Source organism: Coregonus lavaretus, assembly GCF_964263955.1.
Source record: "Coregonus lavaretus genome assembly, chromosome: 6".
Lineage (NCBI taxonomy): Eukaryota > Metazoa > Chordata > Actinopteri > Salmoniformes > Salmonidae > Coregonus > Coregonus lavaretus.
In genome coordinates, this window is record NC_139993.1 from 52,502,973 (window position 1) to 52,575,061 (window position 72,089).

General features: G+C 43.6%; 3 protein-coding genes across 3 annotated transcripts; 2 read left to right on the plus strand and 1 right to left on the minus strand.

The window, feature by feature from the left end:
• Positions 1–17,771: 17,771 nt before the first annotated feature.
• LOC311131068 (desmoglein-2.1) lies at positions 17,772–40,735 on the plus strand (the record flags this gene model as incomplete). The annotated part of the gene is made up of 16 exons (XM_084163885.1): positions 17,772–17,777; positions 18,405–18,533; positions 19,328–19,483; positions 19,619–19,757; positions 20,207–20,376; positions 20,745–20,879; positions 25,503–25,688; positions 25,859–26,442; positions 29,712–29,854; positions 31,495–31,716; positions 34,148–34,393; positions 34,677–34,804; positions 36,028–36,402; positions 36,590–37,627; positions 37,739–37,889; positions 40,284–40,735. 16 exons carry the CDS (start codon positions 17,772–17,774, stop codon positions 40,733–40,735), a joined length of 4,260 nt encoding a protein of 1,419 aa, XP_084020011.1.
• A 6,384-nt stretch (positions 40,736–47,119) lies between these two features.
• Positions 47,120–53,686, plus strand: ttr (transthyretin (prealbumin, amyloidosis type I)). The gene is made up of 4 exons (XM_084164488.1): positions 47,120–47,268; positions 49,601–49,740; positions 52,283–52,418; positions 53,521–53,686. Exons 1-4 carry the CDS (start codon positions 47,137–47,139, stop codon positions 53,626–53,628), a joined length of 516 nt encoding a protein of 171 aa, XP_084020614.1. The 5' UTR covers positions 47,120–47,136; the 3' UTR covers positions 53,629–53,686.
• A 4,333-nt stretch (positions 53,687–58,019) lies between these two features.
• b4galt6 (UDP-Gal:betaGlcNAc beta 1,4- galactosyltransferase, polypeptide 6) lies at positions 58,020–72,031 on the minus strand. Its single transcript, XM_084163796.1, has 9 exons — positions 71,448–72,031; positions 68,581–68,697; positions 68,133–68,246; positions 67,183–67,307; positions 66,071–66,187; positions 65,627–65,814; positions 64,675–64,797; positions 64,471–64,572; positions 58,020–59,373 (listed from the first exon to the last, which is right to left on the minus strand). The coding sequence occupies exons 1-9, from the start codon at positions 71,560–71,562 to the stop codon at positions 59,226–59,228; spliced, it is 1,149 nt and encodes a 382-aa protein (XP_084019922.1). The 5' UTR covers positions 71,563–72,031; the 3' UTR covers positions 58,020–59,225.
• Positions 72,032–72,089: the final 58 nt, after the last annotated feature.

The following is a 72,089-nucleotide window of genomic DNA, read 5'->3' on the forward strand; positions in this document are numbered from 1 at the left end:
CATGTTCCAGTCTGTGCTAGCAAAACAGTCCTGTGGCTTAGCATCTGCGTCATCTGACCACTTTTTTATTAACCGAGTCACTGGTGCTTCCTGCTTTAGTTTTTGCTAATAAGCAGAAATCAGGAGGATAGAGTTATGGTCAGATTTGCCAAATGGAGGGTGAGGGAGAGCTTTGTATGCGTCTCTGTGTGTGGAGTAAAGGTGGTCTAGAGTTTTATTTCATCTGTTTGCACATTTAACATGCTGGTAGAAATTAGGTAGAACGGATTTAAGTTTCCCTGCATTAAAGTCCCCGGCCACTTGGAGCGCTGCCTCTGGATGAGCATTTTCCTGTTGACTTATGGCCTTATACAGCTCATTCAGTGCAATCTTAATGCCAGGTGGATGTGAGGTGATAGAGGTTAACTCCTGTGTTTTTGGGTTGTGTTTCCAGTTGTGGCTCTCTTGCTAATTTCGTGTACCTGTGGTGGTGTAGGAGGGACCTTCACTGACCTGCCCTTCAATACAAAAGGACACCTGACCTCCTACCACACAGAGGGACGGGGGGAGGACAGGGTAAATAAAACACACACCAGAAACACAGATAGGACTGGATATGTGAAACCAATATGTTGGAAGCTAGGTGGAGCTATTGCCTACCCAATTGTCTCAGATCCATGAAGGGGAGTGAAAGATGACATAAAGGAGGGAACATCTTCCTGCAATGAAATGTAGTAAGAGCCAAACAGAGGAAGTTTCAGCCAGGAATCTGGAAATTAAACTGTAGAAAGAACAGTGTCTAATGGATCAATGGTATTACCATTGCCCTCTTCCATAACTCCAGCTGTTATGTCACTCTCTCCCCTACAGGAGGTGCCACTGCTGAGAGCTCCTGTTCGGGTATCCAAAGGAGCCATCGCTGCTGGGACAATGGCCACCAATGTAGACTACAGTATGGCTGCCGGGGCAGGGACTAGGGAGTTCCAGGAGAGTGCATTTGGTAGCATGTACTACGACTGTAATGACATGGTGGAGGCGGACCAGAGGGAACACATGGACATGCATTCAGAGTCTATGGATGGGTTCAGGGTTGACTATGAAGGCATTGCCCTGCCTGATCACTACCTGGATGGCTACTACTCACAGGTGAGACCCCAAGGACCTGGACACCGTTTCACTGTGAATTGATGGAGATTTGGGGCTAGGCTAAAGGTTCATTGGTTGGTATTGTGCTGGGCAAAGAAAGGGAGTCTGATTCAATTCAATGCTGAATCAGTATTTACTTTAATGATTTACAGATTCTAATGCCAAGCCTGAGTGAGCGCTAATGGAATGGTGTCTTCACTCTTCCCTATTGGTCGCAGTACAAGACGAGGGTGCCCCCTGTCTCCCCTGTTGTTTAACATGGTCTCATTTGAATATGTCGAACCCATTGTAGTTATACAGTATGTCACCTATGCTATTATACAGTGCATTCGGAAAGTATTCAGACCCCTTGACTTTTTCCACATTTTGTTACGTTACAACCTTATTCTACAATGGATTAAATAATTTTTTCCCCTCATCAATCTACACACAATATCCCATAATGACAGTTCAAAAACTTAAATATCACATTTATATAAGTATTCAGGCCCTTTACTCAGTACTTTGTTGAAGCACCTTTGGCAGTGATTACAGCTTGGCATACCTGTATTTGGACGGGGAGCGTCGCTACACAGCTATTTTCAGGTCTCTCCAGAGATGTTTGATCGGGTTCAAGTCCGGGCTCTGGCTGGGCCACTCAAGGACATTCAGAGACTTGTCCCGAAGCCACTCCTGCGTTGTCTTGGCTGTGTGCTTAGGGTTGTTGTCCTGTTGGAAGGTGAACCTTCGCCCCAGTCTGAGGACCTGAGCGCTCTGAAGCAGGTTTTCATCAAGGATCTATCTGTACTTTGCTCCGTTCATCTTTCCCTCAATCCTGACAAGTATCCCAGTCCCTGCCGCTGAAAAACATCCCCACAGCATGATGCTGCCACCACCATGCTTCACCGTAGGGATGGTGCCAGGTTTCCTCCAGATGTGACGCTTGACATTCAGCCCAAAGAGTTCAATCTTGGTTTCATCAGACCAGAGAATCTTGTTTCTCATGGTCTGAGAGTCATTAGGTGCCTTTTTCGCAAACTCCAAGCGGGCTGTTGTGTGCCTTTTACTAAGGAGGGGCTTCTGTCTGGCCACTCTACCATAAAAGCCTGATCAGTGGAATGCTGCAGAGATGGTTGTCCTTCTGGAAGTTTCTCCCATCTCCACAGAGGAACTCTGGAGCGCTGTCAGAGTGACCATCAGGTTCTTGGTCACCTCCCTGACCAAGGCCCTTTTCCCCCGATTGCTCAGTTTGTCCAGGCGGCCAGCTCTAGGAAGAGTCATGGTGGTTCCAAACTTCTTCCATTTAAGAATGATGGAGGCCACTGTGTTCTTGGGGACCTTCAATGCTGCATACATTTTTTGGTACCCCTCCCCAGATCTGTGCCTCGACACAATCATGTCTCGGAGCTCTACGGACAATTGGCTTGGTTTTTGCTCTGACATGCATCGTCAAGTGTGGGACCTTATATAGACAGGTGTGTGCCTTTCCAAATCATGTCCAATCTATTGAATTTACCACAGGTGGACTCCAATGAAGTTGTAGAAACAAAATGTGGAGAAAGTCAAGGGCTCTGAAAACTGCTGGCCCAGAAGATTACAGACAAGTCAAGAGATCTTTGGTTGTGAATCATCACATTTTTCAGTATTGTATTTGCCTTTCATTTCTTCCAGAAAGCTCACTATGCAGCTGAGAACTACGTCCAGAAGGACAGTATATTGGTGTGTGACTACGAGGGCCAGGGCTCTCCTGTGGGCTCGGTGGGCTGCTGCAGCCTCCTGGAATCTGACAACGACCTCCAGTTCCTCAATGACCTGGGGCCAAAGTTCAAGACCCTGGCAGAGATCTGCTCTCCTCCCAAACCGATCTCTTCTCCTCCCAAGCCCAAAGTGGATCCCATCGTCGATTCACCAGCATCACCACCACGTCCTAACATCAACATCAAAAGAGAGATCCCTGTCGCCACTAGCAATGTCAACCTCACACAATCATCTCTCAGTAATGTCAACATCAACCAATCATCCACCAGTAACGTCAACATCAACCAATCATCTTCCAGCTCTGTCAACATCACCCAATCCGCACTAACCAGACCTGTCTCTAATGTCACTCATGTCAATCATTCTCCCCCTAGCCAGACCTTCCTACTGCAGCAGCAGCCTGTGTACTACACCACCATGCAGCCTATGATGCAGCCCATGATGCAGCAGATGCACTATGTAGTGGAGCAACAGGTTCCCAACATGCAGGGCATGATAATGGTCAACGGGACCCCTAGTGGTGGCATGCTCACAGGACACTCAGAGCACAACACACATGGGGTAGGACTACATAATGGCACGTTCACCTTACCCCAGACAACCTTGGGAAGAGGGGAAAGGATGGTCCATGTAGATGAGAACCAGGGTGGGGGGCAGAGACTGGTGACCAGCGGCCCAGGACAGGCCACCCTGGGCAGAGGAGAGAACATGGTCCTCGTGGGGGGTGGAGGTGGGGGACTAAGCCAGGGGGTGCTGTTAGGGGGTGGAGCTGGGCTGAACCATTTCCATGGTTCCATTGGGGGGACACTCTCAGGGCATCAGAAAATCATGCTGTCAAGTGAACAGGTGACACTTGGACATGTGGGGTGTGAACAGGTGATGTCACAGCAGGTGAGGTCAGGGTTGATGATGTCAGAGCAGGTGAGGTCTGGAGGACACAGGGGTCTCGTGGAGGGAGAGGTTTGCGGCGGCCTTTTTATGGTGGGAAGTCCAACAACTCTAAGTCCCATCTCTCTAAGTAGTCCAGTTTCTTTGGGTGCAGTAAGTCTTGGTCCAACTCCTGCACAGAGGGGTAACAGTACATGTGCGTCGAGGGTCAAGCAAGAGAAGCAGGCTAGGGAGTGTGACACTGATGGAGAGACAGCTGATCGGTGAATAGGTTGTTACCCAGGTACACAACAGGGCTAAATCCTTTCACACTGTTCTGTCGCAGCAATTTAGGAGACATTTAGGTCTGCATCCCAAAAGGAATATATTACCTATATATTGCACTACGTTTGACCAGGACCCATAGGGCACAGACAATAATACAACCAAAAAACAAAAACATAGAGGGAGTTTCAGCATATGTTGCAGAAATGTGATTACAATATATTTTCTGAATATTGACAAAAAAATAGATCTTAAGGGGCTTAGCTATCAGTAACGGAGTTAACAACAGATACTCAAAACAGACATATTTTTGCCTCTAAAAATAAAAGTTCAATACAAACATTTGTAAAATATGGAAAATGATTCATTTGAAAATCCCCAATAAAAACATAACCGTTCTATCAGATCTTTTAACACTGACGGAGTTGACATTAGACAAAAATATGTCGGTATTAATATTTTACGGACTTGACAAAAATAGCATTTTTCTTCTTCATTCAAGTGGTATACACAGTAGCAATTTAGTTTTTCCTCAGTTGCTTTATTACTCTAAAACTTAATTAAATGTAACATATTTGAACTAAAATTCTAATTCCATTTTAATCTATCAGGCAGATGGAGTTGACAGTTTATGGTTGTGACCATGGTGATTCCAAAATTGTTTGTTTAAATCTATCAAAAGTAGAGAACTTTACAGACCATGAGTGGTCTTGTTGCACTACATGTAATGAGGAAATTAATAAGGGGTCCTTATGGTATAGCTGACCATGCTTATTCCTGATTAATTTAGAATTTTAGACAAATCTGAAGGAGTTTGTTTAAGCTGTTTTTCTCACCCATGTACACACAATACCCCATAATCGCAAAGTGAAAACTTATTGAAAATGAAATACAGAAATATCACATTTACATAAGTATTCACACCCCTGAGTCAATACATGCTGTAATTACCTTTGGCAGCGATTACAGTTGTGAATCGTTCTGGGTAAGTCTCTAAGAGCTTTGCACACCTGGATTGTACAATATTTACACATCATTCTTTAAGAAATTCTCCAAGCTATGTCACGTTGGTTGTTGATCATTGCTAGACAGCCATTTTCAAGTCTTACCATAGATTTTCAAGCCAATATAAGTTAAAACTGTAACTATGCTGCTCAGGGACATTCAATATCATCTTGGTAAGCAACTCCAGTGTATATTTGGCCTTGTATTTTAGGTTATTGTCCTGCTGAAAGGTGAATTTGTCTCCCAGTGTCTGTTGGAAAGCAAACTGAACTCTAGGAATTTACTTGTGCTTAGCTCTATTCCGTTTATTTTTATGCCCCTAAAAAAACTCCACAGTCCTTGCCGATGACAAGCATACCCATAACATGATGCAGCCACCACCATGCTTGAAAATATGAAGAGTGGTACTCAGTGATGTGTTGTGTTGGATTTTCTCCCAAACATAACGTTTTGTATTCAGGACATAAAGTTAATTTCTTTGCAACATTTTCTGCAGTTTTACTTTAGTGCCTTATTGCAAACGGGATGCATGTTTTGGAATATTGTAATTCTGTACAGGCTTCCATCTTTTCACTATGTCATTTAGGTTAGTATTGTGGAGTAATTACAATGTTGTTGCTCCATCCTCAGTTTTCTCCTATCACAGCCATTAAACTCTGTAACTGTTTTAAAGTCACCATTGGCCTCATGGTGAAATCCCTGAGCGGTTTCCTTCCTTTCCGACAACTGAGTTATGAAGGACACCTGTATCTTTGTAGTGACTGGGTGTATTGATACACCATCCAAAGTGTAATTAATAACTTCACCATGCTCAAAGGGATATTCAGTGTCTGCTTTTTTATATTTACCCATCTACCAATAAGTGCCCTTCTTTGCGAGGCATTGGGAAACCTCCCTGGTCTTTCTGGTTGAATCTGTGTTTGAAATTCACTGTTCAACTGAGGGACCTTACAGATAATTGTAAGTGTGGGGTACATAGATGAGGTAGTCATGCACACAGAGTGAGTCCATGCAACTTATTATGTGACTTGTTAAACAAAATATAAACTATTCACAGGTATGGTCATTGTATTTCTACACCTACTTCAAAATGCCTCTAACCCTAGGAAGCTCTTTGCCACATTCTCCTCACTGCTGAATCCTCCCCCCCCCCCCCCCCCCCCCTCCTCCCTCTCTGTGGATGACTTCGTCAACCACTTTGAAAAGAAGGTTGACGACATCCGATCCTCGTTTGTTAAGTCTAATGACACTGCTGGTCCTGCTCACACTGCCCTACCCTATGCTTTGACTTCTTTCTCCCCTCTCTCTCCAGATAAAATCTTGCGACTAGTGACTGCAGGCCGCCCAACAACCTGCCCGCTTGACCCCATCCCCTCCTCTCTTCTCCAGACCATCTCCGGTGACCGTCTCCCCTACCTCACCTCGCTGATCAACTCATCCTTGACCGCTGGCCATGTCCCTTCCGTCTTCAAGAGAGCGAGAGTTGCACCCCTTCTCAAAAAACCAACACTCGATCCCACTGATGTCAACAACTACAGACCAGTATCCCTTCTTTCTTTTCTTTCCAAAACTATTGAGCTGCCGTCTTTAGCCAACTCTCTTGCTATCTCTCTCAGAATGACCTTCTTGATCCAAACCAGTCAGGTTTCAGGACTGGTCATTCAACTGAGACTGCTCTTCTCTGTGTCACGGAGGCTCTCCGCACTGCTAAAGCTAACTCTCTCTCCTCTGCTCTTGTCCTTCTAGACCTGTCTGCTGCCTTTGATACTGTGAACCATCAGATCCTCCTCTCCACCCTCTCCGAGCTGGGCATCTCCGGCGCGGCTCACTCCTGGATTGCGTCCTACCTGACCGGTCGCTCCTACCAAGTGGCGTGGCGAGAAGCTGTCTCCGCACCACGTGCTCTCACCACTGGTGTCCCCCAGGGCTCAGTTCTAGGCCCTCTCCTTTTCTCCCTATACACCAAGTCACTTGGCTCTGTCATATCCTCACATGGCCTCTCCTATCATTGCTATGCTGACGATACACAACTAATCTTCTCCTTTCCCCCTTCTGATAACCAGGTGGCGAATCGCATCTCTGCATGTCTGGCCGACATATCAGTATGGATGACGGATCACCACCTCAAGCTGAACCCTGGCAAGACGGAGCTGCTCTTCCTCCTGGGGAAGGACTGCCCGTTCCATGATCTCGCCATCACGGTTGACAACTCCGTTGTGTCCTCCTCCCAGAGTGTGAAGAGCCTTGGCGTGACCCTGGACAACACCCTGTCGTTCTCCGCTAACATCAAGGCGGTGACCCGATCCTGCAGGTTCATGCTCTACAACATTCGGAGAGTACGACCCTGCCTTACACAGGAAGCGGCACAGGTCCTAATCCAGGCACTTGTCATCTCCCGTCTGGATTACTGCAACTCGCTGTTGGCTGGGCTCCCTGCCTGTGCCATTAAACCCCTACAACTCATCCAGAATGCCGCAGCCCGTCTGGTGTTCAACCTTCCCAAGTTCTCTCATGTCACCCCCCTCCTCCGCACACTCCACTGGCTTCCAGTTGAAGCTCGCATCCGTTACAAGACCATGGTGCTTGCCTATGGAGCAGTGAGGGGAACGGCACCTCCGTACCTTCAGGCTCTGATCAGTCCCTACACCCAAACGAGGGCATTGCGTTCATCCACCTCTGGCCTGCTGGCTCCCCTTCCTCTGCGGAAGCATAGTACCCGCTCAGCCCAGTCAAAACTGTTCGCTGCTCTGGCACCCCAATGGTGGAACAAGCTCACTCACGACGCCAGGACAGCGGAGTTACTCACCACCTTCCGGAGACATTTGAAACCCCACCTCTTTAAGGAACACCTGGGATAGGATAAAGTAATCCTTCTACCCCCCCTCCCCCCCCCCCCCCCAAAAAAAAAAAAAAAAATTAATTGTAAAGTGGTTATCCCACTGGCTATAGGGTGAATGCACCAATTTGTAAGTCGCTCTGGATAAGAGCGTCTGCTAAATGACGTAAATGTGCCCTTGAGCAAGGCACTTAACCCTAATTGCTCCTGTAAGTCGCTCTGGATAAGAGCGTCTGCTAAATGACTAAAATGTAAATGTAAATGTAAAATATTTACCCCAAAAATAACTTTCCCTCCTAATGTTATAAGCAGTCATACGTGCTTAGCGACCATACTTCCCCTAGTAATCAACTTCCCTCATAACAGGTATTTTCATATGGTACTAGGGTTTGAATCATTCCACACAGGCTGCAAAAATGCTCTACTAATTCTCACTGGCTTTTACACAACAATCCCATCAGACCCAAGAAAGGTATTTGTGCGAAATGGCACACTATTCCCTATATAGCGTACTACTTTTGACCAGGGCCCATCAAAAGTAGAGCACTATATAGGAAATAGGGTGCAATTTGGGACTGAGCCAAGCTGAAATTCACAGCTGGCTTATCAGACAAGCTGACATTGACGACTCTGTTTTCCTTTGTTGATGTTTTATTAACTGAGAGTGAGTCTGTGTCCCAAATGGCAACTTATTTCCTATGTAGTGCACTACTTATGACCAGGGCCCATATGGTTCTGATCAAAAGTAGTGCACTATATAGGGAATAAGGTGCCATTTGCGTCACAACCTAAGACAGGCAGAGCCAGTTTAACAGTGTTACTGCGACCGCCCTGGCTGGAAGGCACTATAAAGTATACCAGCCTGCCAGCTTTCTGTGTCAGCAAATCAAATCAAATCAAATCAAATGCGCCGAATACAACAGGTGTAGACCTTACAGTAAAATGCTTACTTACAAGCCCTTAACCAACAATGCAGTTTAAAAAAAAAAAGTGTTAAGTAAAAAATAATAGATAAGTAAAAAATAAGTAATAATAATTAAAGAGCAGCAGTAAAATAAAATAACAGTAGGGAGGCTATATACAGGGGGTACCGGTGCAGAGTCAATGTGCGGGGGCACCGGTTAGTCGAGGTAATTGAGGTAATATGTACATGTGGGTAGAGTTAGTGACTATGCATAGATAATAAACAGAGAGCAGCAGCAGCGCAAAAGAGGGTGTGGGGTGGGATGGGGGGACAATGCAAATAGTCTGGGTAGCCATGATTAGCTGTTCAGGAGTCTTATGGCTTTGGGGTAGAAGCTGCCAAGAAGCCCTTTGGACCTAGACCTGGCGCTCCGGCAACGCTTGCTGTGCGGTAGCAGAGAGAACAGTCTATGACTAGGGTGGCCGGAGTCCACAACAACAATTATTGGACCATGATAGTTTGTTGGTGATGTGGACACCAAGGAACTTGAAGCTCTCAACCTGTTCCATTACAGCCCCGTCGATGAGAATGGGGGCGTGCTCAGTCCTCTTTTTTTCCCCTGTAGTCCACAATCATCTCCATTGTCTTGATCACGTTGAGGGAGAGGTTGTTATCCTGGCACCACACAGCCAGATCTCTGACCTCCACCCCATAGGCTGTCTCATCGCTATCGGCGATCAGGCCCACCACTGCTGTGTCATCGGCAAACTTAATGATGGTGTTGGAGTTGTGCCTGGCCATGCAGTCATGGGTGAACAGGGAGTACAGGAGGGGACTGAGCACGCACCCCTGAGGGCCCCCGTGTTGAGGATCTGCGTGGCAGATGTGTTATTACCTACCCTTACCACCTGGGGGCGACCCGTCAGGAAGTCAAGGATCCAGTTGCAGAGGGAGGTGTTTAGTCCCAGGGACCTCAGCTTAGTGATGAGCTTTGAGGGCACTATGGTGTTGAACGCTGAGCTGTAGTCAATGAATAGCATTCTTACGTAGGTGTTCCTCTTGTCCAGGTGGGAAAGGGCAGTGTGGAGTGCAATATAGATTGCATCATCTGTGGATCTGTTGGGGCGGTATGGAAGTTGGAGTGGGTCTAGGGTTTCTGGGATAATGGTGTTGATGTGAGCCATGACCAGCCTTTCAAAGCACTTCATGGCTACAGACGTGAGTGCTACGGGTTGGTAGTCATTTAGGCAGGTTATCTTAATACCACACAGAAACACACCTTTCAAAAATATTCACCCAGAGGGAGGCAGAGGAAGAGAGGGGAAGAGGGGGTAAGAGGAGTCAGCTTATAGAAAGAGAGGGAGGGGGAGTGGAAGGAGAGAGAAAAAAAAAGAGAGAGTGAGGGTGGATGGATATGGGAGGGTTCGGCATAGAGGGGTGTGGTCGGGATGGGGGTGGGGTAGGTGTGGTGAGGGGGGGGGGGGGGGGGGGGGGATAATGGTTGTTGACATAGGACATACTGTAGGTGTTCCAGTGTCCCTGAGGAGAAAGTACATAAGACACCTCCCTCCCCTCATATTTAACACCCACCTCATGAATTCTCAAGCCTAAATTCTACATTCTGAGGGAGAGAGTGAGACTAAAGTGAGAGGGGGACTGTACTGTACATTAACTGTCTGTATGGTGCAGACTCTATAACACTGTCATGGCTAGGGCTAGGGTCAGGCATACAGGAGTCTGCCTGCTGCTTCTGCTGATTGTGGCACTGGTGAGTACCTCTGGAGCTTTATTGAAATAGTATAATTTATATTGAGATGTCAATATAAAATGTTGAAGGCGAGCCTGTTGTTGCAGGTAGATACTTCATGCTTCAGGTTAGGCCATTTGATTGAAATCTGTTATCTTGTATTAGTCCTAATTAGGCATGTGCCTTATTAAATGTGCCTTATAAAAATACCTAATTGCTCTTGTTCCGCAAAGCTGGAAGCACAACTACAAACACTATCGAAGCGCCCATAGTTATAAACTGTAAGCACAACTTCAAACACTATCGAAGCGCCCAAGCAATTATTTTCCGAGAACATTCTCTTTTTCTAATTCCAAAGATGCTTGTTTTTTCGTGCAATTTTGTTGACAAACAACTTCTTGCAGAAGCCATTTCATTCCATGCAGACATGCACAATGACCATCATTATGAGTGATTTATGCAGTGAAACCCTAAACTATGCATGATTCTTCAGTGTGGTTTCATTCTTCTAGTCAGTGCTGTGTGTTGTGAGTCATAAAGAGGCTAAGTGGTATTTTACTTTGGTCTTTGTTGCAGCTTGGTCTTTATTGTTGGCTTAACCCATTAGCCATTGTAATCTTATAAGTGCTGTATACACTGAGTGTACAAAACATTAGGAACACCTTCTTACTATTGAGTTGCCTTCAGAACAGCCTGAATTCGTCAGGCATGGACTCTACAAGGTTTCTAATGTGTTCCACAGGGATGCCAGCCCATATTGACTCCAATGCTTCCCACAGTTGTGTGAAGTTGACTGGATGTCGTTTGGGTGGTGGATTATTCTTGATACACACGGGAAACTGTTGAGGGAGAAAAACCCAGAAGCCTTGCAGTTCTTAACACATTCAAACCGGCGCGCCCTTCCATGTCTCAATTGTGTCTAGGCTTAAACATCCTTCTTTAATCTGTCTCCTCCCCTTCATCTACACTGATTGAAGTGGATTTAACAGGTGACCTTGTCAGATAACCTGTTGTATAACAACATGGCCTGAGGGGTTCAGTGTATAGTCTGAGTACATCATGTACAAGTAAGTGGATGGTGGTTGCCAAAGAAACAGCAGCTCACTCTGTTGAAACATCAGCCTTTGCAATAGGTACACAGTGTCTGTCTCCATAACTCCCTGGGAAGGCATGGAACAGTGGTGACACCATAGAGATCCCATAATTCAGGACTCTCTGCAGGTGTTCTATATGAAATATAGCGCATTACATATGGGTGACATAGCCAGTAAGACATCAATAGGGGATCATAGCTTTCACCTGGATTCACCTGGTCAGTCTATGTCATGGAAAGAGCATGTTTTGTACACTCAGTGTTTACAGGTATAGGTTCAAAAAGAAGAAGTGAGAAAAAGCCCCTTTGGCACAATTCAAATCATATCTTGTTCCAGGTGCCTCTCAACCAACCTCGACCCATTCCAGCTACAGCACAATCCGAAACAGAGAGAGAGGGAGAAGCTGAAAAATGCAGCCACTCATTCACATACCTGTACAGTACTTCCAACAGAGAGACTTTTGTTTGCCATGCAGTGCAAATAATAAAGGCCATTAAATCAACAGAACACACACACTTGTTGGGAAAGGGGATACCTAGTCAGTTTCACAACTGAATGCATTCAAACAAAATGCGTCTTCCACATTTAACCCAACCCCTCTGAATAAGAGAGGTGAGGGGGGCTGCCTTAATCAATGTCATCGGCTCCTGGGGAGCAGTCGTTGGGAGTTAATTGCTTTGCTCAAGGGCAGAACTGCAGATTTTTCCACTTTACCGGCTCAGGGATTTAAACTAGCGACCTTTCAGTTACTGGCACAATGCTCTTAACCACTAGGCTACCTGCCACCTCGTTGCAACACCATGTACTGTTCATGTAGCCTCATGTGCCTCAGGTTGAAAACATACAGTATGATTGTCATTTGCTTTGTACAAAATAAAAATGTAAAGGCAGGAAAAGACAGATCTATTTCCCTCAAGCAATAAACCCCTGTGATCGACGCTCTAACTTTCTCCCTAGCTAACAGAGAGGTGCGGATGCTATAAGGGAGAAAATGTCCAGGACATACATCAATGTACATGTTCAAACACAGACAGCCTATAGGGTATAGACTACATACCATACACCAGGGATCATCAACTAGATTCAACCACTGGCTGATTTTGTCTTGAGCGGATGGTGTGCAAATTGACTACAAGAAGCCCAAACATATATAATATTTCACTAAAACATAATAATTTCAAACCTTGCTTACATTTGTATACAAATCAGCTCCTGATCAGCTCCTTAACAGCTTCTACCCCCAAGCCATAAGACTGCTGAACAATTAATGAAATGGCCACCCGGACTATTTACATTGACCCCCCCCCCCCCCCCCCCCCCCATGTGCATGTGACAAATAACATTTGATTTGATTTGATTTGATAACAGACACAACCCGTCTGTAGCCATAGTCCGCCATATTCATGTGCCAACAGTATCTCTCTCTCTCTCTCGCTCTCCCTCTCTCTCTATTTCCCTCTCTCTCTCGTTCTCTCTCTCCCTCCTCTCTATTTCTCTCTCTCTCTCTCTCTCTCTCTCTCTCTCTCTCTCTCTCTCTCTCTCTCTCTCTCTCTCTCTGTCTCTGTCTCTGTCTCTCTCTCATGTTCTTTCTCTCTTTCTCTCTCTCTTTCTCGCTCCTCTCTCCCCCTCCCTTTCTATTTCCCTCTCTCTCGTTCTCTCTCTCTCGCGCTCTCTCTCTGTCTCTCTCTCTCTCTCATGTTCTCTTTCTCTCTTTCTCTCCGTCTCTTTCTCTCTCTCCTCTCTCATTCTCTCTCTCTCTCTCTCTCTCTAAATGTTTCTTGTCTGGTCAGGCATTTCAATGATGATTGTCATTGTTAGAGGATGACAAAGTTGCACTTTCATTTACAGAACAAAACATTCCAGATGTTTACGTGGACATCACATCAGAACTAATCATACAACAATAACATATGGCTCACTTGTTAGATTCTTTGTGATTCATAAAAAAACACCACTATGCAGTGTTTCGTATTGCAGTGTAGGTCATAACCAATTGAGTTGAATGATTGTGCGTTAAGGAAGTACTTATTATTGACACCACACACTTTCCTACTACTTAAATATCAGTGGAAGCAGTACCGTAAAATAAAGTGTTATCACAGGCTTAGTAAAACTGCCTGAGGAAGCCCTATAATCAATTGAAATTGACAAAGACAACAATGGAAGAACTACTTCCTTGAAGAATGTTGTCAAGATCATTCGTATGTTGCAGAGACGTAAAGGTCAGGGTGCTCTATTTTCTACTCCTTGTGGGAACCTTGTCAGATAACCTGTTGTATAACAACATGGCCTGAGGGGTTCAGTGTATAGTCTGAGTACATCATGTACAAGTAAGTGGATGGTGGTTGCCAAAGAAACAGCAGCTCACTGTTGAAACATCAGCCTTTTCAGTAGGTACACAGTGTCTGTCTCCATAACTCCCTGGGAAGGCATGGAACAGTGGTGACACCATAGAGATCCCATAATTCAGGACTCTCTGCAGGTGTTCTATATGAAATATAGCACATTACATATGGGTGACATAGCCAGTAGGACATCAATAAGGGAACCTAGCTTTCACCTGGATTCACCTGGTCAGTCTATGTCATGGAAAGAGCAGGTGTTTCTAATGTTTTGTACACTCAGTGTGACACGATAGCATGCACTATTCAGGGCAGGATCCCCCCATTATAGTTATTCTGCACTAGATTCTGCACTAAATTGTATAGAGTTGTGACGAGGTGTGAATGAAGGAGTCAGGCGCAGGAGGCAAAATACCAAAGTCCAGTGGAGATGGATCTGTGCGTAATGCCTGCGCTATATCTGCGTCCATCGCCCATACTACCGGCGCCACAATGCATGAGGCCGGGAGTATGGGGGTGTTGTCTCTGGGCCTCTCCTCTGTGTCATACAGCTGAGACAGTGCGTCTGCCTTCACGTTCTTCGTACCCGGAATGTATGAGAGTGTGAAATCAAACCGGGTGAAGAAGAGGGCCCACCTGGCCTGGCAAGGATTCAGCCTCCTCGCTGCCCGAATGTACTCCAGGTTACGGTGGTCTGTCCAGACGAGGAAAGGGTGTTTCGCCCTTCGAGCCAATGTCTCCACACCGTCAAAGCTCGGACAACAGCCAGCAGCTCCCGATCAACAACGGCGTAGTTCTACTCCGCCGAGCTGAGCTTCTTAGAAAAGAAGGCACAGGGGCGGAGCTTGGGTGGCGTGCCCAAGCGTTGGGATAAGACAGCTCCTATCCCTACCTCGGACACATCCACCTCCACTACGAATGGTAGTGATGGATCGGGGTGAGCCAGTACCGGGGCTGAGGTGAACAGACCCCGCAATCTACTGAAGGCCAAATCAGCCTCATCAGACCAGCGGAGCCGGGACGGCCCACCCTTCAACAAGGAGGTAATGGGAGCTGCGACCTTGCCAAAGCCCAGAATAAACCTTCGATAGAAGTTGGCAAAGCCAAGGAAGCGCTGCACCTCCTTTACCGTGGTTGGAGTCGGCCAATTACGCACGGCTGCAATGCGGTCTCCCTCCATCTCCACACCTGTGGTGGTAATGCGATATCCGAGGAAGGAGATTGACTGCTGGAAAAACTCACACTTCTCTGCCTTGGCATAGAGATCATTTTCCAGCAGTCGGACCAGTACCTTGCGAACCAGGGACACATGCTCGGCGCACGTAGCGGAATACACCAGGACGCAAGCGACTAAATTACCACCTCATCGGGAGGGGGATTGCGCGATAAACCTTCAGGTAGACGCTGTACCTCCCAGGAGTCATGTGTATACCCTGTCGCAGGCTGAAACGGAGTCCCTGCGCCAGGGGTATATACGTCCCTCCATTTCACCTGCCTCCTCGAGTTTCTTCTTTGTGAAGAAGAAAGATGGCGGTTTACGCCCGTGCATTGATTTTCAACCACTGAATAATGTGACGGTACGATTTAGTTATCCTCTTCCCCTCATTCCTTCAATGATTGAGTCAATGCATTGGGCCCGCTTTTTCACCAAATTAGACCTCAGGAGTGCCTACAACCTGGTGCGTATTCGGGAAGGGGATGAGTGGCCAAACAAAGCTCACTGTTCACTTTTCAAGAGATCGGTTATAGAAGAGGATGTTGGAGCATTGGTCAAGTTATTTGATATCAGTGATTTTGCCATGAAGGGCCTTTAGCCCCCCTTTATATCAATCACTAATTGAGGGCCTTAAAGATAATGATCAGCACTACAACACCGTTTTTATTCAACACTTTTAGAAATCATGAAACACGCTTCTCCACTTCTAGTCGCACGAGCTCCCTCCCTCCGCTGAGACATGACCATCAGTCCAGTGAAATATAAAAACTAGTTATATTATTATAATTTATGCTCCAATGTGCCTCGCAATTAATAAGCTACAACAACTGACCTATTACCAGTGTTATCATATACCCTAGCTTGAGACTTTTTGAAATATAAGGGACTCTATGTTATTTATAATAAGGGGTAGGCCTATATGGAGAAAATCACAACTCTCTTATTATATATGTGTCACGTTCGTTGAAGGACGGGTCAGACCAAGGCGCAGCGTGATATGCGTACATGTTTATTGAACTGATAAACACATGACGAAAACAACAAAGGAAACGAAACGTGAAGTCCAAGGTAGCACACACACCATACCTTACACGGAACAAGATCCCACAACTAGACAGTGCCAATAGGCTGCTTAAATATGGTCCCCAATCAGAGACAACGAGCGACAGCTGCCTCTGATTGGGAACCACACCGGCCAACATAGAAATACACATACTAGAACACAAACATAGAAAACGCACAACAAGGAATATACACACCCTGACTCAACATATAAGCGTCCCCTGAGTCAGGGCGTGACAATATGAAAATAGACAAATGCATGAAACAATATTTATTTCCAGTCAATGTAAATAGCCTATAATTTTTTGGAATTTAATTACATTGGAAATAGAACTTTGCCCTGTGCTTCTCCGCCCATTCACTATTGTTAATTATTTGAACAACAGTTCAGAAAGTGTGGTTTGACATAAAATAATTTTCAAAATATTGTACCTTTAACAGGATTCTACCTCATACCCTGAATGTTCCATAGTTCCCTACTTTACCTGCTAAGCTACCAGTCAGGTGAAACTACATGTACAACATCCTAACTACACGACCAGAAAGATGTGGACACCTGCTCGTCGAACATCTCATTCCAAAATCATGGGCATTAATATGGAGTTGGTCCCCCCTTTGCTGCTATAACAGCCTCCACTCTTCTGGGAAGGCTTTCCATTAGATGTTGGAACATTGCTGCGGGGACTTGCTTCCATTCAGCCACAAGAGCATTAGTGAGGTCGTGCACTGATGTTGGACTATTAGGCCTGGCTAGCAGTCAGCGTTCAATTCATCCTAAAGGTGTTCGAAGGGGTTGATGTCAGGGCCCTGTGCAGGCCAGTCAAGTTCTTCCATACCGATCTCAACAAACCATTTCTGTATGGACCTCGCTTTGGGGGCATTGTCATGCTGAAACAGGAAAGGGCCTTCCCCAAACTGTTGCCACAAAGTTGGCAGCACAGAATCGTCTAGAATGTCATTGTATGCTGTAGTGTTAAGATTTCCCTTCGCTGGAGCTAAGGGCCTGGTCCGAACCATGAAAAACAGCCCCAGACCATTATTCCTCCTCCACCAAGCTTTACTGTTGGCACTATGCGTTGGTGCAGGTACCGTTCTCCTGGCATCCGCCAAACCCAGATTCGTCCATTGGACTGCCAGATGATAAAGCGTGATTCATCACTCCAGAGAACACGTTTCCACTGTTCCAGAGTCCAATAGCGGCGAGCTTTACACCACTCCAGTCGACACTTGGCATTGCGCATAGTGATCTTAGGCTTGTCGGCCATGGAAACCCATTTCATTAAGCTCCCGACGAACAGTTATTGTGCTGACGTTGCTTCCAGAGGTAGTTTGGAACTCGGTAGTGAGTGTTGGACAGACAATTTTTTTTGCTCCTAGATGTTTCCACTTCACAATAACAGCACCTACAGTTGACCGGGGCAGCTCTAGCAGGGCAGAAATTTGACGAACTGACTTGATGGAAAGGTGGCATCCTATGACGGTGCCACATTGAATGTCACTGAGCTCTTCAGTAAGGTCATTCTACTGCCAATGTTTGTCTATGGAGATTGCATGGCGGTGTGCTCAATTTTATACATCTGTGGCTGAATAACCGTATCCACTAATTTGAAGGGGTGTCCACATACTTTTGTATATAGTGTATTTGTAAGTACTGTGTCTAGTAGAGGTCGGTGTTTGAAAGCAGTTTGGAATCGATGAAAGCACCGGAACCACTTCGGGAATCAGTGGGATCTCGTATTTTGCAACACATGCCTCGGACCTCCGGTATCAAACGTAACATCACTACTTGCAGGCTTGATGCAGCCTGTAAACAAGGAGTTTCAGACTACTGCGCTAGGGTGTAACTAGGCCCTCAAAGAAAGACCACATGATATATGTAATGTATTTTCATAAAGAGTTTAATTTTACACTGTGAAATATGCAAATAAGATAGAATCAATTCTCAAGTTGAATTGTATGTTCACTCAACCTAAAATTCAAAGTTGAGTGAACATGCAATTCAACTTGAGAATGTATGTTGGTTCAGCTATATAGTCCCAAATGTACAGCAAACTCACAATTCTATTGCAGCTGGTTGCCTTACAATTATATGTTGAATCAACTCTTCTTTTTTTTTACAGTGTACACAGAGGTTAACTGTATAATATTATCAGTAACTCTGAATGTGCTCTTTTGATATTCCAGGTTCTCAGTGCTGACGCAGAAGCAGAGAGGCGAAGAAAGAATCTCAGGAGACAGAAGAGAGAATGGATCCTGCCTCCTGCCAAGATCAACGAGAATACAGACTACACACAAAGAGAGTACATTGCCAAGGTCAGCTAAACTAAGACACCAAGCAAAACCTGACTAATCATAATACTACTATATATATACTACTTGAAGCTGAAATCCACATAATGTGAAACTGTGCCACTTTTTTCCCCAGCGCATTTCTTATAGTGTTTTAGCTCTACTTGATTGAGCTTGCCTGGCTGGCACAATGGAATCAATTTAATAAACCCACCCCACCCATCTGTCATTCCAGGCCATCCATTACTCCAGTAATAAAATAGTATTTGATAGAATACAACCACCATTTAAAACCCAGGTCTGTTCTGTGGATGGCATGAGAAACTAAACGCTTGGAGGAATGAAACCAGGGACAGGTTTCTAACACATGGTTGCCTGAATGGAATTAGCAGGCAAGGTTGATGAGCATAAGTTTGGGCATTATGTTCACTTGGTTCATGTGAGAAAATGAAGCAGAGATTCGGGTTACCAGCATGTTTCATCCAGAGAGAAGTTGATTGTTGTGATGCTTATTTGGATGCAAATAAGCAGTTGAGCATAATCATTCATTGTGAGTCACTCCGTCCTGGCAGAAGTGGTTTGAGTCCTATGGAATTTGAACTCATGATAAACAACTATACTGACAACATAGATACATTTAATTAGATGTAATACATGTCATTAGAAACGTTTTAAGACATCAGGCCATAATAGAAACAGAACATTATTAATGTACCTTTATAAAAGTAGGATCATTGAGGAACTCCACAAGTTATATTCAGGTATTATTATCCCTTTGTCTCTGTTTCCTTATGTTTGAATGTAATTCCTTTGTTCAGATCCGCTCTGATAAGGACAAAGAGGCGAAGGTGGAGTATTACCTGGCAGGGGAGGGGGCTGACAAACCCCCCTTTAACCTCTTCATTGTCAACCCCGAGAATGGCTTTGTACGCATCACCGGCATCCTGGACCGGGAGAAATGCCCCATGTACAACGTGAGTCTCCTTGACGTTATGAAGCTGTCATTTATAAGAATGACATGGCAGTTATGACTGCAGCTTATACGGCTTTTGTTAATATGTAACTGAAACGATATAATATAGTAAATAAATGAATATATTTTGTCCCAGTTGACTGGAGTGGCAAGGTACAGAAACGGGACATTGGCGGAAGCAAATATTCCTCTGCAGATTAATGTCATTGATCTGAACGATAACCCACCTTACTTTGAGCTGCACTCTGGGTCCATCGCAGAGTCCAGCAAAGCAGGTACATTACAAATATTTATATATTTTTTATTTATTGTCACATACACCTGAAATGTGTTGTTTTACAGGGTCAGCCATAGTAGTACAGCACCCCTGGAGAAAAGTAGAGTTAAGTGCCTTGCTCAAGAGCACATCAACAGATTTTTCACCTTGTCGGCTCGGGTATTTGAACCAGCAACCTTTCAGTTACTGGCCCAACACTCAAACTGCTGGACTACCTGCCGCCAGATATCCTCATTCTGTATAAGACAGATACCCTCTTCTCATTAGTGCTGCACAATCAGATTAGACATAATCCGATGTACCACACAGTGTTTAACAAATCCAGAAACACATATCGAGGCTGTCTCAATCGGGTCTGCCTTTTGATGCAGCCTTCTGCCTCTTGCCTTTGGAATATCATGTCTCACAATGTCCTCTCCCATTGCCCCCTACCCTGTGAAACACCAGGCACAGAAATCATGCAGATCATTGGGAAAGATGACGATGAGGAGGGGAGCATGAACTCTAAGATCCATTACAAGATCCTCAGCCAGAAACCAGCAGGGTCCGGAGCCATGTTCACCATCGATGAGAATACAGGGAAACTCTTCGTCAAGGATGCCACACTGGACAGAGAGGTACACTTGATGAGGCCTTGATAGCCCTATAAACTGTCTGTATCAGTGGAGGCTGCTGAGGGGAGAACGGCTCATAATAATGGCCGTAACGGAGCAAATGGAATGGCATCAAACACCTGGAAACCATTGTTTGATGTATTTGATACCATTCCACTGATTCCGCTCCAGTCATTACCACAAGCCCGTTCTCCCCAATTAAGGTGCCACCAACCTCCTGTGTTCTGTATGGTATTTTCAGAATATTTGGTAGCCAGAAGTATTAAGTGCACACCAGGCAAGCTCCATCAAAATCAGCTAAAATACTAAGTGAACCCAGGTCTGATGTGAAATACCAGTATATGAAAGTCTCTTTGCTCTATCTTTTCTAGACTCACGATTCGTACACTATAATCGTCCAAGGGACAGATATGGGCGGGGCAGCTGGAGGCAACACAGGAACAGGAACTGTGGAAATAAAGGTCCTGGACATCAATGACAACGTCCCCACACTGGAGAAGGAGCAGGTGAAAGAAACAGCCTTGGTTTCAACCTTTCCTGAGATTTCTTTACATGCTGTGTTTTCCATGCCAGTGGGTGACAATCTGGGAATTATAATAATGATGGATGATGGACTTAATAATTTTCACATGATTACTTTTAAAGGATACCGATTATTTTCCCTAAGGTTTATAATATATTTTGTCTCATTTTGCTGAGGTTATCCTTCAAATACATACAGTGCCTATAGAAAGTCTACACCCCCTTGAATTTATTTCATATTTTGTTGCGTTACAAAGTGGGATTAAAATTGATTTAATTGTATTTTTTTGTCAACAATCTACACAAAATACATGTCAAAGTGGAAGAAAAATTATACATATTTTTTTAGATTAATAAAACACGAATATATTTTGATTACATAAGTATTCACCACCCTGAGTCAATACATGCTAGAAACACCTTTGGCAGCGATTACAGCTGTGAGTCTTCTTGGGTAAGTCTTATAAGAGCGTTGCACACCTGTATTGTGCAATATGGTAAATATTGCACAATACAGGTGTGCAATGCTCTTATTAGACTTTTCAAAACTCTTCAAGCTCTGTCAAGGTGTTGGGGATCATGGCTAGACAGCAATTTTTATGTCTTGCCATAGATTTTCAAACAGATTTAAGTCAAAACTGTAACTTGGGCACTAAAGAACTTTCACTGTTTTCTTGGTAAGCAACTCCAGTATAGATTTGGCTACAGTGAGGGAAAAAAGTATTTGATCCCCTGCTGATTTTGTACGTTTGCCCACTGACAAAGAAATGATCAGTCTATAATTTTAATGGTAGGTTTATTTGAACAGTGAGAGACAGAATAACAACAAAAAAATCCAGAAAAACGCATGTCAAAAATGTTATAAATTGATTTGCATTTTAATGAGGGAAATAATTATTTGACCCCTCTGCAAAACATGACTTAGTACTTGGTGGCAAAACCCTTGTTGGCGATCACAGAGGTCAGACGTTTCTTGTAGTTGGCCACCAGGTTTGCACACATCTCAGGAGGGATTTTGTCCCGCTCCTCTTTGCAGAACTTCTCCAAGTCATTAAGGTTTCGAGGCTGACGTTTGGCAACTCGAACCTTCAGCTCCCTCCACATTTTCTATGGGATTAAGGTCTGGAGACTGGCTAGGCCACTCCAGGACCTTAATGTGCTTCTTCTTGAGCCACTCCTTTGTTGCCTTGGCCGTGTGTTTTGGGTCATTGTCATGCTGGAATACCCATCCACGACCCTTTTTCAATGCCCTGGCTGAGGGAAGGAGGTTCTCACCCAAGATTTGACGGTACATGGCCCTGTCCATCGTCCCTTTGATGCGGTGAAGTTGTCCTGTCCCCTTAGCAGAAAAACACCCCCAAAGCATAATGTTTCCACCTCCATGTTTGACGGTGGGGATGGTGTTCTTGGGGTCATAGGCAGCATTCCTCCTCCTCCAAACACGGCGAGTTGAGTTGATGCCAAAGAGCTCCATTTTGGTCTCATCTGACCACAACACTTTCACCCAGTTCTCCTCTGAATCATTCAGATGTTCATTGGCAAACTTCAGACGGGCATGTATATGTGCTTTCTTGAGCAGGGGGACCTTGCGGGCGCTGCAGGATTTCAGTCCTTCACGGCGTAGTGTGTTACCAATTGTTTTGTTGGTGACTATGGTCCCAGCTGCCTTGAGATCATTGACAAGATCCTCCCGTGTAGTTCTGGGCTGATTCCTCACCGTTCTCATGATCATTGCAACTCCACGAGGTGAGATCTTGCATGGAGCCCCAGGCCGAGGGAGATTGACAGTTATTTTGTGTTTTTCCATTTGCGAATAATCGCACCAACTGTTGTCACCTTCTCACCAAGCTGCTTGGCGATGGTCTTGTAGCCCATTCCAGCCTTGTGTAGGTCTACAATCTTGTCCCTGACATCCTTGGAGAGCTCTTTGGTCTTGGCCATGGTGGAGAGTTTGGAATCTGATTGATTGATTGCTTCTGTGGAAAGATGTCTTTTATACAGGTAACAAGCTGATTAGGAGCATTCCCTTTAAGAGTGTGCTCCTAATCTCAGCTCGTTACCTGTATAAAAGACACCTGGGAGCCAGAAATCTTTCTGATTGAGAGGGGGTCAAATACTTATTTCCCTCATTAAAATGCAAATCAATTTATAACATTTTTGACATGCGTTTATCTGGATTTTTTTGTTGTTATTCTGTCTCTCACTGTTCAAATAAACCTACCATTAAAGTTATAGACTGATCATTTCTTTGTCTGTGGGCAAACGTACAAAATCAGCAGGGGATCAAATACTTTTTTCCCTCACTGTAGGTTATTGTCCTGCTGAAAGGTGAATTCCTCTCCCAGTGTCTGGTGTAAAGCAGACTAAAGCAGGTTTTCCTCTAGGATTTTACCTGTGCTTAGCTCCATCCCGTTTCTTTTCATCCTGAAAAACTCCCCAGTCTTTGCCGATGTCAAGCATACCCATACCATGATGCAGCCACCACCATGCTTGAAAATAAGGAGGCAGTTACTCAGTGATGTGTTGTGTTGGATTTGCCCCAAACATAAGGCTTTGCGTGTTTTAATTTTTGTATTATTACTTTAGTGCCTTGTTGCGTACATATTCTGTATATTTGTATTCTTCTTTTCACTCTGTCATTTAGGTCATTATTGTGGTCACTACAATGTTGTTGATCCATCCTCAGTTTTCTCCCATCACAGCCATTGAGCTCTGTAGCTGTTTTAAAATCACCATCATGGTGACATCCCTAAGTAGTTTCCTTCCTGTCTTGCAGCTCAGTTCAGAGGGACGATGTCACGAGAATTTCTATCTCTAATCATAACTCAAGCTTTGAATAATTCCCAGAGGGTGTAAGGCTCTGGTTTAATAATGAATTAAACGAATTATCCAGTCTGCAAGAGATCAGCATTTTTATTCAGAGAGCGCTCTGGCACTAAAAACACACACAGCCTTTTTATATGCGTTTTCCCTCCAAGCCTGTTCTGCCAGGACTGGATACAACCTCTTTGTCCCCGGAGGAGCAGATGGGACCTTAACCTCCTCTTTACTTTCCTGCTCCCTTACTTCCTTTCTCTTGTTTCCTTCCACTCTCTTTCTAGCTTCTGATAACCATACCTTGGCTGTATCTACCCCCTCTGCCTGCTGTTTTTTCAGATCCATACCACAGTTTACATGCATCTGTTTAATCATAGACTCTATCTTGTCTACATCGAGACGTCCAATAAACCCATACTTTGTCTTCCATCTGGGTCCATTGTATATATATATTCCTTTTATCCTTTAACTCCATATACCTTTCATCCCCAGTTAATTCCCGGACCTCCTTTGAGGATTTACTTCCCGGATGTATCATCCGCCTGTGCACGGTTTTCGGTGTCCCCCGGAACGACAGAGAACGGGTATTGAGATCCAGCTCAAAGGACCAATTGTCACGAGAATTTCTATCTCTAATCATAACTCAAGCTTTGAATAATTCCCAGAGGGTGTAAGGCTCTGGTTTAGTAATGAATTAAACAAATTATCCAGTCTGCAAGAGATCAGCATTTTTATTCAGAGAGCGCTCTGGCGCTAAAAACGCACACAGCCTTTTTATATGCATCCACACAAAGGACTTTTCTCCGCCCACCTTTAGGTGGCCTGTAACTTTCCACAGTATAGAATGTTTCAGCAGTTTCTAGGTCCCCTTACTATGGAATGCTCGTCTCCAACAGTTTCTAACATCTTCCCTGTTAGTGGTTCTATTTTCTTATAACTCTAACACAGTTTACACATTTATACACTATCGGGGTGGAACACTTTAGTCATTATTCTACATTACACATACAAATTCCTCTATCAGACGACTGCATCTTTGATGTGTCTGGGTGGTTTAATACATCATCCACAGCATAAATATTAACTTGACCATGCTTAAAGATATATTCAATGTCTGATTTGTTATTGTTACCCATCTACCAATCACTGCCCTTCTTTATGAGGCTTTCGAAAAGCTCCCTGGCCTTTGTAGTTGAATCTGTGCTTGAAATTCAATACTTGACTGAGGGACCTTACAGATGTTGTATGTATGGGGGACAGAGGAAGGGGTAGTCATTCAAAAATCATGTCAACCCCTATTATTTCACACAGAGTGACCCCGTATAACTTATTATGTGATTTGTTAAGCCAGATTTGACATCTGAACTAATTTAGGCTTGCCTAAACAAAGGGGGTGAATACTTATGCAACGACTATATTTTAGTGATTACATTTATAAACATTTGGAAACATTTGTAAACATTTGTAGAATTTTATTTTCTCTTTGACATTATGGAGTATTTTGTGTAGATCAATGACAAAAAATGACAATGAAATATATTTAAATCCCACTTTGTAACGCAACAAAATGTGAAAAAAGTTCAAGGGGGTGTAGACTTTCTATAGGCACTGTATCTGGCTGCCATTTTAGCTAGAACAATCATAATAGGTCAAACTATAGCTTGTCATTTATATTTGTACTGTACCATTGTAACGTGGGGGATCAAATAATAAAGTGAACTCAGCCTGTTACCTATGGCAGAAACATACTGTATATTTGTTGAGACTGATCCCTGCCATTGTTCTGTCAGTATGCAGGGAAAGTTGACGAGAACATTGCTGATGTCATTGTGATGAGGATCAAAACAGTGGACAGAGATCTAGAACACACAGATAACTGGCGGGCTGTCTTTCACATCACTCAAGGCAACGAGGACGGACTCTTCTCCATCGAGACGGACCAAGACACCAATGAAGGCATTCTGAAGCTGATCAAGGTATGACTGGACTCTGAGACCTCACTCAATGTTGTTTGGACCTTTTGAGCTTATGTTATCTGACTGTATTTTCACATATGGTTTGAGTTGTCAAACTCAGTTCTGTAGATGCCTATTGATGCAGTATGTCTAAGAGTTTACTATATTATTTCCTCATCTCAAACCCACAGGCAGTAGATTTCGAGGAAGTCCAGAAACTGGAGCTTGGACTACTCATTGAGAACGTAGCTCCTTTTGTTGTAGGGAGTGCTGTAGCGATGGATGTGGATGTTTATGCTGGGGAGGGGGGAGGGCCGGGAGCTGGAGCTGGAGCTGGGGCTGGGGCTGGGGCAGGAGATGGGGCTGGGGCTGGGGCTGGGGCTGGGGCTGGGGCTGGGGCTGGGGCTGGGGATGGGGATGGAGTTGGTGTTGATGTAGGAGTGGATGTTGGTGTAGATATTGGTGGAAATGTGGGGGTGAATGCAGGGGTGGATGTGGATGTAAATGCTGGAGCTGGGCCTGGGGTAGGTGGTGGGACTGGGGTTAAGCCTGGTCCCAATGGGAAGCTGAAACCAAAGCCGAAGCCGAAGCCTAAAGGGGGGAAGACCTACCCGATTTCGATCGCAATTAACAACATGCCGGAAGGTCCAGCATTTAAGCCCAGCACCAAGCCTGTGCCTGTCTCTGAGGATCCCAACAAAATGCAGAAGGATGGAGTGATCGCCTCATACCCTGCTGTGGACGGAGATACAGGGGAGCCTGCTGAGGACGTCAGGTTAGTGGGCTGACCAAGGAAACGACCAGAAACGGGTAAAACTGTGAGTCTGGTGATCAACAGTAATATAACAGTTAAGATGCCAAAAACACAAGAGGGTGACTCCTCACAAAACTAAAACTAAAAAACAAACATGTTTTTGAGGATTTTCACTAAATGTAATCCTCCTTTGGAGGAAGGATTGTTTACATATATTTGACATTTGCATCTTAAAGCATAATTGATTTAAATTAGAATATTAGTGACATTTTGGCCTTACCCAGGCCTCTTTGAGACTCCATGATGTAGGTGCTACAAAGCTAAAGTTGGTGTAGTATTTTGATTTCAATTACACATTTCTTACATACATTTATGAATATTGAAAACTATAAACATGAATATTGAAAATATAAAACATTTGATTTGACAAATGTTTCTATATATAGTTTAACATAATACTCTACGGGCATATCAAAGTTCCAGAGTGGGATCTCTGTTAGTTTTAAAGTTATGGCCCATTTTATACAGAGAAACTGGCATAGTAGGCATAGTAGGCAGTGTAACCAATCACATCCCTCCTTTTACTTGTATCATTGCACATCCTGCAAATGGCAACCATTTTGAATCCTTTTAACATTCACTCTGTTAGTAATGCTTACAAATTGGGTCATAACGCTAAAAGTAGCAGAGATCCCACTTTGATATGCATGTATATTATATTATGTTCAACAATATATTTACAAATTTGCCAAATATATAAAATTAGACTTAAAAAACAGATAAAAATACACCTTATGGAACAGTGGGGACTGTGAAGCAACACAAACATAGACACATGCATACAAACACACGATAACATACGCACTATACACACATGTACAGTTGAAGTCGGAAGTTTACATACACTTAGGTTGGAGTCATTAAAACTCGTTTTTCAACCACTTGTGCATGACACAAGTCATTTTTCCAACAATTGTTGTGAAATAAATAAAAGCTGAAATAAATCATTCTCTCTACTATTATTCTGACATTTCACATTCTTAAAATAAAGTGGTGATCCTAACTGACCTAAAACAGGGAATTTTTACTAGGATTAAATGTCAGGAATTGTGAAAAACTGAGTTTAAATGTATTTGGCTAAGGTGTATGTAAACTTCCGACTTACATTACATTAAAGTCATTTAGCAGACGCTCTTATCCAGAGCGACTTACAGTTAGTGAATACATATTTTTTTATACTGGCCCCCCGTGGGAATCGAACCCACAACCCTGGCGTTGCAAACACCATGCTCTATCAACTGAGCTACATCCCTGCCGGCCTTTCCCTCCCCTACCCTGGACGACGCTGGGCCAATTGTGCGCCGCCCATGAGTCTCCCGGTCGCGGCCGGCTGCGACAGAGCCTGGATGACTTCAACTGTACATATGGATTTAGTGTTATAGATATGTGGTAGTAGAGTAGAGGCCTGAGGGCACACACTTAATATGTTGTGAAATCTGTTATGAATGTATTGTAAAGTTTAAAAAATGTATAACTGCCTTAAGTTTGCTGGATCCCAGGAAGAGTAGCTGCTGCCTTGGCAGCAGCTAATGGGGATCCATAATAAATACAAATGTACAGATTAAACATTACGGAGTCTTAAACTTCAATGAAGTATTTACACTTTAAGATACAAATGTCAAATATACAGTACCAGTCAAAAGTTTGGACACACCTACTCATTCCAGGGTTTTTCTTTATTTTTACTATTTTCTACATTGTAGAATAATAGTGAAGACATCAAAACTAGGAAATAACACATATGGAATCATGTAGTAACCAAAAATGTGTTCAACAAATCAAAATCTATTTTATATTTGAGATTCTTCAAATAGCCACCCTTTGACTTGATGACAGCTTTGCACACTCTTGGCATTCTCTCAACCAGCTTCACCTGGAATGCTTTTCCAACAGTCTTGAAGGAGTTCCCACATATGCTGAGCACTTGTTGGCTGCTTTTCCTTCACTCTGCCGTCCGACTCATCCCAAACCATCTCAATTGGGTTGAGGTCGGGGGATTGTGGAGGCCAGGTCATCTGATGCAGCACTCATCACTCTCCTTCTTGGTCAAATAGCCCTTACACAACCTGGAGGTGTGTTGGGTCATTGTTCTGTTGAAACCCCCACACCATAACACCTCCTCCTCCATGCTTTATGGTGGGAAATACACATTCGGAGATCATCCGTTCACCCACACCGCGTCTCACAAAGACACAGCGGTTGGAACCAAAAATCTTCAATTTAAACTCCAAACCAAAGGACATATTTCCACCGGTCTAATGTCCATTGCTTGTGTTCTTGGCCCAAGCAGGTCTCTTCTTCTAATTGGTGTCCTTTAGTAGTGGTTTCTTTGCAGCAATTCGACCATGAAGGACTGATTCACACAGTCCCCTCTGAACAGTTGATGTTGAGAACTCTGTGAAGCATTTAACTCTAATGAACTTATCCTCTGTAGCAGAGGTAACTCTGGGTCTTCCATTCCTGTGGCGGTCCTCATGAGAGCCAGGTTCATCATAGCGCTTGATGATTTTTGCAACTGCACTTGAAGAAACTTTCAAAGTTCTTGAAATGTTCCGTATTGACTGACCTTGATGTCTTAAAGTAATGATGGACTGTCGTTTCTCTTTGCTTATTTGAGCTGTTCTTGCCATAATATGGACTTGGTCTTTTACCAAATAGGGCTATCTTCTGTATACCCCCCGTACTTTGTCACAACACAGCTGATTGTATCACACGCATTAACAAGGAAAGAAATTCCACAAATTAACTTTGAAGAAGGAACACCTGTTCATTGAAATGCATTCTAGGTGACTACCTCATGAAGCTGGTTGAGAGAATGCCAAAAGTGTGAAAAGCTGTCATCAAGGCAAAGCGTGGCTATTTGAAGAATCTCAAATATAAAATAGATTTTGATTTGTTTAACACTTTATTGGTTACTACATGATTCCATATGTGTTATTTCCTAGTTTTGATGTCTTCACTATTATTCTACAATGTAAAAAAATAGTAAAAATAAAGAAAAACCCTGGAATGAGTAGGTGTGTCCAAACTTTTGACTAGTACTGTATGTCAACAATCCTTTCTCCAAAGGACCGTTCTACTAAAATAACTTAGTGAAAATCCCAAATAGTGGTATTTTTTGTTCTAGTTTCATTAGGAATCACCCAAGAGTTAGTGACATATTCAGACTCCTAATGCATCTGTGAGTTGTTTCCTTCATATAAATCCACATTCCTTACTGCATTTTCCAGGTATGCCAAAGCCTATGACCCAGACAACTGGGTGACCATCGATGACAAGACAGCTGAGATCAGACTTATCAAGACGCCAGATCGAGAGTCTAAGTTCTTGGTGAATGGGACATACTTTGCCAAGATACTCTGCATTACTCAAGGTACTGTAAGATACTTTAGACGCTAGCTAGGGCTTAATACAGAAATGGACTAAAATACTATCTTCATTCTTCTTCATTCTTCTACATGAATATGAAAGTTAGCCTGTTAGAAGTTAGCCTCAACAGTAACTGTCATAAATACTTCTCATAATTAAAAATTATCTTCTTGTCTTGTTGTGCTGTTGGCCCCGGCCTTCTTGCCACTGAGTTTCTAATCTAATACAGCTGGGTGTGTTGCTCAACTCTCATCTTCCCTTAACAAGTTCAATGTTAATGAGAGCGGGTGGAAATATTTGCCCGGAGATAATTCATCTTGGAAAGCACAGCAGAGACAGGCCCTTTCAAACAGCTTAACTATTCAGGGTGTAGGCTCATTGCTCAACTAAGGGAATCAAATGTGATGACGATGGAGATATGCCTGTCAAAAATAACAGCATGAAGCAACACGTCTATCCATCAGAACTGAAAACTAATCAGAGTTTCTCCAGATAATAAAAATGGTTAGATATACAGTGCCTTCAGAAAGAATTCACAGCCCTTGACTTTCCAAATTTTGTTGTGTTACAGCCTGAATTTAAACTGGATTAAATTGAGATATTGTGTCACTGGCCTACACACAATACCCCATAATGTCAAAGTGGAGTTATAATTTAAAACGAAAAGCTGAAATGTCTTGATTCAATAAGTATTCAACCCCTTTGTTATGGCAAGCCTAAATAAGTTCAGGAGTAAAAATGTGCTTAACAATTTGCATGAACTCACTCTGTGTGCAATAACAGTGCTTAACATGATTTTTGAATGAGTACCTCATTTCTGTACCCCACACATAGAATTATCTGTAAGGTCCCTCAGTCGAGCAGTGAATTTCAAACACAGATTCAACCCCAAAGACCAGGGAGGTTTTCCAATGCATCGCATTGAATCTTTTACAAATGTTAGAATTTTTCTTCCACTGACATTACAGAGCATTTTGTGTAGATCGTTGACAAAACATGACAATTAAATCCATTTTAATTCCACTTTGTAACACAACAGAATGTGGAAAAAGTCAAGGGGTGTGAATACTTTCTGAAGGCACTGTAAATAAAAATTAAGATCCCAGAGCTACAATCTTAGAAAAAAAGGTGATATCTAGAACCTAAAAGTTTTTTTCTCGGATGTCCCCATAGGAGAACCCCTTTGAAGAACCCTTTTTGGTTCCAGGTAGAACCCTTTTCCCACTGGGAACACACTGGTTGAATCAACGTTGTTTCCACGTAATTTCAATGAAATAGCATTGAACCAACATGGAATAGATGTTGAATTGACGTCTGTGCCAAGTGGGTTGGTTCCAGGTAGAACCCTTTTGTGTTCCGTGTAGAATCCTTTCCACAGAGGGTTTTACATGGAACCCAAAAGCATTCTACCTGGAACCAAAAATTGTTCTCCTATGGGGACAGCCAAAGAACCCTTTTGGAACCCTTATTTCTAAGAGTGTATCAAACCAAAGTACTGTCCCTGCGGTAACACTTCACTCAATGCTGAAAGGTACAGTATAATGCAATATGATCCAGTTACAATGCATTATAAGACTTGTCATTAGCATGCCTGAAACTGTGCTCTATATGAGTTTGACTATGAAAACATGTATTGTTTTACAGATATGCCCTCTAAGACGGCCACGGGCACCATAGCCATCCAGGTCCAGGACTCCAACGACCACTGCCCCATGCTGACCACTACCTATGAGAGAGTGTGCTCGGGCAAACGTACAGTCAACGCCACTGCATTCGACGAGGACATCTCGCCCAATGGAGCTCCGTTCACCTTCACCGTGGTGGCTGAGGGGACACGTGGCAACTGGGAAATAGAACACATCAATGGTAAGAACAGTACAGGAAAATGTACAGTGCTTTCAGAAAGTATTCATACCCCTAGACTTTTTCCACATTTTGTGGTGTTACAGCCTGAATTTAAAATTGATTCAATTGAGATTTTTTTGTCACTGGCCTACACATAATACCCCATAATATCAAAGTGGAATTAGGTTTTTTGAAATGTGTACAAATTCATTAAAAATGAAAAGCTGAAATGTATTGAGTCAATAAGTAATCAACCCATTTGTTATGGCAAGCCTAAATAAGTTCAGGAGTGAATATGTGTTTAATAAGTGACATAATAAGTTGCATGGACTCACTCCGTGTGCAATAATAGTGTTTAACATGATTGTTGAATTACTATCTCATCTCTGCACCCCACATATACAATTAACTGTAAGGTCCCTCAGTCAAGCAGTGAATTTCAAACACAGATTCAACCACAAAGACCAGGGAGGTTTTCCAATGCTTCGCAAAGAAGGGCACCTATTGGTAGATGGGTAAAAAAAAGCAGACATTGAATATCCCTTTGAGCATGGTGAAGTTATTAATTACACTTTGGATGGTGTATCAATACACCCAGTCACTATAAAGATACAGGTGTCCTTCCTTACAAAGAGGAAGGAAACTGCTCAGGGATTTCACCATGAGGCTAATGGTGACTTTGAAACATTTACAGAGTTTAATGGCTGTGATAGAAGAAAACTGAGGATGGATCAACAACATTGTAGTTACTCCACAATACTAACCTAATTGACAGAGTGAAAAGAAGGAAGCTTGTACAGAACATATATTCCAAAACATGCATCCTGTTTCAACAAGGCACTAAAGTAATACTGCAAAAAAAATGTGGCATAGCAATTGACTTTTTGTCCTGAATAAAAAGTTTTATGTTTGGGGCAAATCCAATTCAACATATTACTGAGTACCACTCTCCATATTTTCAAGCATAGTGTTGGCTGCATCATGTGATGGGTATGCTTGTAATCGTTAAGGACTGGTGAGTTTTTCAGGATAAAAAATAAACGGAATGGAGCTAAGCACAGGCAAAATCCTAGAGGAAAATCTGCTTCAGTCTGCTTTCCACCAGACACTGGGAGATGAATTCACCTTTCAGCAGGACAATAACCTAAAACACAAGGCCAAATCTACATTGGAGTTGTTTACCAAGAAGACAGTGAATGTTCCTGAGTGGCCGAGTTACAGTTTTGACTTCAATCTGCTTGAAAATCTATGGCAAGACTTGAAAATGGTTTTCTAGCAATTATCAACAACCAGTGGTGTAAAGTACTTAAGTAAAAATAATTTTAAGTACTACTTAACTCGTTTTTTTTTGTATCTGTACTTTACTATTTATATATTTGACAACTTTTTGTTTTACTTCACTACATTCCTAAAGAAAATAATGTACTTTTTACTCCAGACATTTTCCCTGACACCCAAAAGTACTCTTTACTTTTTGAATGCTTAGCAGCACAGGAAAATGGTCCAGTTCACACACTTATCAAGAGAACATCCCTGGTCATCTCTACTGCCTCTGATCTGGCGGACTCACTGAACACAAATTCTTTATTTGTAAATGATGTCTGAGTGTTGGAGTGTGCCCCTGGCTATCCATAAATACATTTAAAAAATAAAATTGTGCCGTCTTTTTGGCTTAATATAAGGAATAAGATTTTAATACTTAAGTATATTTTAGCAATTACATTTACTTTGATGCTTAAGTATATTTTTACTCAAGTAGTATTTTACTAGGTGACTTTCACTTTTACTTCAGTCATTTTCTATTAAGGTATCTTTACTTTTACTCAGTAATGACAATTTAGTACTTTTTCCACCACTGTCAACAACCAATTTGACAGAGCTTGAAGAATTTTGAAAATAATATTGGGCAAATAATATTACCCAGAAAGTCTCACAGCGGTAATCGCTGCCAAAGGTGATTCTAACATGTATTGACTCAGGGGTGTGAATACTTATGTAAATGAGATATTTCTGTATTTCATTTAAATACATTTTAAAAACATTCTAAAAACATGTTTTCACTTTGTCATTATGGGGTATTGTGTGTAGATTGGTGAGAGAAAAACATTATTTAATCCATTTTGAATTTAGACTGTAACACAACAAGATGTGGAATAAGTCAAGGGTATGAATAATTTCTGATGGCACTGTATATACTGTCCATTGTCTAACTGTTTATCACTAGGAAGAGGAAGTAGACAATGCTGTTCTCTGTCCCCTTAACTGTTTGCACTAGCACTCAAACCCCTCACCCAAAAAATTATATTAAAATAAATTACATAAACGTAAGAGGTTACCAACATAAATTAAGTTGATATGCACTGTAATGATGCAGTGAGTCAAAACATTTCATCCATATTCATGGAGATGTTTCACAGTAAAGTATCTCTCTCTCCATCCCTCCCTATCCTAGGCACGACGGCTGTCTTGCGATCTATTGAGGCGTTGTGGCCGGGTGAGTATGAGGTGATGGTGGCGGTAGCAGACGAGCAGGGCCTGTCCTGCCCAGAGCCACAGGTGTTCAAGGTGGAGGTATGTACCTGTTCAGAGGGGAAAGACTGTGGCTCCAGGGCTATCAGTTTACTCCAGAAGACCACCTCCGCCAAAATTGGTACCCCCGCCATTGGACTGCTCATCATAGCCAGCTGTGTTCTGCTATGTGAGTTGGGCTATGCTAAAGACACTCATATTTCATATTGCACACACACACACACACACACACACACACACACACACACACACACACACACACACACACACACACACACACACACACACACACACACACACACAAACACACACACACACACACACAGTGAAGTCAAGTCATGCCTCACAAGTTTATTAGGAACACACGTCAGTTCAGATAGACACTCACACACGTGAGCACACACACATTTATACTCACCCTGATGTGTGTCTCCTTGTCTCTGTGTTTGCAGTGGTGCCTCTGCTGCTGCTGTTATGTCAGTGTAGGGGAGGAGCCTTCGCTGACCAGTTCACTGACCTGCCGTTCAATGCCAAGGAATACCTCATATCCTACCACACTGAGGGAAAGGGAGAGGATAAGGTGAGGCCTTATTCAAGTTCCCATATTGACATTGTAACTATTTTGTCCGTTTATATGTCAGTTATGAGACGTATAGCTATTATATGTAAAATCTTCACAATTACAAACATCAACATACTGTATGTTACATACATTTTTGATGCTTTTACGTTAATACACTACATACGTCGAAGATCTCATTACGAAATCATGGGCATTAATATGGAGTTGGTCCCCCTTTTGCTGCTGTAACAGCCTCCACTCTTCTGGGAAGGCTTTCCACTAGATGTTGGAACATTGCTGAGCGGACTTGCTTCCATTCAGCCACGAGCATTAGTGAGGTCGGGCATTTCTGTATGGACCTCGCTTTGTGCACGGGGGCATTGTCATGCTGAAACAGGAAAGGGCCTTCCCCAAACTGTTGCCACAATGTTGGAAGCACAGAATAGTCTAGAATGTACAGTAATTGTATGCTGTGGCATTAAGATTCCCCTTCACTGGAGCTAAGGGGCCTAGCCCAAACCATGAAAAACAGCCCCAGACCATTATTCCTCCTCCACCAAACTTTACAGTTGGCACATTCTCCTGACATCCGCCAAACCCAGATTCAATGGCGGCGAGCTTTACACCACTCCAGCTGACACCTGGCATTGTGCATGGTGATCTTATGCTTGTGTGCGGCTGCTCGGCCATGGAAACCCATTTCATGAAGCTACCAACGAACAGTTATTGTGCTGACGTTGCTTCCAGAGGCAGTTTGGAACTCGGTAGTGAGTGTTACAACTGAGGACAGACTATTCTTTTTACACGCTACGCACTTCAGCACTCTGCGGTCCCGTTCTGTGAGCTTGTGTGGCCTACCACTTCGCGGCTGAGACGTTTTTGTTCCTAGACGTTTCCACTTCACAATAACAGAACTTACAGTTGACCGGGGCAGCTCTAGCAGGGCAGAAATGTGACGAACTGACTTGTTGGAAAGGTGGCATCCTATGACGAGCTCTTCAGTACGGGCCATTCTACTGCCAATGCTTGTCTATGGAGATTTCATGGTTGTGTGCTTGATTTAATACACCTGTCAGCAACGGGTGTGGCTGAAATAGCATAATCCTCTAATTTGAAGGGGTGTCCACATACATTTGTACGTAAAATAGGTTATTTTAAGATTATGTTGCATTCCCATGGTTATTCGAGATGTATCAACATGTCTGTTTGATTGTCTATTTGTTCTTTGTTTTTTTGTGTAGGAGATGCCCCTACTCAGTGTTCCTACAACTGGAACTGATGGAAGGGCTGCACTAGGAACACTAGGATCAGAATCAATTCAGGCAGCAAACATCGCCACAAAATCCTCACGTAATACTACAAACACTATACGCCAGACCAGTGGGGTCTCCAGTGAGGACATGCATACACTGCGCCGGGAGCAGAGCCACAGGCCTATGGGCATGGAGATGGGCTACACCTATGGACTCCAGAATTGTGGAAGCTTTGAGGCTAGTATGGGGCTGGGAAGCAACACAATGCTTTCCAGATATGCCACACATACCTCACATGTCAAACAAGACATCTATGAGGACATAGCACTCCCATGTGATTTCCTGGATGACTACTACTCACAGGTAAATGGGACAATACTGTATTTCAATAATGCGGAAACTTTTTAAAATGTCTTATATGACCACATTTGATTTAGGTCCCGAACATATACAACATTAGGTCTCGAGCATATACAATGTACAATCTAAGTTCTGATCACAAAAGGCATTCGCTATGTCACAAATGAGTCTCTCTTATTCCCTCATGCAGAAAGTGGCATGTGCATCTCAGAACCCTCCACTGAAAGACAGTATGTTGGTGTATGACTATGAGGGTCAGGGCTCTCCTGTGGGCTCGGTGGGATGCTGCAGCCTCCTGGAATCTGACAATGACCTCCAGTTCCTCAATGACCTGGGGCTAAAGTTCAAGACCCTGGCTGACATCTGCTCTCCTCCAAAACCTCAACCCAAACCTCAACCCAAACCCAGAATGGTGGAGTGCATCGTCGAGCCAAAACTCCCTGAAATCAAAAGAGAGAGCATCGTCACCACCAGCAATGTTAACATCACCAAATCTTCCGTTAGCAATGTCAATATAAACCAATCATCCACCAGCACCAGCAGAGTCAATATCTCCCAACCACCTCCCACCAGTCCCCCTGCCACTGGGGTTAGTAACTTCTCTAACGTTAGTCAGTCCGCCACTTTCCCACCCCCCCCTACCCAGACGATTCTGCTGCAGCAGCAGCCTATGTACTACACCACCATGCAGCCTTTGATGCAGCCCATGATGCAGCCCACGATGCAGCCCATTCAATATGTACTGGCTGATGGCGGCTCTGCCACCAACCTAAAGCGTATGGTAGTGCTCAACGGGCCCCCTGGGTCTGGAAGCATGGGAAGCCTGGGAGGCCTTGTCATCCAAGGCAACAGGGTCATATCAGAGACCTCCACTTGCCCTATCAGTCCCAGTAGCCCAGGAAGCCCCACCATGCTGGCGCTGGGTAGTCCCGGAAGCCCCGGGTGGATCCAAGGCTCCCTACGCAGGGGTGGCCTGGGAGGCCTGTCTGTAGTGGGGCACAGCCCTGATGGTAACTATGTTTACATGGAAAGGCAGGTTAATGTAAGTGGAGAGCCACAGGTGTGGTCTGGGGTCCCAGGTGTACCTTCTCAGGGCAGTTTGCCCAGGGGTGCGTTCCTGGTGAAGGAGGCTGCTCCCCCTCAGGGGGTTGTAGGCCTGGCAGCCCAGGGTGTGGGTGGGGGTGGTGGAAGTGTGTATGGTGTTATGCCAGGACACACCTTTACAAGGGTGAGGCAGGTTGGGGGTGGGCCTATTGGGGTTGGGCCGGTTGGAATGGGGCCTGGGGGGGTAGGGCAGATAGTTATAGGATCACAGGGAGTCCCAATGTGGGTGCCACAGAGCCCCCCAGGGGGTCGCCCTGGACAGAGGGAGGGGGCAGCGCCAACAGGTGAATCTCAACCGACTCCAGTTACTGTTGAAATACCAGAGTCAGTTGAGTCAGTGGCAGAGATTGAGAGGAAACTGGTGTTTGAGGGCCATGGTGAACCAGGTGAGCAAATAGAGGAGGAGGAGGAGGAGGAGGAGGAGGAGGAGGAGGAGGAGGAAGAGGAGGAAATGGAGGAGGAGGACGAGGAAGAGGAGGAGGAGGAGGAAGAGGAGGAGGAGGAAGAGGAGGAAATGGAGGAGGACGAGGAAGAGGAGGAGGAAGAGGAGGAGGAGGAGGAAGAGGAGCCTTTACAACAGACAACAGAAACAGCTGTGACTGAGGTTACTGAGGAAGAACCCGTAACTTTAGCGTTAGCCTCAGAGCCATCAACAGAACCGGTTGAGCCATCTGAGTCACTGGAACACAAACTAACAGACAAACCCACTGAGTCAAGCCATCCAACAGAGGAAGATGCATCAACTCAATTAAATAAAGTCTCTGGAGCTCTTGATGAAGAAGGCCTAGTTGACTCTGAGGACCAGCTGTCCGATGAGGATGTGTCCATGGTAGTCGAGGCCAAATCAGACATTATAGATTTAGTTGGTACAGATCAGCCAGCCGAGGAAGAAGACATTATAGATCTAGTTGGTACAGATCAGCCAGCCGAGGAAGAAGACATTATAGATCTAGTTGGTACAGATCAGCCAGCCGAGGAAGAATCAACAGAACAGATTCCGGAGGAGGAAGTGGTTTCAGAATCGCAGGAAGTTGAGCTAACGGTGGATCCAGTCACTAACGGTCAATTAGAGAAGGGTATTACTGAGACAAAAGAGATGATGGTATTAGAAGCACAGCAAGATCAGGTCACAGTTGATGACGTCACTGATAGCCAAGAGGAGGGTACATCTGAGGAGGAAGTGATGTCACAACTTCAGTTAGATGAGCTCACAGTAGATAGCCTCACAGATAACCAGAAAGAGGAGGGGAAAGCACCTGAGGAAGTTTTCTTAAAATCAGAATTGCTCATAGCAGCTTACAGTGCACTTGATGGCCAAGAAGAAGAGGGTAGTCCTGAGGAGGAATTGGTGTCAGAGTTGCAGCAGAATCAGACAATATCACATAGCGTCACTGATGTCCAGGAGGAGGGAAGTCAGGGAGATGCAGTGCTGAGTGTTCAGATAGGAGAGGTGGAGGGAGAGATGGAGGAAGAGGTGGAAGGAGAGATAGAGGGAGAGGTGGAGGAAGAGGTGGAGAAAGAGGTGGAAGGAGAGGTGGAGGGAGAGGTGGAGGAAGAGGTGGAAGAGGGGGAGGGAGAGGTAGAGAGAGAGGTGGAGAGAGAGGTGGAGGGAGAGGCGGAGGGAGAGGTGGAGAGAGAGGTGGAAGGAGAGGTGGAGGGAGAGGTGGAAGAGGTGGAGGGAGAGGTGGAGGAAGAGGTGGAAGGAGAGATAGAGGGAGAGGTGGAGGAAGAGGTGGAGAAAGAGGTGGAAGGAGAGGTGGAGGGAGAGGTGGAGGAAGAGGTGGAGAGAGAGGTGGAGGGAGAGGTGGAGAGAGAGGTGGAGGGAGAGGTGGAGGTGGAGGAACAGATGGAGAGAGAGGTGGAGGAAGAGGAGGAGGGAGAGGTGGAGGGAGAGGTGGAGAGAGAGGTGGAGGGAGAGGTGGAGGGAGAGGTGGAGGAAGAGATGGAGGGAGAGGTGGAGGAAGAGGTGGAGGTGGAGGGAGAGGTGGAGGTGGAGGTGGAGGAAGAGATGGAGGGAGAGGTGGAGGAAGAGGTGGAGGGAGAGGTGGAAGAGGTGGAGGGAGAGGTGGAGGGAGAGGTGGAGGAAGAGATGGAGGGAGAGGTGGAGGAAGAGGTGGAAGTGGAGGGAGAGGTGGAGGTGGAGGTGGAGGAAGAGATGGAGGGAGAGGTGGAAGAGGTGGAGGGAGAGGTAGAGAGAGAGGTGGAGAGAGAGGTGGAGGGAGAGGTGGAGGAAGAGGTGGAGGTGGAGGGAGAGGTGGAGGTGGAGGAAGAGATGGAGGGAGAGGTGGAGGAAGAGGTGGAGGGAGAGGTGGAAGAGGTGGAGGGAGAGGTAGAGAGAGAGGTGGAGAGAGAGGTGGAGGGAGAGGCGGAGGGAGAGGTGGAGAGAGAGGTGGAAGGAGAGGTGGAGGGAGAGGTGGAAGAGGTGGAGGGAGAGGTGGAGGAAGAGGTGGAGAAAGAGGTGGAAGGAGAGGTGGAGGGAGAGGTGGAGGAAGAGGTGGAAGAGGGGGAGGGAGAGGTAGAGAGAGAGGTGGAGAGAGAGGTGGAGGGAGAGGCGGAGGGAGAGGTGGAGAGAGAGGTGGAAGGAGAGGTGGAGGGAGAGGTGGAGGGAGAGGTGGAAGAGGTGGAGGGAGAGGTGGAGGAAGAGGTGGAAGGAGAGATAGAGGGAGAGGTGGAGGAAGAGGTGGAGAAAGAGGTGGAAGGAGAGGTGGAGGGAGAGGTGGAGGGAGAGGTGGAGGAAGAGGTGGAAGAGAGTCTGGTCACCTCTCGCCAAATCGCTGAAGGCAAAACACTAAGAGTAGAAGTAGATGATAGTGAGAATGTAGCAGGAGAGGAGGTGGAGTCTGCTGTTGAGACAGTTGAGGAAGTGGAGGCTAGTGCTGACCAACAGACAGAGTCCACAGTAGCTACAGAAGAGGTTGAGTCCCCTAGCAAAGAACTGGCCGAGGAGCTAGAGGTGACCCCTTCAACACCAGAGGCTGCAGGTGAGGTTGCTGTTGAGGCAAGTGAGGCTATAAGTGCAGTGGCAGGTGCAGCAGTGGATGAGACAGTAGTGGAGGCTGCGGGTGAGACAGCAGGTGAGGCATCAAGTGAGGCCGCAGGGGCGGCTGGTAGGACAGAACAGGCCCCAAAGCCATTGGCTTCATCTTTCCGTAACAAATTCAGGATGGGCTCCAAGAAAGAATCTACTCCCAAGAGTCCAAAGAGTCCCACAGCAAAGTGCAAGCAACAGTGAGAGCTCTTTGCACTCACAGTCATAATGTGGAGAGAAGGAGTTTTTTTTGTATATATCTGTCTTTCTGTTAATAGGTTTTTGTTGATTGGTTTTGCTTCACAGGTTTATGTTTGTCAGTCATTGGTTTCTCAATCATGGATGATCTTTTATGTAAGTATGTTTGGTCTTTCAGTTTGTGTGGCTCTGGTCAAAAGTAGTGCACTGTATAGGGAGCCATTTGAGACACAAACTGTCTTAGGTCTGTGGTTCTCATAGGTGTCATAAAATATAATCTGTTATGATTCCCCTTGGGGCACTGAGAAAATCACAAACACGCAGAGACCTGCAGAGCGACTTCACACATTCACCACAAAACTCTCATCTCACTCTAACCATGAGTCAGAAAAATAGCACATGCACCTGTTACCACAGACTGTCATGTTTTACATGCAATTACTCTGATCAACTCTTTTAATACCTTTTAATACCATTATACATCACACCATCTCTTCTACAGTCTGTTTCTCCTTTTTTCCTACATACAGTAAGGGAAAAAAGTATTTGATCCCCTGCTGATTTTGTACGTTTGCCCACTGACAAAGACATGATCAGTCTATAATTTTAATGGTAAGTTTATTTGAACAGTGAGAGACAGAATAACAACAAAAAAATCCAGAAGAATGTCAATAATGTTATAAATTGATTTGCATTTTAATGAGGGAAATAATTATTTGACCCCTCTGCAAAACATGACTTAGTACTTGGTGGCAAAACCCTTGTTGGCGATCACAGAGGTCAGACGTTTCTTGTAGTTGGCCACCAGGTTTGCACACATCTCAGGAGGGATTTTGTCCCGCTCCTCTTTGCAGAACTTCTCCAAGTCATTAAGGTTTCGAGCCTGATGTTTGGCAACTCGAACCTTCAGCTCCCTCCACAGATTTTCTATGGGATTAAGGTCTGGAGACTGGCTAAGCCACTCCAGGACCTTAATGTGCTTCTTCTTGAGCCACTCCTTTATTGCCTTGGCCGTGTGTTTTGGGTCATTGTCATGCTGGAATACCCATCCACCACCCATTTTCAATGCCCTGGCTGAGGGAAGGAGGTTCTCACCCAAGATTTGACGGTACATGGCGCCGTCCATCGTCCCTTTGATGCGGTGAAGTTGTCCTGTCCCCTTAGCAGAAAAACACCCCCAAAGCATAATGTTTCCACCTCCATGTTTGACGGTGGGGATGGTGTTCTTGGGGCCATAGGCAGCATTCCTCCTCCTCCAAACACGGCGAGTTGAGGTGATGCCAAAGAGCTCGATTTTGGTCTCATCTGACCACAACACTTTCACCCAGTTCTCCTCTGAATCATTCAGATGTTCATTGGCAAACTTCAGACGGGCCTGTATATATGCTTTCTTGAGCAGGGGGACCTTGCGGGCGCTGCAGGATTTCAGTCCTTCAAGGCGTAGTGTGTTACCAATTGTTTTGTTGGTGACTATGGTCCCAGCTGCCTTGAGATCATTGACAAGATCCTCCCGTGTAGTTCTGGGCTGATTCCTCACCGTTCTCATGATCATTGCAACTCCACGAGGTGAGATCTTGCATGGAGCCCCAGGCCGAGGGAGATTGACAGCTCTTTTGTGTTTCTTCCATTTGCGAATAATCGCACCAACTGTTGTTTTTACCTTCTCACCAAGCTGCTTGGCGATGGTCTTGTAACCCATTCCAGCCTTGTGTAGGTCTACAATCTTGTCCCTGACATCCTTGGAGAGCTCTTTGGTCTTGGCCATGGTGGAGAGTTTGGAATCTGATTGATTGATTGCTTCTGTGGACAGGTGTCTTTTATATAGGTAACAAACTGAGATTAGGAGCACTCCCTTTAAGAGTGTGCTCCTAATCTCAGCTCGTTACCTGTATAAAAGACACCTGGGAGCCAGAAATCTTTCTGATTGAGAGGGGGTCAAATACTTATTTCCCTCATTAAAATGCAAATCAATTTATAACATTTTTTACATGCATTATTCTGGATTTTTTTGTTGTTATTCTGTCTCTCACTGTTCAAATAAACCATCCATTAAAATTATAGACTGATCATTTCTTTGTCAGTGGGCAAATGTACAAAATCAGCAGGGGATCAAATACTTTTTTCCCTCACTGTAGTTCCCACTCCTGTTCTAATCGCTCCTCTAGTGGTTATGACAGGGCATTGTAGGTTGTAGAAGCCAAATGTATCTATTTTCAATGTTCTGCAGAGTAGTGAACAGGCAAAATTACTGCTTTATGAACCAACCTTTAGAACTTGGCAGATGGGAAATATAGATCAGTTTTTTCTGTTTATAGGTCTTTGTTCATTGGTTTTGCTTCACAGCTATATGTTTGTCAGTCATTGGTTTCTCAATCATGGTTGACCTTTTATGTAAAGCAGTATGTTTGGTCTTTCGGGTTTTGTGGTATGTGGTCTTATTTCAGCCTTACTACAAAGTAAACGGGTGTCAGCTTTTTTCAAACAGAAACTACCTAAATATCATTATTGTAAATCATAAGACATTAGAGTGGGGTATGCTGAGATACAAGCCTGCACTTGTATGGGGGAAAATAAATGTGAAAAATAATACCTACATCATCATACACTATAGCACTGGGAATCACTACACAGACACCAACACAGACATCATTGTTTTTGTTATTGACCACATCAATTGACAATTAATTATATTATAGAAGTAACTAACTTGATGAAGTTAACAATGATGGAATGCCAACGATGGTTTGATGTTTGGAACTTCTGAAGTTGAATGTTTTGTCTCCTTTTTTTAACAAATATAATAAATGAAATACATTTTCTGAACATGCTTATTAAATAAATGTTGTTTTGGTGAAAAAATGTGGAGATAATTATTAATGCGCATTAATCTATTTTATAGCCAGTGTTGTTTTTCTCTGTTGTCAGTTCCAGCTCAATAAACTGCTGAGTGTGTATACGTCCCAAATGGCACTGTCACGTTCGTTCTGAAAAGCGGACCAAGGCGCAGCGTGATAGGCGTACATACTTTATTTCTAGTGCACACACGAACCAAAACAATAAACAAACGATACGTGAAGTCCTAGGTTAATAACACAAACCTTAACGGAACAAGATCCCTCAAATTAACAGTGCCAGGCTGCCTAAGTATGGTCCCCAATCAGAGACAACAAGCTACAGCTGCCTCTGATTGGGAACCACCCTGGCCAACATAGATATACACGAACTAGAACACAAACCTAGAAAACCAAACAATAGAAAATCCACACCCTGGCTCAACATTTAATAGTCCCCAGAGCCAGGGCGTGACAGGCACCCTATTCCCTTTGTAGTGCACTACTTTTGACCAGGGCCTATAGGGCTCTGGTCAAAAGTAGTGCACTATATAGGGAATAGGGTGTCGTTTGAGACGCAAACTGTCTTAGGTCTATGGTTCTCATAGGTGTCATAAAAGATCATGTCTATTATGAGTCCCCTCGGGGCAGTGAGAAGAGAAGCAGTAAAACAAACATGAAGAGACCTGCAGGGCGACTTCACACACTCACCACAAAACTCTCCAACCACGGGCCAACAGATACACTTCTCAATAGCACATGCACCTGTTGCCACAGACTGTCCTGTTTTATATGGAAATACTCTGATATACTCTTCTGCATACATTTGACCTTTTAACACATTTATACATCACACCCTCTCTTTTACAGTCTGTTACTCCCTTTTTCCTTGATCATATCCTACTCCTGTTCTAATAGCTCCTCTAGTGGTTATGACAGGGCATGGCAGGTTGAAGAAGCCAAATGTATCTATTTTCAGTGTTCTGCAGAGTAGTGAACAGGCAAAATTGCTGCTTTGTGAGCCAACCAGAACTTGGCAGATGGGGAATAGTGATCAGTGTCTGTTCTATACTATACATTTGTATCTGTATGTCAGCCTCTGAACATTCCAACATACTGAATCGTGGTCGTGGTCAAAAGTTTTGAGAATGACACAAGTATTGGTCTTCACAAAGTACGCTGCTTCAGTGTTATGAGATATTTTTGTCAGATGTTACTATGGTATACTGAAATATAATTAAAGTATTCCGTAAGTGTCAAAGGCTTTTATTGACAATTACATTAAGTTTATGCAAAGAGTCAATATTTGCAGTGTTGACCCTTCTTTTTCAAGACCTCTGCAATCCACCCTGGCATGCTGTCAATTAACTTCTGGGCCACATCCTGACTGATGGCAGCCCATTCTTGCATAATCAATGGTTGGCGTTTGTCAGAATTTGTGGGTTTTTGTTTGTCCACCCGCCTCTTGAGGATTGACCACAAGTTCTCAATGGGATTAAGGTCTGGGGAGTTTCCTGGCAATGGACCCAAAATGTCAATGTTTTGTTCCCCGAGCCACTTAGTTATCACTTTTGCCTTATGGCAAGGTGCTCCATCATGCTGGAAAAGGCATTGGTCGTCACCAAACTGTTCTTGGATGGTTGGGAGAAGTTGCTCTCGGAGGATGTGTTGGTACCATTCTTTATTCATGGCTGTGTTATTAGGCAAAATTGTGAGTGAGCCCACTCCCTTGGCTGAGTAGCAACCCCACACATGAATGGTCTCAGGATGCTTTACTGTTGGCATGACACAGGACTGATGGAAGCGCTCACCTTGTCTTCTCCGGACAAGGTGTTTTCCGGATGCCCCAAACAATCGGAAAGGGGATTCATCAGAGAAAATGACTTTACCCCAGTCCTCAGCAGTCCAATCCCTGTACCTTTTGCAAAATATCAGTCTGTCCCTGATGTTTTTCCTGGAGAGAAGTGGCTTCTTTGCTGCCCTTCTTGACACCAGGCCATCCTCCAAAAGTCTTCGCCTCACTGTGCGTGCAGATGCACTCACACCTGCCTGCTGCCATTCCTGAGCAAGCTCTGCACTGGTGGTGCCCCGATCCCGCAGCTGAATCAACTTTAGGAGACGGTCCTGGTGCTTGCTGGACTTTCTTGGGCGCCCTGACGCCTTCTTCACAACAATTGAACTTCTCTCCTTGAAATTCTTGATGATCCTATAAATGGTTGATTTAGGTACAATCTTACTAGCAGCAATATCCTTGCCTGTGAAGCCCTTTTTGTGCAAAGCAATGATGACGGCACGTGTTTCCTTGCAGGTAACCATGGTTAACAGAGGAAGAACAATGATTTCAAGCACCACCCTCCTTTTAAAGCTTCCAGTCTGTTATTCTAACTCAATCAGCATGCCAGAGTGATGTGTTAATGAGAGAATCACTGACATGATGGCGGCTGAAATGTTTTGGGGGGATTAAGTTCATTTTAATGGCAAAGAGGGACTTTGCAATTAATTGCAATTCATCTGATCACTCTTCATGACATTCTGGAGTATATGCAAATTGCCATCATCAAAACTGAGGCAGCAGACTTTGTGAAACATTTTATTTGTGTCATTCTCAAAACTTTTGACCATGACTGTAGGCCTCCCCGGGTGGTTTATCGCTAAACAATATGAGCTATATATGCTTTGGCTCCATCTGCAGGCAAAATGTAAGAAGATACCGTATGACAGTAGCTTGACACATTACAGTACACTAACCCTCTCTATCAATAGTGAAGAGAGGAGAGGAAGTATTGGAACAGGACAATGTTATAAAATAACTTTGTCAAGAGATATCTAGGGCCTTGGGTGATTATTTTCTTATTCATTATTGAGGAGTCAATCTGTCAATCTGTCATCTTTAGGAAAAAAACGTTTTTGTTTTACTTCAAGAGCTGTACTTGTAATACTACTGTGTATCTTAGTGTATCCTCCAGAACCTGGATGTAGGAACACTTAAACACTGGTCTAACATAATGTGTGTTATTGTGTATAGAGAGCATGTTGGCCAAGGTCCCTCTGGGTATTAGAACAAAGGGAAGCATGACCAAATGACTTACTGCCTACTACAGTTTGTGTCGTATTTGAGATTGGTTTGAAGTACTCTGAATCTTTATTTGTTTGGCAGTGATGTGTATAATGACAGACAGCAGATACTTTTGCTAACATTCTGCAATGTAATTTCACCTAATGACATGTAAATCTGGGTCTGGGCATTGAGAGAAAGTGGTTTGTAATTCTATCTCCGGGTTAATTAAGGTGACATTTATTTCCGCTGCTGGATTGGACCCATCCATTGTTGTTCCAGGTTAGACTAATCTGTAATCTTAGAAGACTGGCACCTACGTTATCCTCTTATCCTCTTTCTAATCCCATTTTTATAAGATGGCCACAAAGCATGATTTGTGTGTGAGAGTTACTGATTCCCTCATTATTGACTTAGTCAATAGATGCAGGCACCGGCTTCCCTGGTCAGGCACCGGGCGGGTGGGGGGGTGGGAGTTTGAGTGTATAAAGGTACCAGATAGGGGTGTGTTGCCCAATTCTATGTCAGTCAGTCAGTCAGTCTATAGGTTTGCCTGTGTTAGAGCCGCCAACCAGTTATTGCTCCAAATGGACAGTTCACTGCTCTGTGTGCTGCTAGCCTCTGCTGTCCTCCTCTGTAGCACTGCCCCAGTGGTGAGTACGTGTGGGCATTTGTCTGTCTTTGTCAGGGGTCACAGTACCATTCAGTGTGGGCTTGTCAGGGCATGTTGTCAGGGCATATTAAACCAAACGGTTGTACTACGGACAGATGTAAAGGTTGTTCTTTAGCGATCCTATATAGGTGGTGACTACTGTACTTGTAATACTACTGTATATCTTAGTGTATCCTCCAGAACCTGGATGTAGGAACACTTAAACACTGGTCTAACATAATGTGTGTTATTGTGTATAGAGAGCATGTTGGCCAAGGTCCCTCTGGGTATTAGAACAAAGGGAAGCATGACCAAATGACTTACTGCCTACTACAGTTTGTGTCATATTTGAGATTGGTATGAAGTACTCTGAATCTCTATTTGTTTGGCAGTGGCGTGTATAGTGATAGACAGCAGGTACTTTTGCTAACATTCTGCAATGTAATAACTATGCAATTCAAATCATAGATAACAATATGCAAGATAGGGAAGCTATGTAAACTGATTAGGTTTGTTAGCTGTGTAAACGTACAGTACTAGATCATAAAAAGTCATTCCTAGAATATGAAACATTTGCGCAGTTGTTTGTGTTTGAAGTTGAGATATTAGATGCCAGTGTTGGGGAGTAATGAACTACATATAGTTCAACTAGTAATTTAACTACATTTTGCAGTAGCAAATGTAGAGGTTTAGCTAACTACTGGAACTACACACTACTTTTTCTGCAAAAATAAAATAAAGGTGAAGTAGACAATCATTTCTCTATGTTTTGCCATCAGACCTGCATAACTGTCACTTAAAACATTGTTTTTGTGTTTAATCGGCCAAATTACACTTTCTGTTAACATCTGAGTCCAGAGTGATCTGTTCTTGCAATTTGTAATCTATGACATTTCAAATGTAGATATGATAATTTATCACAAAGTAGTTCAGATGATGTGAACTACCTTTTCACAGTAACTTTAGTTAAGTAAACTATATTTTTCTTAAGGGTAGCTTTAGTGTAGGTAGTTTAACTTATTCCAGTGTGAAGTAATTGGTAGCTTGGTAAACTATATTTTCAGAGTAGCTTCCCCAACACTGTCAGATGCTATCAGCATCTTGTGTGTGTGTGTGTGTGTGTGTGTGTGTGTGTGTGTGTGTGTGTGTGTGTGTGTGTGTGTGTGTGTGTGTGTGTGTGTGTGTGTGTGTGTGTGTGTGTGTGTGTGTGTGTGTGTGTGCGTGCATTACGGGCAGTAGTGTTTACCATCAGTATGTTTTCTCTGGTCCACATCCGCACTTTGACCTTCTTGTCCTCCAACTACACTGGAATTTTGACAAAAATCAGCTGGAAAGAGTAGTCCTCACTCTTTCCTCCTCCATTTTACATGGGAGCACTGGAACAGACAAAGTTCCTGTTATCCCTTGCCTATGCTTACCTACCATTTTCTATCCTCAAAATCCAAAGCTCAGACATTACAAAATGGCACAGTTTTGTAATGTCTTACTTTGTCAGATACTTTCATACTTAGAAAGTCGAGCCCATATTCCAAGCCTTCTATTTCATGACTGGTTTTATCTCTTGTGAAAGCCGTAACATCATTTATTTGGTTCTGAGTGCCGAGATTACGACTGGTTAAATGTTTCTAACCATGGTATAGGTCTGTGTGTACCTCATTTCTGTGGCTATTATCTGACCTGTAGTCTGACCTCTACTAGCAGCCTTGTCTGACCAGTAGTGATGACAGAATGCATTACTTTAGGTTACTGTCTTTCTGTCTGCCATGTCTGTATTTCTGACCCTGTTGGCAGAGTTGTTCCTTACGAAAAAGATTGCAGTCAGAGTGCAGTATAACTGCAGTATGCTGCAAATACAGTATTACTGCAGTAATTTTGCAGTGTAACTGCAGTTAGAGTGCAGTATAATTCTGCAATTACTGTGTCCAAAATACCAGTCGACTGCAGTTACTGCACTTTTACTGCAGTTTCAAAACTGCACTTTTTTTTGTAAGGGGTGTTGTGTCTGGCTGGCATAGCCACATGGGTGTGCCAATGCTTGGCGCCAACTGATGGTTAAAAGTTCAGAGTTACTTTTTGGCTATCTGTCTGTCTGTCTGGCTAGCCATGGGTGTTTATATTTGTGTTGTCAGTCTTCCCAGTGTCCAGGATGTTGTTTCTAGTGTTTTTTTTTGTACACTAGGCCCTGTGTTATGTGTATTGTTAGTTATGATTGTGTTAAGTCTTGAATGACTGTGATACTGTGTGCATTGTGTGACGGTTGGTTTGTTGTTTGTGCTCCAGCCAGTTCATGGATTGTATTATAGTTATAACCATGGTTGTGGTTTGTGGTCCAGGACAAGCACGGGGAGTCAGACACTCACTGCCCGTTGATGGTGAAGATTTTGGATGCGGTGAAGGGTGTACCAGCGGGCTCCGTGGCACTGAGTGTCTCCCGACGAGTCAATGGAATGACCTGGGCACAGGTTGCTAGTGGGTACGTATGAGGATGCACCACTGTTTGGGCAATGTTGTTAACTGACTTATTTAAACTAATATAATATGCATTCTGAAGGATTTTTAAACCAATTTCATCATTAAATGTGTCATGACTTGCCCTCATGGGCTGAGGATCAAAGATGCCGGCTAGGCAAAGGTTTGAACACCCCCTCTTCTGGAGGCCAGTTTTATGACCGGTCGTAAATTCCTTGCAGAAACGTTAATTTCCATGCCATGCAGTATTGGGAGAGGGAATTTCCCTGTTGAACAAAGGAAGTCTTCCCGCCAAGACTGCAACATCCAAAAGTGGATAATGAAACAATATTCCTACTTAAATTAATGTGGGAAATGGTCGGTGGGGATTTAAAGAACAATCATGTCAAATTCGTTACTATGTTGTGATGTCATTAAAGACGGTGGAACAACATAACTGTATCTCTGGGGGTGTACACTTCCCAGTTATGAGGTTTGCATCTAATTGTTGTATAAAACGAATGATTATGTATAATAATACTTTTGTGAAGATAACAATGTGATTTTAGCATTCTAGATGAGATTATTGTTTTCCCTATTGATTTGTTCTCAGTCAGTGGCCACGCCCAGATGAGCACAAACATGATGGAACGCCCCTTTTAACCTGAGTGCATAAAAAGCCTTGAAAAACAAATTAATATTAGACCAGCAGATGCGAAGCTAGAGCTAAACGTTACAAAATGGTTTAAAACTCCATTGCCAAAGGAAGACCAAGCAGATTACGGTATAAGCCGGATGTTGCAAATGGTTGAATTTCTACCAGACCAGGAAGCGTGAAGCTGAAGCAACACGTTACAAAATGGTTAGACCAGAAAACATGAGACGTTAGTCCACACGTTTGAAATGAAGAAACTCTGAAACTCTCAACCTCTACACGAGGTGAAGAAGAAGACAATGCACTAGACCTTATCATCTCAGTCTGCAGCTGGCATGTATAGTCGTCTAGAGAACATTCACTAAAGACACGAGTTGGGAAGGACAATCCCTCTCAGACAACCGTTGGTACATCTGAAGTATCTATTCTAACAGATAAATTCTACGAACTACAGGGTACGTTGAAGTATTCATTCTAACCACCACTACGACCAGAAACTCTATCAAGGACATTGGGATCTCTGGTGGGCAAACCAGAGTCCTACATCATCAACTCAACTATCGAGGACAGCTACACGTAAATACATGTTGCATTTCTAATCCGAATGAGCAGGTGCTAAGCATTTGTATTTCCGTGAGCGTAGTTAAGAAATGTCCGATAGGTGAATTCCTTTGTCTCTTCCTTTCCCCCCCTCTCTGAATCAGCCAACCCTCCTTCTACCCAAGCTGATTAATCAATAATGTTAGGGTTCTTGCAGGTTCAAGGATTATGCGACGTTCAGAATGAGACTGACAAGAGGCAATTATTTCATAAGTGACTTTTATCGATATATAAGATATATATCTTCTAAAAGTTTAATTCGGGAGATGGTAACTTCTTCCGTGGTGCCCCAAATTCCTAATGAGTTAATTGTTACATGATTAATTTAATCGAGTGACAATTAAACATAGTTCGGTGATTCGATAAATAACAGTCGCCATATTAAAGTAAGTCACATCAAATCAAATCAAATTTTATTGGTCACATGCGCCAAATACAACAGGTGCAGACATTACAGTGAAATGCTTACTTACAGCCCTTAACCAACAGTGCATTTATTTTTAACAAAAAAAGTAAAAATAAAACAACAACAAAAAAAGTGTTGAGAAAAAAAGAGCAGAAGTAAAATAATATAACAGTAGGGAGGCTATATATACAGGGGGGTACCGGTGCAGAGTCAATGTGCGGGGGCACCGGCTAGTTGAGATAGTTGAAGTAATATGTACATGTGGGTAGAGTTAAAGTGACTATGCATAAATAATTAACAGAGTAGCAGCAGCGTAAAAAGGATGGGGTGGGGGGGCAGTGCAAATAGTCCGGGTAGCCATGATTAGCTGTTCAGGAGTCTTATGGCTTGGGGGTAGAAGCTGTTGAGAAGTATTTTGGACCTAGACTTGGCACTCCGGTACCGCTTGCCATGCGGTAGCAGGGAGAACAGTCTATGACTAGGGTGGCTGAAGTCTTTGACAATTTTGAGGGCCTTCCTCTGACACCGCCTGGTATAGAGGTCCTGGATGGCAGGAAGCTTGGCCCCAGTGATGTACTGGGCCGTACGCACTACCCTCTGTAGTGCCTTGCGGTCGGAGGCCAAGCAGTTGCCATACCAGGCGGTGAGGCAACCAGTCAGGATGCTCTCGATGGTGCAGCTGTAGAATTTTTTGAGGATCTGAGGACCCATGCCAAATCTTTTCAGTCTCCTGAGGGGGAATAGGCTTTGTCGTGCCCTCTTCACGACTGTCTTGGTGTGTTTGGACCATGATAGTTCGTTGGTGATGTGGACACCAAGGAACTTGAAGCTCTCACGACAAATGTTATGATTCTAATCTATAAAATAGTTTTCAAACTGTGACACCCATCTCTCTCTCTCTCTCAGAGTGACAGACTTGACAGGGGAGGTCCATAATCTGATCTCAGAGCAGGACTTCCAGTCGGGGGTGTACCGTGTTGAGTTTGACACTAAGGCCTACTGGAAGTCTCAGGGAACCACGCCTTTCCACGAAACTGCTGAAGTGAGTACAATCCTTAACCTTTAACCCTCTCACTGCTCTCAGAGACCTAGGACAAACTAAGGTTGTGTAGCATGATGTACTACAGTACACTTTTAGAAAAAAGGGTTCCAAAAAGGTTATACGGCTGTCCCCATAGGCGAACCCTTTTGGGTTCCATGTAGAACCCTCTGTGGGGACAGCCGAATAACCCTTTTAGGTTCTAGATAGCACCTTTTTTTCTAACAAGTGTACCTGAAATTCCTCCTACTGGGCACAGACGCTAATTCAATGTTGGTTCCACGTTGGTTCAACGTAATTTCATTGAAATGACGTGGAAACGTTGATTCAACCATTGTGTGACAAGTGGGCTGTAACCATATCCGTAAAAAAAAAAATCTTACTATGGTGTCCCGTCTCCTTATTAATACAGATTGTACAACTGTACATGTCCCGTGTAGCTCAGTTGGTAGAGCATGGTGCTTGCAACGCCAGGGTTGTGGGTTCGTTTCCCACGGGGGGCCAGTATGAAAATGTATGCACTCACTAAGTCGCTCTGGATAAGAGTGTCTGCTAAATGACTAAACTGTAACTGAATGGTTGTGTGAACATTTTGTGCAGAAATATTCATCAAAAATATCTGTCAAATCGATTGTACAACATGTGTGTAGTAGGCCAGACAGTGGACATTTGCAACTCAGTAACGTGCCTAAAGACTATATTACATCTACAACTACACCAGTTTTTTCACCATAGATAAACAGAAATGACTCACCATGGAAAGTAGACTAACCATATAAACATTTGGACCTAAAAATCAGAGACAAAATAATTTGCAGGCTAAAGGGAAAAGAAAATAATCGAAAATGTGACAATAATATCCCTTATATTATGAATTATATGAAATGCAATGCCATGATGTGATTAAATTGCTTAAGACAGCACACTGGCTTTGACCTGTATCAATATATTTTTGTTTGCTACTCTACAATGTTGTTTGTCCTCAATGGAAAGAGTTCACAGACCTAGCTGGAAAAAAGTAATCTGTCTTCCTGGATGTTGGTCTGTGGGAGTGAATTCATAGAAGTAAAATAGCAGTACAAACTGATGTGCCGTGCGTGTACAGGTGGTGTTCGAGGCCCACGCGGAGGGACATCGTCACTACACCCTGGCCCTGTTGCTGAGTCCCTTCTCCTACACTACCACAGCTGTCGTGATGAACGCACACGAGTGACACAACACACCTGATACACACCTGACCAAACTTAACAAATAAAGAGCAGGTAAACGACTGACTGAGCCTTCCTTTGTTTAACGTACAATGCCACAAGCATTCACCAACATACTCACATTCAGACATTCATCATTGTCTAACTACATATAGCGTGACAACTGTCTGCACTGATCGGCTGAAGGACGAGCGTCTCGTATGAGTACCAGCCACCTGCCGGAAGATCATTTACATTCATGGATTAGTTCAGCTCCCTTCTATAAGCTACTGTGTAGGTTTACTATGGTAATGAAAGTGAATAATAGTGGTGATGGTTAATCAGTGGGTAGCCTACAGGTACTGTACAATGCAACTTGTTAAGCATGTATTGTATTACACACAGTTACTTCTCCATGTACAGCCTTTTGACAATGTTATTATAATGCTGAGTTCATAACCAAGTGGGAAGGTGGTATTTACCACATACGACTGCGAAAACTCCACTTTAACACCCCTCCAACTGGTAATTACTACTGGGAACCTCGTCTCTCATCTCTGAGCTCCGACTTCTCCCATACTGACCTCTGACATCACCTACTAAGGAAATGCAGTTAAATGCAACAAAACATTATTTATAAAAAGCTATCTATTAATATGGTTTTTGAAAATTAATTTGTTTAAAAGCATGATAGTTGTACTTTTAGTTAATGGTTGACGCAGCTTGTTGGCCATTAGCCATTTTGCGTTTCTCAACAAGTTCTAAGCACATGAATTCATCCAACTGGTAATTACCACTTTCCCACCTGGTTATAAACGCAGCATAAGAACCAGTGGTGAGAGATGCAGAGAAAGAACACATTTTTTAAAAAATACATAAGACTTCAGAGGTGTTTCCCAGAACCTGGCAATGAAGTTGTTTATTCATCTTTTGTTGACAAAAAGAAAAACAACTTTACAAAGTCTAACAGTTCAACTCTAGTTGACTCTTTCACTGGCTGTTATACCAAAGATTGTGGAAGATTGACAAGATGGCTAACCGGTCGGCTTCACCATGTAAAAAGTTGTCTGTTATGTCGGGGGGGTTGGTTCTATAGCACATGATTATAGCCAACGAAATTGCAGAACAAGACAGAGCTGCGAGACTCTGTGTAGCGCATGAGTAGGCGCTACAACGAATTAAGGTATTTTACGTCCAATCAACAAGGTGTTAAAGTTTATATTTTCACAAATGTATCCTCCGAACAATCTAAGAATTACAAACCCATAAAGTCTAAATGAATATGCCTGACATTGAATGAGAATTTATGATTTGTAGACTAGATGACACTTTATTCCGATAGACTGGCATTCAAAAGTCACTACTTCCTCTGCGTCATCCTGCACTTCCTGGCGGACAGCATTAACGCAAGAGTCTGCCCTCTGGCTCCAGTTATGACTCTTTGTTCAGACAGAGCAGAGCATATTGAGGGAGACCGGAGAGCTGAGGGTTCAAGAGGATTGTACATGGTCCAAGCAGCCAGACCTCTGATTGGACAGCAGAAACATTGGATAGGGCCAATCATTAATACACACCTACTCAGCCCATTGTCATGGAAACGTATCATGCGTCTTAATCAGAGCTCCCAACTGAATAAAACAAATCTAAAGTTAGAACAAACGTGCACTCTAACTTCAGTTTAAAAACAATCCAAACCTTTACTGTATCTTTCAACCAAGAATGCAAAGTGAAAACAGTACAAAATAAAAAAGAAATTTAAAAAAAGAAACAAGGCACAAATATGAATACTGCAAAAATGTAATACTCTACATTACTAATAGTGTAATGGTGAATATAGTCATTTGAAAATAAATATATATGTTTGGATATTTGAACAACCAATACAGAGGCAGTAGGAAGGGTGAGGGGGGGGTCCTTTCCCCCCTCCCAGGTAGGCTGGGGGTGTAAACCAAACCACTAGTGACCGGGTGTAGCCAGCACACTGCCCAGCAGCCCCCTAACCTACCCTTCCTTCCCTTCCTCACCCCCCACTCCCCTTAGAGGCAATAACAATAAATATGTACAACTCAGAGGGTGTGGCCATTTGGGACACAGACAGAATACTGATCCTAGACCAGCTCCAGTGATGGGTGCTTTCCATAATTAATCTCTTCAAACTGTTCCCTGAACAGAGTGAAAGTCAGACACTATGACAGGATTAGATAAAAAAATAAGCGGATCCTTCCCAGCAAGTAAGATGACGGGATCCAGAGAAAGAAGCCAACGACTCAGTGTCTCTGCTACAGTAACTCATAGTGCCCTCAAGAGGGAAGACAGCTAGGCTGCCCACATTTTCTGCAATGTATAAAAACAACGAGAGCATTTATCCTCCTATGCAAAAATCTGTTACTGAGCAAAAGGCATAGCACAAGAGAAGCCCCCAACACTGACCTATACCCTCGAATACCCAGAGCCATATACAGAGATATACATTGTATACAGTATGTCATATATATATATATATATATATATATATATATATATATATATATATATATATATATATATATATATATATGACTCTTTTAATACCTAAAACTTGATCCCTATTATCAACACTAGTCTGTCAGGTTCCTCTCAACACTGAGGAGTTGCTGAGACACCATAGAGGATCTCGTGGGAGGAGAATGAATGAAGAAGAGTAGAGATAAGAAGTGCAGAAGAAGAGAGGTAGGTAGAATGATGATCGGTATTAGAAGCGGAACTTTGGCACAGTTGACCACCTCCGATAGAATGTGTTGTTACTACCATGTCTTTTTTTATTCTGTCTAGCCACATCTGAAATACACCATTGAGGTCTTATGTGACAGTTGTAGCCACGTCTGGGCCAAACCAAACACAGACTTTAGCCTGGCGCTTTGTTAGCCACTTTAGCTTTGCAGCGAAAATGACTGTTCCTCCCCAGCACTACAAGAGTGACAGGACAGAGAGAGCAAGGATGTGTCCCAAATGACACCCTACTCCCTGTATAGTTTACTACTTTTTACCAGGACGCATAGGAGTCTAGTGAAAAGTAGTGCACTATAGGACACAGGGTGCCATCTCCGACAAACCCCATGTTTGGAGCAGGACAGGAGTGTCCCAGTATGATTCACACTCACGTTCTCCTGCATTCTTGCAGTACTGTTATGGAGAAAACCTGGGTTGTTTGGATAGGTGCAGTTCTACTTGAGACGTACATTTGATAAATGAACTCAACATCACTAGAAAAACGCAGATAAAAGTAAATCTACTCTTAAATATGAAATGTATGGGCAACAACAAAGTTTCAACTATGTACAAGAAAAAAAAACACTAATAGGTAAAAAATATAAAAAATAACCTGCCTTCATTTTTCCTTGCTAATCTTAGTAGTGCTAAAATCTTTAACAATTTAAAGTCTTTATGGTCCAAGTTGCAGTCTGTGCCATTCAAGGACAGGGTTAGCTGTTAGCTTTAGCATTAGCTGCTGTTCTCTCATTCTGGCCCCTCTCAATGCCTTGCAAGCTTATTAGGAACACACCACAGTTCAGACCAAACCCTGGATTGCAAATGCTATTGGCCAGTAAGTCTTTGAAGCCACCGGTCAGCCATATTGGCACTCCCCAGAAGAAGCAGTCCTCCATAGGAATGAATGAAATGCTACAGTATTTCAATTAAATGTTTCAAGGACAAAATTACATGTATTGAATAATTTTGTTGTTGTAGTGAGGGCAGTAGCATTATAACATTCCAAAAATTATACTTTAAGGAGAAACATTTATTTGTGTGTTTAGCTCACATAATTTAAAAGTATGCATTAAGTGTCTAATAGAATAAACATGGCAAAAATGAATGTAGACATTAATAAATGCCTTTCTATAACTTCCCAACATTTTTTTTGCAATGTAGGGGGAGTGCCAAGATGGAGGCACGGTGGCTTCAAAATAGCGCCTGCTGTCAGTCATCTAGTGTATATATATATATATATATATATAAATAATTGGTTCAGACACACACACACACCAACAAGCCCAACCTGCAAGCTCACACTCATTATGACACCTAATGTACGCTCAAACACATGGTCCAGTTACCTAACACATGAGCCACACACACGTCTGAAACATAATCCTGTACCAAACACGCTGTCCGCACTGTATAAACTCCTCCATAATAACAGACTACACATACCAGAGGAAGAATGACATCCAGCTTTAGCAGCTTCAGTCCTAAGCTCTGGTCCAGGGTGTTTATGGGTGGCTTGCTGTTGAAGGCTCAGCAAGCCTGACGTAACACCCTGGACCAGAGCTACTACAGTCCTCTGACCCGTCTTCCTGTACAGGAGCACACTCCATAACGTCAGTTAGTCTTTTCACACAGTGCACCTCGAGAAAAAGAAAAACAGCACAAAAGGCTAAACTGGGGAAAATATATAGACATCTCGAAATGATACAAAATAAATTATGCTTAAAGAAAAAAAACATCTGGTAATAAAATAAATTAAGGCATGCAAAAGAAAGTCAACCTAAGAGATTTGGATATGTTTTTTCTTTTCTTTTTTAAGCCAAATGTCCATCGATTGTTAGAACATCTTCCCATTTAAATGGAAGAACCAGGTAAGTCCTCAGGAAGGTAGCTGCCAAAACAAAATTCAAATCCACTGGAATAATAAGTAACAGGCTCTGAGCGTTTAAAAGGCTGAATATTTACATACGTGTTCTATGCTCGAGCTTTAAGAGTCAAGTATTTACATACGTGTTCTGTGCATCATGCGTGTCGGCAGTGCAGCAAAGGAACAGCAAAACACTCATGTGACACACAGAAACATGATCGAGTGCTTTAAAACGTCCGTAAAAAAAAAGCAAAAATTAATAAAAAATTATTTTCTGACCATATCAGAAAATGTACATCACAAAACACAAATAAGTCACCTTCACTTAGCTCCTCTCCACTTCAAGGAATATGTTTCATCTTTTTAAAAAATGAACAATGTGTAAAAATTATATAAAGTGAAGACACAAAATGTCTGTTGGCTTGTAAGGTGATGGTACTGAGACGTTAGAAGTGAAAACTGTGCTGATCTGTGAGATAAAGGCAAAGTCCCAAATGGCACCCTTTTCCCTATATAGTGCACTACTTTTGACCAGAGCCCTAAGGACCCTGGGCACTATATAGGGAATAGGGTGTGGTTTGGGAGGCAACCAGAGAGCCGTGGTTCTAAGGCTGAGCCTGACACTTTAAGGCTTTGCAGTAAACATCCGATGTGAAAACAAACACTGGCCCTCCTTCCTCATACTGAATTATGACGTGTTGATGTTAAGTAGCTTAGTAGCTAAAGCCAGCATGGACACATTGACATGCAGAGACAGACACACACACACAAAATCTCAACATACACAATCCTCACAGAACACACGCACAATCAATTGTTCAATTAAACAGACCCTATGCCCCTTCCGGTTTCATATTTTAGTTAGACATTTTCTAAGGTTTCTTGGCAGCGTTACATGGTGTGTCTCCCACCACACCCCCAGCCCCCCTCTGCCCTGCTTTGGGGTCCCAGTTGGAGTGTGAGGGGGTGTGAAGGGGTCAGGGATGGGGTAGGGGCCGTGGGGGTCAGAGTTCAGTAGTCTGTGATGGGGGCCAGGTCAGGGTGCAGGTCCACGGTGATGTTCTTGTACAGAGAGCTCAAGGAGATCTCAGGGATGTAATTGAGGTTGTTCAGTCCATCCAGGTTCTGCCTCTCTTTGGAATACCTCAGTAGCTTGTACCTGGAGAGAGAGGAAAGAGGGGGTGGAGGACGATTATGTAGCAGTTAACATTTATACCGACAGTCACAGTTCGAAATGGCACCCTATTCCCTAGATATAAATACATATTCCCTAGGGGCCCTGATCAAAAGTAGTTCACTGTGTAAGGAATAGGGTGCCATTTCAGGTGCAGACACAGGGAGGAGAGGAGATGAAGCTAGCAGTTACTGTAGGATTTATACCTGGAGTCACAGTGAGAGGAGAGGAAGAGGATTGGCCTAGTTAGTGTAGTGGAAACATGAGAGAAGGTGATATACTTGGCGCTGAGGCCCAGCGTGATGACTCAATCACGATTTATGACACTGTTTGGATGGCAGACCATTTGTGGGCGATCACAGGGGTCAAACACACCTTATCTGTGGTAATCTCTGGGACGAGATGTTCCCACAGAACCCTGGGAGCATAGACACGTTGGTGTGAAGACTGCTGAAAAATGTTGAGGAAATTACTGTTACTGTGTGAATTCAGTTGTCATGTTTGGATTGTTTCAAGAGTTAATAAAAGAGCTCCGAATTTTGATACATTTTATTGTACTGTAAGTGCTATGGATTTGTTTTTACAGGGAAACTTATTTTGTTCGTCGGACGGCAGATAGTTCAAAATAACTAACATGTAACATGCAACAGAGTTAGTACTCCTGAGTGGCGCAGTGGTCTAAGGCACTGCATCGCAGTGCTAACTGTGCCACTAGAGATCCTGGTTCGAATCCAGGCTCTGTCGCAGCCGACCGGGAGACTCATGGGCGGCGCACAATTGGCCCAGCGTCATCCAGGGTAGGGGAGGGAATGGCCGGCAGGGATGTAGCTCAGTTGATAGAGCATGGCGTTTGCAACGCCAGGGTTGTGGGTTCGATTCCCACGGGGGGCCAGTATATAAAAAAAAAGAAGATATGTATTCACTAAGTGTAAGTCGCTCTGGATAAGAGCGTCTGCTAAATGACTAAAATGTAAATGTAAGTTAGGAAGGACGTGGTCCTCTGTAGCTCAGCTGGTAGAGCACGGCGCTTGTAACGCCAAGGTAGTGGGTTCGATCCCCGGGACCACCCATACACAAAAATGTATGCACGCATGACTGTAAGTCGCTTTGGATAAAAGCGTCTGCTAAATGGTATATTATTATTATTATATTACCTAATTTGTTTAATATTAATAATTATATACTGTTCTACTAATGCTGTGTTTTTGTAAAGGGATGGTTTCTACTCCAGCTACCTGCAGCTAGTCTAGGCGTGTGGTCAAGGACATGCGTTTTACTCGAGATATGAGCCTCTGAAGCTTGGCCTGGCAATTGATTTAGGGATATCTAGGTGATAAAACCATCAGCCACATTCCATTCTATGATTAGTGGTGTGTGAGAGGGAGATGTCTCTGGCCTGACTGAGCCTGAATGTGGGGTGAATGTTGATAAGAACCTTGTCTTGGGGGCCAAACCCTGATTTCCATACAATGAGAACATTTTACATTTACATTTTAGTCATTTAGCAGACGCTCTTATCCAGAGCGACTTACTTTATTAATTTTTTCTTTTTTGTATTTTTTATTGTTATTATTATTATTATTTATTATTTTTTTTGTCTATTTTTTTTATTATACTGGTCCCCCGTGGGAATCGAACCCACAACCCTGGCGTTGCAAACGCCATGCTCTATCAACTGAGCTACATCCCTGCCGGCCATTCCCTCCCCTACCCTGGACGACGCTGGGCCAATTGTGCGCCGCCCATGAGTCTCCCGGTCGCGGCCGGCTGCGACAGAGCCTGGATTCGAACCAGGATCTCTAGTGGCACAGTTAGCACTGCGATGCAGTGCCTTAGACCACTGCGCCACTCAGGAGGTTAGTGTAGTGAGAGAACAGTCTTCATAGCAGACACTGTCTGCTGTGAATTATTCATTTCTTTCATACAAATCCTAACCTTTTGACTCATTCCACACATCTGCCGTTTGTCATGTAGACTGAGGGTGTACCTTTGCTATAAAATATATTTGTATTGTCTGTATGTTGACCAGCCTCACTTACTACCGTATTAATACATTTTGAATAAAGTAATATCCTGATTGATGATTGACTTTCTCTCCTCATTATTGATTAGAATTTCCACGACACTAGATAGGTCTTGCCATAGATTTTCAAGCAGATTTAAGTCAAAACTGTAACTCCGCCACTCAGGAACATTCACTGTCTTCTTGGTAAGCAATTCCAGTGTAGATTTGGCCTTGTGTTTTAGGTTATTGTCCTGCTGAAAGGTACATTCATCTCCCAGTGTCTGGGGGAAAGCAGACTGAACCAGGTTTTCCTCTAAGATTTTGCTTGTGCTTAGCTCCAATCCATTTCTTATTATCCTGAAAAGCTCCCCAGTCCTTAACGATTACAAGCATACCCATAACATGATGTAGCCACCCCTATGCTTGAAAATATGGAGCGCGGTACTCAGTAATGTGTAGTGTTGGATTTGTCCCAAACATAACACTTTGTATTCAGGACAAAAAGTGAATTGCTTTGCCACATTTTTTGCAGTATTACTTTGGTGCCTTGTTGCAAACAGGATGGATGTTTTGGAATATTTTTGTTCTGTACAAGTTTCTTTCTTTACACTCTGTCAATTAGGTTAGTATTGTGGAGTAACTACAATGTTGTTGATGCATCCTCAGTTCTCTCCCATCACAGCCATTAAACTCTAACTGTTTTAAAGTCACCATTGGCCTCATGGTGAAATCCCTGAGCGGTTCCCTCTCTGGCAACAGAGTTAGGAAGGACGCCTGTATCTTTGTAGTGACTGGGTGTATTGATACACCATCCAAAGTGTAATTAAGAACTTCACGATGCTCAAAGGGATATTCAATGTCTGCTTTTTTTTTTTTTACCCATCTACCAATAGGTGGCCTTATTTGCGAGGCATTGGAAAACCTCCCTGGTCTTTGTGGATTAATCTGTGTTTGAAATTCACTGCTCGACTGAGGGACCTTACAGATAATTGTATGTGTGGGGTACAGAGATGAGATAGTCATTCAAAAATCATCTTAAACACTATTATTGCACACAGAGAGTCCATGCAACTTATTATGCGACTTGTTAAGCAAATCTTTACTCCTGAACTTATTTAGGCTTGCCATAACAAAGGGGTTGAATACTTATTGACTCAAGACATTTCAGCTTTTCATTTATTTGCAAACATTTCTAAAAACGTAATTCCACTTTGACATTATGGGATGTTGCGTTTAGGCCAGTGACAACAAAACAAAACAAAATAATCCAATTTTATCCATTTTAAATTCAGACTGTAACACAACAACATTTGGAAAAAGTCAAGGGGTTTCAATACTTTCTGAAGGCACTGTAAGTCTTAGCTTATTGGTGATAGTCATTAACTCTGAGTAGTCTGTAATGTATCATGTATTTCATGTACACTGTAATTGTTTGAGTGTTCATTATTTTGTGACTAATAAATTATATTAGTTGAATTGAATAAATGCATTCCTCGTTTTACGGAGTAATTATTTGATTGACTATACGCTTATAATTTAGTAGGTCTATTGGTAGTTATTTACACCAGTGGTTCCCAACCATTTTCATTTAACGGGCAAGTTAAACACATGTTCATTATAGTCATTCTGAGAGGTGATGTAAGGCTCGCTACCTTGACTAGATTCCTTCAGAGACGCACAGCCAGTTGCATTTATTCACATAATATTGGCGTCTGATTGATAATGTAGTTTATTATTATATTCAACATAATGGTTGAATAATTTACACCAACCTACAATAGCACTTAGTATTGACACCGAATCAATTATACACACACACCACCACAGGGATCCTTAGTTAACATTAGCATAATGACACCAGGGGGATCCTTAGTTAGCATTAATGCTAATGACATTAAGCGGATCCTTAGTTAGCTTTAACATTTGATTTGACTTATTAGGATCCCGATTAGCCGACGCCAATGGCGACAGCTAGTCTTACTGTGGTCCGAAATATAACGAAAAAGACATTACAGACAAAATACTTTACAATTTACATACATTTTAAAACATTAACATGTAGTGTGTGCATCTATCAGTTACACATACAGTGCATTCGGAAAGCATTCAGACCCCTTGACTTTTTCCACATTTTGTTACGTTAGACTTATTTTTAAATGGATTAAATAAAACATTTTCCTCATCAATCTACACATAACTACAAATCAAAAACAGGTTTTTATACATTTTTGCAGCTTGTGCTCTAGTTGCAGAAGGAAAACCCTAACCCCAAGAGGGAAACTCTCTCCTTCCCACTCTCCTCCTCTGAACCCCAGGAACAGGGAGTAGCTGCTGCATGTGTAACAGCTAATGGGGATCCTAATAAACTAAACTCTGTCCCTCTCTGTATTTGAACCCTATACCATGCTGAGGGGTTGCCTTCATAGCCCTCAGTGCTCTTGGACAGAGTTACTCTGGGGGCTATATGAGGATGAGACCTGGTTGACTTGAGTAAAGAGACATATGACTGTCAACAGGGCAAAAGGGACTTGGCCAATGAACGGGGGGTTAAATAACTCAATGCTGGCAGAGCAAACACCTACACTGACACAAGCCCTGGAAGGAAAGCAACCCTTATTCTACTGATCATAGCTCTGTGTACACCAAGGCTAGCAGGACTACAGAATTGTGATAGTAAGAAAGTCCGAAATATTTTGCACAGTTGAATGTTCCATGAGTACAATAACATTACATTTATTGTTAAGATGAATAGATGCAATGTAAAATTAACACAAATAAAACTACATTTAAATGCAGTGACATCCCCTGCCTTCAGAGGGCGCTGGACAACCTGCTCAATTGGGGAGTAATAGATGAGGTAGCAGCTGCATTCAAGTAGCGGGTAACAATGAACCCTATAAGGAGATAAGTAACCCTTAACAGCTAGATAATGTTCTAGGTATAATTTCCTAAAGCACTGGAGCAAAGGTGTATTGAAAGAGCGAAGCTAATGTGCTGTTTAAGGTAATGTTAGGTAAACATTCTTTGACATGGTGACGCCACCGGCGATGCACTGCTAATGCGTGTGTGTTACTGACCTGCCGAGGAACTGCACTTCTCCTCGGTGGTGGTGTGGGATGGACTTGTATTTACCCATCTCTCCCTCCGGCCTCGTGACGTTCAGACCAGCATAGTGCACTCTGGGAGAGAGAGGGACAAATAAAGCCTTTCACTAAGTTACCCAATCAGATAATACATGTCTGTCTCTCTCAAACACACAGTCAACTGACAAACTCACTGACCTGTTCCAGAGGTCATCGTCCTCTCCTCCCCAGCCCCAGAATGCATTGGGAAAGCCGTTGATCTTGCGGAACTGCTCCACTGTGAGTCCACTCACGCCCCCGAAGAACTCACTGTAGGGTAGTCTGTGCAAAACACACACAGACACAGACACCGTTACACATACACACCTGTAACACGCATCACACATCAACACAGACAGGGGACAGACAGACAAATACATAGCCTACCTCTGCCTGGGGAGAGAGTGAGTTTTGAACGAAACGACAGAAAGGAAAAATTAAAGAGAGAACCCTTACCAGTCAGTATCACAGGTAAGCATCAAGCAACAAAGAACAAGTCTGGCTGTGTTACAACACACATATAGACACACACAATTATGTTTTCAGACAATGTACAATACAGCCATCAAATTTAGAACAGACACACACATAACCAGAGCGGAAAATCTGTTCAGAAATTAAGACTTCATGACAACATGATTAGCCTTCAAGCCTGTGTTTTACAGTCTGTTTAACTGAAGCTGTTTATTCCCAAATCATTCTCACATTGAACAAGAAACTCAGAGAAAATCATGCGCACATTCATTATTTCCTTTTGTTGTAGAAATAAGTCTGTAAAGAAAGAAAAGCAACATGTAAAATATATAAACAATAATGAACATAAATAATCAACAACAAAGAGAGACTCTTCAGTACATGTCTCCCGGGTTATGGGAGAGCATCAACTCTCCATATCTCATCTTCAGTCACTAAACAAGGTCAGAGGTCCTATTTTCCCCTTGAGAGAGGAGGCAGTGTACTGAAGTGCTTTTCTAAGTGTTTCTTGGAAGATGTGCCTGCAGCATTTACTTGTTGACACACCAACTAGTCAGGTCATGACAAGGTCACTTGTGACTTGCTGTGTGCCCTTGGCGTGTTGACTTCCGTGCCTTTGGCGTGTTCAGTGACTTACAGGTACATGTACTTGTCCAGTTTGGCTGCGAAGTGGCGAGGCATCTGACCACAGCCGTAGTAGTTACGGTCGTTCTCTGGGATGTGGTCGACGTCGTGGAACACCAGACAGTCCCAGTCCAGATCCTTCATGGCCTCCAGGAAACCCACGTTAAACAACATGGCTCTGTTGAAGGGCTGCATCCCAGACTGTAGGAGAGAGAGAGGGGGTAAGACACATAAACAACACAGCTCAGTCTACATCATAGATTCTATATTTCTCACCAGTGGGTGGCAGAGTTGACAAAACAAAGAGACCGAATAGTATGCACTCACTAACTGTAAGTCGCTCTGGATAAGAGCGTCTGCTAAATGACTAAAATGTAAAATGTGAATAGGATGACTGAGAATAAATGTAGGCAGTAACAACAGATCTTGTTTACAGACAAACAGAAAGTGGTGTTACCTGCTCGATGACGTAGTATGCAAACTGCAGTCTCTGTCTCTGCAGCATGGGGGTGAGGTGCTGGAACAGGATGGGAAGGTGCTCGTGGCGGTTACGGAACGGGATCAGGATGGCTACCTACACAGGGAGCAGGACAGAGGAGTGGACAGTCAGAGCAGGACAGACAGAGCAGGACAGGCAGAGCAGGGCAGTCAGAGCAGGGCAGTCAGAGCAGGACAGACAGAGCAGGACAGACAGAGCAGGACAGACAGAGCAGGGCAGTCAGAGCAGGACAGTCAGAGCAGGACAGTCAGAGCAGGACAGTCAGAGCAGGACAGAGGAGTGGACAGACAGAGCAGGACAGTCAGAGCAGGACAGGCAGAGCAGGACAGTCAGAGCAGGACAGGCAGAGCAGGACAGTCAGAGCAGGACAGAGGAGTGGACAGACAGAGCAGGACAGTCAGAGCAGGACAGACAGAGCAGGACAGGCAGAGCAGGACAGACAGAGCAGGACAGGCAGAGCAGGACAGGCAGAGCAGGACAGACAGAGCAGGACAGTCAGAGCAGGACAGGCAGAGCAGGACAGGCAGAGCAGGACAGACAGAGCAGGACAGGCAGAGCAGGACAGGCAGAGCAGGACAGGCAGAGCAGGACAGTCAGAGCAGGACAGACAGAGCAGGACAGTCAGAGCAGGACAGGCAGAGCAGGACAGACAGAGCAGGACAGTCAGAGCAGGACAGACAGAGCAGGACAGACAGAGCAGGACAGGCAGAGCAGGACAGACAGAGCAGGACAGTCAGAGCAGGACAGGCAGAGCAGGACAGTCAGAGCAGGACAGACAGAGCAGGACAGTCAGAGCAGGACAGGCAGAGCAGGACAGACAGAGCAGGACAGTCAGAGCAGGACAGGCAGACCAGGACAGTCAGACACAACCACAACATGTATAAGCTCATGTGTTTCTAATACAGAGGAATCAGAAGATATGCGTCTAATAGAACAAAATAAAGACAGGTGTATACAAATATGGCTACAGTTCAATGTCTTTATCTATAACAGAGATAAGAACAAAAGTAGTAAAATAACTGAAATGCACACACTGACACACACACTGTCATACATGTCCACAGTCATACCTTCCAGCGTGGTTTGCAGTCCTTGGGTTTCCAGTGGCCACCGAACTGAACATCCAGATACTTAGAGAACTTCAGATCAATCTCCTCCATAGGGATCTCAGTCATATTCACATCTATAGGACCCTCTGAGAATACACAACACACACACCTGTTTAACAAACATAAACATCATCACTACTATACACAGCTATGGGGAAGGACAGCCTACAGAGAAGGCACCACATTTAACTATAGATTGTCATACTGTCAGTAATCACAGGTTTTCAAACCATGTGGGCAGAAAAAAAGACACACATCACGCATTGACATAAACACAGTGGTAGGACTAAAGCTGGAATAGACCCAGGCCTGTCATTGCAAACCAAATGTGATTAAAGTCTAATTGAACTAATAAAGAAAATTGAGGCCGAAGCACTAGACAGACAGAGGGGTGTGTGTGGATACACACTGAGTATACAAAACATTAGGATATTGAGTTGCACCCGCTTTTGCACTCAGAACAGTGGATTAAGTGGATTTAACAAGTCACATCAATAAGGGATCATAGCTTTGACCTGGATTCACCTGGTCAGTCTGTCATGGAAAGAGCAGGTGTTCCTAATGTTTTGTACACTCAGTGTATGTGTGCACGCGCACCATAGAACACTCCTCCAATATGTCTTCAGATTTCACTGATAGCACAGAGGGGATTATGGGTAATGCAATACATTTAACTGTAGCCAAAGCATCCATCTAGATCTAACCAGTGTGATAAGCCACACTGTCTAGAGATGGATCGGCAGTGTGACAAAGACGAGAGAGAGAGAGAGAAAGAGAGAGGAGGCACAAAGATACACCAAAGAGTAGCTTATCTCATGAGAGTTGTTCCATAATATCATCACCTGATCTCAGTAAGATACTCTCTCAGTTGGCAAACTGATGGTTTGAAGGTTAGTGTTCTGGTTACTTACTCATAGAAGGTAAGCGTTCTGGGCAGGGGAGGTTCTGGGCATATGTGAAGTTCTCAGGGAGGTATGTGGTTGGCTGAACCATATATTCACTGGAGTTACTGCCATCTGGGTAATCTACAGAAACAAACAACAATATTTTTCTTTTGACTTTTCCATCTTCCCCCTTTTAGGTAGCTAAGAGAGGGATCATGCTGATTAATAGGTAGTGGAGGGGAGTAGACAGCGGTTCAACCAACATGAGACAAAGTGCAGCCAAAAATCACAAGAACTTCAGAAGGAAAATAGCAGCAACTCTCACTCCCTTTAGATTGTGAGCGAGGGCTATTCTTGTGATTTTTTGGCTGCCCACTGTCCCATGTTGGTTGAAGCACTGTCTAGCCTACTACCCTCCTAATACTTGAGGTTGGCCAGACGGGTCGGTGGGACGGGGGTCTCCAATCCAACTCACCTGTGCCGTTGAGGGTACTGTTCTTATTGGTGTAGAGTCTGATCATCTGGCCAATGGTCCTCACGTTATCCCTCAACATGATACCCTGGGCCTGCACCATGAAGAAGTAGGTGTTGGCTGAGAGAGGGAGAGAGGGAAGAGGGTGGAGAGAGAGATGGAGGTAGGAGGTAAGAAGAGGGAGACGGGGAGAGAGAAGGGGAATACAGGTGCAGGGACATAGAGCGAGAGAGAGAGAGAGAGAGAGAGATAGGATGGTAGAGAGATGGAGGACGATGAGGTGGAGGGGGAATAAAGGTCCAGGGAGGAAGAGAGAGAGAGGGAGAGAAAGAGGAAGCGAGGAGAGTGAAATCAGAAGTCTGTTTGACTGGTTCAATTACACCCCCTTCACGTACCAGTCTAGTGACTCCTAAGTGCAGTGACAGTAAATTAGCGGACTTCTCATTTCATCAGCGTTAAAGCTTTCTCTCCCTCAGTCTCTTGGCCATACAGGAACAACCTTCGCTGTCACCAGCCCAATGCCACGGTTTAACTCCCAGCAGCAGCTAGTGATGAGACGCACGGGCCAGCGGGCAAGATAAGAGGAAATCACCATCTCACTCTGCGTCCTAAATAGCACCCTATAGTGTGCACTATACTATGGGCTCCGGTCAAAAGTAGTGCACTATATAGGGACTAGGGTGCCATCTGGGGCGCAATCTCAGTCCCACGGTCGACTACGGACAGATAGAAGGGCCAGCCCAGAGCAGAGGCAGCTAGGGCTCTGAATCATTTAGCATTTACCACTATTCACTACTGCAGCAAAACTGCCAGGATGCACACACACAACTCATCAGTTTACACACTCACGCATTTCATCAATTACAAACACACACACGGTCTCTACATCGCCACAAACTCACACACAGAGACACCACACACTCCCAGCCCCGCATTCAAGCACACCCTCTGCATGATTTGCTTTATCACCCATTACAGAGGACTAAGTTGATCCTGTGTGGCAGTTCAGTTCTTTGATCATTATAAGGATGCCAGCCTGCCACGGCAAACAATAACAGTGTTGTTGAATAATGGATTCCAGAAGTATGCCTCCCTATCGGTCTGCAGTGTGTGCGTGAGCATGCGTACCCTGTGTATGTGTACAGCGTGCAAGCATTTTCGTGTGTATACATGAGTGTACCCACTTTGTTAAAAAGGAGAGTGCTCAGAGGCGATAAGAGTCTTATCAGAAGCAGCCAAACTATCTTGGACCAGAGAGGGAGAGGAGGGGCGAGAGGACAGGTCAAGCACTACGAGCCCATTACACTCTGTGCAGTCTTGCCAACTCCTATGGTCATTGCCATGCTAAACATTTATGTAGTGTTTCAGGATTTCTATGAAATATGACCTATAATTACTTAAAATATTAGGGAAATAGTTGTCCTACCAAAAAAAGGTAATTAAGTATGTAAAAAAACAGCTTTTCTGTGTTGGAATGGTGTGTGTGTTCCCCAACAACAGAATGGTGTGGGCGTATACCAGTAGTTAAAAATATTCATGCAAGTACACCGCTGATTGGCCAGCTCATCCTCCTCAGGAGTATGACATTCTCTATGAGGAAATAGCAAGCTTTTCATTTTTTTTTCTTTAATAGTCTTTGAGGTACAAGTTTGAGGAGGGTTTTTTAAAGTGTTTTTTCTCCAATTTATGCTTTGGCCACAAATATGAGTATAGGATGAGTGAAAACATTATTTGGGTATGAGTTAACAGAATATTAACTTTTAAGTGAGATTTTCACTGGACAGTTACTTTAACAGCACGAACAAGTCTGGGACCAGGTTAGTGTCTCCTGGCTGTCTGTGTTGTCCTGGTCAAAACAGTGCTGCAGAACAGTAGTTATTATAATCAGCACTATGTCCATAATGTGATCCTTATGGCCTAGCAGTAGTCATAACACTCACTGTATCATTCCTAGTTACAGTGTGTGACTATGGACTTAGGCTTAACAGCTGGTTAACTAGGTGTAAACAAAAGCAAACAAAGGCCCAAGTAATTTTAGCTACTGATACGCTATAGGGATTTTGCCCCTGGGACCACGAATTTGCTGATCAAAGAAAAACAAATGGTTCCAAAATAACTTTCAAGACAAGTGTAAGCCTACTTGGAAACAGCTGGTCTATTGCCATCTTAGTAAGCATTGGCTGATGGTATAGACATGGGTCCTATTCTAGGTTACCTTGCTCACTCTCTAGTCATGTGAAATAAATATAGACCTATCATTTTAGATGTACCCTAGCTACTAAACCAGCTAGCTAGGAGGGTTGGTCATGTGGCTCTACCGGCTGGCTCTGTCAATGGTTTGTGAATGGGAACAACCCCATATTCCCACCATGGCATGGCCCAACACCATGACAGATGTTTATAAAAGATTGTCGCCAATGAGCGTATATGCCCCTTATGTTTCACATCAGTAATAAAAAATATTTCAAATAAAAAATATACATTTAGCTATCTACTGTAGCAGTTTTGCACATATCCACAAGCTGTGTGTGGTAGTACTGTAGCAACATATAACGGCGCAATCATCCAGATGACTAGGTAACTAGATCGATAAGATAAGGTACCGGTTCACTAACTAATCCTAATACGTTGTAAACGGATAGCTAGCTTGTCCAATTTCCCACACAGTCACAATGAATGAACTCTAATTAGAATAACGTTAGCAAGCTAGCCAGCCAGCTAGCTAACTAGGTAGCCACCTAGCTAGCAGCAAGCTAATTAGTAACGTTAGCCAGCTAGTTGGCAGGAAAGCATCCCTGATGATGCCAAGGTTGGGTAGTTAGCTATAAGATAACATTAGTTGATCATGTTTAGCTAGCTAATGAACTCACCTATTCCAGGAGCAACATATATGAAGTAGAGGCAAGTCGTAGACATGGAGAAGAAAAAAATGAAGGCCAAAAAGGAGCGGTTCGATACCCGCAGCAGCCGCCTCCAATTCACCATATTTGTTTCTGATTAGCCGCTAATCCCATAAAAGATACTGTTTGAATAAAAGATGACCATAAACTGATATGCTAAAAGTAGATGATATGGTCATCCAAAATCAATGCAACGACACAACCCGCATCATTTGAGTCGGTGATGCAGCGAAAAGGGTAATACTAGGCTAGCTACTCAGGCTCCCCAATCCTGGTTTTCCCCTGTCAAGAAATGTCCAGATCGAAAAAAAAAAGGCCTGCATCAGGCACTGCCAAGCTTCAAAGAACACCGTCCATCGGGCATAGTGAAACCATTATCTACTGATTTGGGTAGACAAATAGCTAATACTGGCACATTTCTTAAGAATACTCGCTATACTGATCCATGTTTAGACATGTATTTCTCGCCTGGCGACGAAGATTTAAAAAATGACCATCGGGTGGAAGCGGGTCTGCACCGCTGCCTCCTCCCACCATACACAAGTCTCGACTATGTTTCCAAAACACTCACACTTGGCAAGCTACTTCACCAAATCGTGCATGGAATCCAAT

What these genes read in the sequence shown, in the direction of transcription:
- ttr (XM_084164488.1), top strand. Translation starts at nt 47,137, where the DNA reads ATGTCAGTCAGTCAGTCAGTCTATAGGTTTGCCTGTGTTAGAGCCGCC. An exon ending in TCTGTAGCACTGCCCCAGTG is followed by an intron (nt 47,269 to 49,600) that starts GTGAGTACGTGT and finishes TTTGTGGTCCAG; the next exon opens with GACAAGCACGGGGAGTCAGA. An exon ending in CTTTCCACGAAACTGCTGAA is followed by an intron (nt 52,419 to 53,520) that starts GTGAGTACAATC and finishes GTGCGTGTACAG; the next exon opens with GTGGTGTTCGAGGCCCACGC.
- b4galt6 (XM_084163796.1), bottom strand. Translation starts at nt 71,562, where the DNA reads ATGGTGAATTGGAGGCGGCTGCTGCGGGTATCGAACCGCTCCTTTTTG. An exon ending in CAGTACCCTCAACGGCACAG is followed by an intron (nt 68,247 to 68,580) that starts GTGAGTTGGATT and finishes TTGTTTCTGTAG; the next exon opens with ATTACCCAGATGGCAGTAAC. An exon ending in GACGATGACCTCTGGAACAG is followed by an intron (nt 64,573 to 64,674) that starts GTCAGTGAGTTT and finishes TCTCTCTCCCAG; the next exon opens with AGTGCACTATGCTGGTCTGA.